The 72,089-nt window shown below is 37.5% G+C and overlaps 4 protein-coding genes across 5 annotated transcripts in view; all 4 read right to left on the bottom strand.

Annotated features, from left to right (window-relative positions):
- The window catches only part of LOC139983128 (uncharacterized), a 6,626-nt gene extending 5,459 nt beyond the window's left edge, over positions 1–1,167 (bottom strand). Inside the window, exon 1 of the mRNA XM_071996501.1 lies at positions 756–1,167. Coding sequence (XP_071852602.1) covers positions 756–913 — 158 coding nt within the window. The 5' untranslated portion in view covers positions 914–1,167. The remainder of the gene's footprint in view (positions 1–755) is intronic.
- A 5,022-nt stretch (positions 1,168–6,189) lies between these two features.
- LOC139983445 (uncharacterized) lies at positions 6,190–11,742 on the bottom strand. The gene is made up of 2 exons (XM_071996993.1): positions 11,276–11,742; positions 6,190–8,161 (listed from the first exon to the last, which is right to left on the bottom strand). The coding sequence occupies exons 1-2, from the start codon at positions 11,437–11,439 to the stop codon at positions 7,099–7,101; spliced, it is 1,227 nt and encodes a 408-aa protein (XP_071853094.1). The 5' UTR covers positions 11,440–11,742; the 3' UTR covers positions 6,190–7,098.
- A 5,165-nt stretch (positions 11,743–16,907) lies between these two features.
- On the bottom strand, positions 16,908–24,218 carry LOC139982424 (SAP30-binding protein-like). Of its 2 annotated transcripts, none has more exons than XM_071995270.1 (8): positions 24,065–24,218; positions 23,131–23,415; positions 22,311–22,456; positions 21,206–21,343; positions 19,599–19,678; positions 18,832–18,944; positions 18,125–18,256; positions 16,908–17,401 (listed from the first exon to the last, which is right to left on the bottom strand). In XM_071995270.1, the coding sequence occupies exons 2-8, from the start codon at positions 23,324–23,326 to the stop codon at positions 17,190–17,192; spliced, it is 1,017 nt and encodes a 338-aa protein (XP_071851371.1). In that variant the 5' UTR covers positions 23,327–23,415; positions 24,065–24,218; the 3' UTR covers positions 16,908–17,189. The 2 variants fall into 2 exon arrangements, with proteins under 2 accessions (XP_071851371.1, XP_071851372.1); XM_071995271.1 differs by lacking the exon at positions 24,065–24,218 and adding an exon at positions 23,886–23,904.
- Positions 24,219–26,885: 2,667 nt separating this feature from the next.
- Positions 26,886–67,975, bottom strand: LOC139982423 (transforming growth factor-beta receptor-associated protein 1-like). The gene is made up of 21 exons (XM_071995269.1): positions 67,783–67,975; positions 66,594–66,646; positions 66,158–66,251; positions 63,738–63,836; positions 63,235–63,264; positions 62,725–62,781; positions 61,285–61,389; positions 60,282–60,416; positions 56,066–56,220; positions 55,335–55,467; positions 55,024–55,119; positions 54,195–54,299; positions 53,573–53,764; positions 45,856–46,049; positions 43,997–44,065; positions 42,599–42,671; positions 40,126–40,260; positions 32,181–32,393; positions 30,307–30,467; positions 29,620–29,692; positions 26,886–28,923 (listed from the first exon to the last, which is right to left on the bottom strand). The coding sequence occupies exons 1-21, from the start codon at positions 67,855–67,857 to the stop codon at positions 28,585–28,587; spliced, it is 2,586 nt and encodes an 861-aa protein (XP_071851370.1). The 5' UTR covers positions 67,858–67,975; the 3' UTR covers positions 26,886–28,584.
- Between the last annotated feature and the right edge of the window lie 4,114 nt (positions 67,976–72,089).

The following is a 72,089-nucleotide window of genomic DNA, read 5'->3' as shown; positions in this document are numbered from 1 at the left end:
TAAGTACAATCAAGATTCGCGAATTGCTCAATTGTTTAGGAAGACGAGTATTTAGCCTATCAACAAGATCATGATATAGGCTAAACTCCGCGTAGGTTTGGATATGGTTATCGCGTGTAGATGACGCATAGGCTAAGCATTACGGTATATGCAGGTATATGTGGTTTATATAATCCTATACAGCTACATGGCGAACAATGCAGGGCGTGACGTGAACATAAGTTTGACCAGGCCTATATACTGTCGTTTACAGTATATGTCAGTATATATATGGAGCGAGTGAACACATACGCCGGCTAGTCACTCTACTTATAGTTTCTCTACATAAGGCTATATGGACTTCCGGAGTAGATATATGTCTAGTTTGAAGCCTGATAGCGAGCAACATTTTTATCATTAAAACGTTTTTCTTTTTGTATTTTGAGTGGAACATATTACTCTGTCGTGGGAATAACACCTGATAATAGTGCAGAAGTATATGCATGCACATTTTGGTGCAAATCGAACCAATCGAAAATCTTGCAGGGATGTGCTACTGATTCCTAGCACTTCCGCACACACTATACAACCTAACTATGGTCCCTCCAGATCCCATAGGATTTTTTGTTTTCAGCTAGCAAAATAATAATTGAAGGAACAAATCAATTTTGTTATCAAATTTGCACATGTATATGGATACCATATTTCGTCTACCATGTTTGAATATTCTGTTTTTAATGATAGCGTTGAAGTATGATATACTAACTTGTACTTACTCTGTTCCTTGCCGAGGAGCTTTTTGCCGCCAGTTTGATTTTTGCAGCTTGGTCGCGACACTAATCCAAGAATGATCACTTGAAAAACACCACAATATCATTAACAAAGTAACACTCAAAACCGAGTATATGAAACGAGAGTTCCCGTAACCCATCATCTTGTCAAACCATTAACAGACTAGTTCCGAGTTAAAGCTGCAACAGAGACATTATTGTTACCTTCACTTTTTCATTATTTTTGGGGGGAACCAAAAACGTCATCGCGTGCAGTTTGAATTCGGTCAACCATAACGTTTGCTTAAGAGCCAAATAACTGTCATGCTCGAGTGGAAGCTTTATTCTGCAGTGTGGTATAACTGTCAGCGAGTAAGATATAGTAAACAGTCTTAACATATATCTCCAGATATATTATGGACTCTACAGGGACATAATATAGTTCGCACTTGACGAAGCAGGTATAGAATACTTTGTGATATGAGGACCTGCAGAAACGCACTTTTTAGAAAGAAGTGACCCCATTACGTCACACGCTGGTGAGAGGCACTTGACCATAACATGTACGAGACTTAGGGGGAAACTCAAACTGCGTTCCCTTTTCGGAATTAACCTGTGACAGTAAAGTTCACACCAAAAGTTCAATGGGTTCTTCACATCAAGAGACCCAAGTCTATCAGAATCAAAACATCACAGCTAAAACGGAAATACGAGCAGAAAACGAATCCTACAGAATAGAAAAGCACACAAACACACGCAAAACAAATGAAGCAACAACCACATCTAAACATCAACAGGGTAGGTGGTTATGGACTGTTCGTAGTAGTGATAAAACCATTGTGTATCCCTACTATTCCTAATTACGAGGAAACGCATTGACAGAGACGGTGTCTCACAGCGTGTTTGTAATCTTCGAATTGCAATTTCCAGGCACTTTTGATGTCTGTCAAATAAGTCTTTGTTAGATTAATTATAAATGAAGGCCTCACTGGGCATGGGCGCAGATCCTGGTGGGGACAGCGGGACGCGAATTTCTTTTTCCTGAACCTTTCGGGCAGTGTACGTGGAGTTTAGCCAATCAGAGCGAGGCTGTGTTGATGACGTACTACTCAGTAAAGATGGTCAGTCGGGTAAATGCGTCCCCTCAATAACATAAGGTGGAAAACGAAAGAGCGCGAGTTCGAGCCCCGGTGTGGATTTTCCCCCCACTTTTTCTCATGTTCAAGTAGTTATGTCCAAGTATTATATCATGAATTGAAAATCGATATTATAAGTTATGTCATGGTTTTCGTGCATGGTCATCTTATATATGAAACTCCGTAGATAGTGTGGCGAAAATATATATAGTTTCTTTTGTTTATTTTCCTTCTAGATCTTATTAGGGGGAAATCGGTCTCAGCCCCAAAATGTGGTACATCCGTTTTAGGAAAGTTTATCCTAATTTAAAGGCAGATGACTTGCTAGAATAAAAGACTAGGGAAACAGATATTCATTCTGGAACAATTAAAGAGAGAGGATTTATTTTATAATAAAACAAGGGCAGTACTTGCACTCTTATTTACCTAATTCGCTCATCAGTTTACAACAAACATTTGGCAGTTTCCACAATAAACCGTTAATTACTGGACCTCGTCTCTCACAAGGAGGTGCTATAGGACTGTACCCCTGTGTACAAATATTGCTGTGTAGATGTGTGTAAACTGTAAGTACGTAACATACTACTGTACCAGTACTACAGTACTGAGTACAGTGTCATGTCAATCTGAAGACATTGTAAATTTGTACATCAGACAGCGATCATACATCGCCGTTTTTCAACAAAAACCGATGCAAACGTCATGTAAGTTGTGCATAATGATTCAGTATAATGTTATTAGTGCAAGGCCTATATACCTCAATACTTTCTGCTGTAGTACAACAATTATGTTGACTTATCGAATGTGATTTCCCCATGCACTTCAACATTTGGTAAGCACGCCGCTATCTTTACTGTAGTACGTCATCAACACAGCCTCGCTCTGATTGGCTAAACTCCACGTACACTGCCCGAAAGGTTCAGGAAAAAGAAATTCGCCAGCGGGACGCGTCCCCACCAACTTTTTCAGTGGTGGGGACATGATATAGGCCTACCCTGTCCCCACCAATTTGACTTGACCAAATGCTGCATTTTAAATTCCCCTGTATTAAACTTTGGTTCAGTTTGATACAGCATTTTGTGAAAATGACATGCAGCAGTTCTCATTTTATTATATTTATCCACAGTTTTAAATATTGGACGGAAATCGCATTTGCCACAGTCTATAATTGTTTATTGGATCATGAGGACCCCAAACCCATCGTATATACAAAAGTCTAATTGTATTATTTGTCCCCTGATTTTTTGTTTTGCAGACGCCCATATATTTCTCCAAACTAAATTTCTGAGCAATGATATCTAAAATTTAAGAAGGTTTGTGAGCATCATTTATTTATTTATTTTACAAAATTTCTATAGCGCCTTATCCAATCAGAAATTGCTCTTAAAGGCGCTTTACAGTCTGTAAAATACAAACAAACATGATAATTATACAAATATATAAATCGATCATGTAAGGTATAAAAGGGGTAGAAAATTTGTTATATACCATCTGACAATAAATTGTATAATAAAAACTGCAAATGGGAAATCGAAAATTATACAAACAAATCCTTAAAATTTAAAATATATGAATAAGTGTAAAATTTAAATTTGAAAAGCGCTATAAATGCAAAATGGCAAATGCGTTGTAATAATATGTGACAATATAAATAGTATAGAAAGCACGATTAATGGAATGCAGATCTAAATAGAAAGGTTTTGATTAGTTATTTTATATTCATCTATATTTTTGGCACACTCAGCTTCCTCCGATAACCTGTTCCATAATGTCGCAGATGAGTAATCGAAACGCCTGTTTCCGTATGTAGAAGTTTTAATGATAGGTTTGGTAAGTAAGGACTTGGATTCTGAGCGTAGAGATCGAGTAGGCTTGTATTTATGTATTAATTCAGAGAGGTAGATTGGGGCTAAACCATTAAGTGACTTATATGTATAATTGAACCTGCAATGAATAGGCAACCAATGTAAGTCACGTAATACGGGTGTAATATGCCACTCGTGTCTACGAGTGCGACTTACAAGCCGTGCAGCGCGATTCTGAACTCGCTGAAGGCGATCGGTCAGCTTGTGAGGCAGGCCATATAGCAGGGCATTGCAGTAATTCAGTTTTGATGTCACAAGGGCATGGATCAAAGTCTTACACGCATCATCTGAGATATACCTTCTTATTTTGCCAATATTTCGGATCTGTCAATAACAGGACTTACAGATAGAGTCAACTTGATTATCCATGGTAAGATTGTGATCAAGATATATACCTAAATTCTTTACTTTAAGAACTGAACATATGGTGTTAGGTCCCATATTTATATACAAGTCTTGAATAGCACGACCCTGACATTTTGGTGAAAATACAATGAACTCAGTTTTGTCCTGACTAAGTTTCAAACAATTAACCCGCATCCAACTGTCTATATCTGAAAGGCATGCTTGGAGCTTTAATGATACATCATTCCAGGACTCAAGGGCACCAAAATTCAAATACAATTGCGTATCATCAGCATAACAGTGATGGTTGATGTTATGGCGCTGAATTATTTCTCCAACTGCACGGGTAAACATACAATATATCAAAAGACCACGTACAGATCCCTGTGGTACCCCAAACCTTAGCTGTTTCTCATCAGATATAACATTATCAATTTGCATACATTGCACTCTGTCCCTAAAATAGGACTTAAACCATTTTAATGAGTTTGACGCAATTCCAAAAGTATGTTGGAGACGATTAAATAAGATCTCATGATCAATAAGATCGAAGGCTGCCGATAGGTCCAAAATGACCATCATTGTTTTGGGACCTCTTGTCAAGAGCTGCAGCAATATTATGTACTCTAAGTAAAGCTGAATCAGTTGAATGGTACTGGCGATATGCAGATTGGAGATTATCATGCAAAGCATTGGCATTTCAGTGATGTTGAACGCGTATAGCAACAACTTTTTCTACGAGTTTGGATATAAAAGGTAAATTTGATACAGGTCGGTAGTGTTTTAAACACTTCTTTATTCATACCAGGCTTTTTGAGCAGTGGTTTAACAATAGAACGCTTAAATCAAGACGGCACCTTTGATTCAATGAGTGATTGGTTTATGATGGCGGTTATAATTGGCAGGAGTGCATCGATACATTGCTTCAATAGCAAGGTAGGTAAAGGATCCAAGCTGCAGGACTTTGTTGGGGAGCTTGTAATTAGCTTCCGTACCTCTTCTTCGGTGGCAGGAGAGAAAGATTCTAGAGGACAACCACCAAAAATACTATCGTCTGCCATTATGTCCACACTGGGCGTGGCATCAAAAGTATCATATTCCTCACGAATAGCTGCTACCTTGTTTATAAAGAAATCACCAAACTGATTAGCAAGACTTTCATTGGGTCTGGGAAGTGTTATTTTCGGCGATCTGGGAGGTATATTTGCCAACAAATTTCGTGTACGTTACGTGCGAACCCATGGTCGCGCTCCGCTCGGATAATGTCAGAGAACACACACACGTCCCCACCATTATCCAAGACTGATCTGCGCCCATGTCACTGGGGTTATTTAAAGGACCAAAACGGCCAGATGCTTCCCACATAGTCGTTTGTCATTAAGTCAAGATTCGTCCTTGTCAAGCTTGTATTCATGATGCATGGACTGGTTGAATCAGGGGAAGGAAAGGGGAGGAAGAAAAGAGTTAAATGGGGAGGAGATCAAGTCCAATAGTAGCATTGAAAAGATAAAGCTGGCAAAATATAGCAAAAATAATGTTCATTTACATTATGTACCACAGAACATAAAATTTAACAGCTATTTTGGTGGGTGTCACGAAATTCGACGGACTGTTGACATCAATCTTCAAAATTTCTAATAAAAGTGGAAATTTTGCTGAAGCGTAATCACACGTGGATCGAGGCTGTAATGTTGTTCAAAATATTCCTTATCACAACTCTGCGTTCAGACTCCATTATGTATCTAATTTATAATCTAACTATGCCTCACATTTCATCATCTAACATCATCCCCAGGGTTGGGGAGACCTTATCACCTTAACCCTCCCTTCATAACAATCATGCTAAACGACTCAATGTTTACACATATTCCTTCATAAAATCCTAAATGCACCTCGGACTATTCTTTAAAAGTTGATGCCCAGACATAAATATGTCAAATGAATTGAGAATTTGCCCCCTTCCCCAGCTGTGAAGTCTTTTCACGTCAATATAACCTTACATGTTGTGACACTTGCTCTTAACGGGACTATATAGTGACACGAAACAACTAGATAAGCTAAGTTGAGACTACAAAAAAATAAAACATGACAGAATTCAGTATTTATTTACAAGTTTGTAATATCAATTTTTATTTCCTCTTTGCCTACTTTAGTGTTCACAAGCTTGCAATATAAACTAACAGGCTTGAAATTCACATTAATATAATCAGAGAGAATCGAGCATTTCGTTTATCTGGCAACACGAAATAAAAATCTCGCCAAGCATAAGAAGAGAAATGAAATGACGATTATTTGTTCAAATTTCATACAAGTTTGCAGCTCGCTTGTTTGTCAAACATTTAGAGCAATATCATGCCATGATTTTAAGGTTTTTGTCTACCATGTGCTATTGTGAAAGACAAAGTTTATGGTATAATTGGTATGCCATTGAGAAATGCAACACTCAGTTCCATAGAATTAAGCTTCTGTTCCTCTCAAAGTTGGAAGGCTGAAAACTATTTATATTGTCGCATCAGTGAAATCAGTATCGGTATTACCTGAAGTTGACGGAGTACTTGTTTACATGTTTAACTTCAGTTTCAATAATGTACACAGCCATGTACTGGAAGTATAACATCCTAATGTATAACAACGTGCATAATTCCAAGAAGAATTTTATAAGTTGTGTAAGAATGTCATACTTCGATGTATATGAAAATATTGGAATTTTCGGAAATGAGTGTATTTAAATGTATTTTAATATTTTTAGAATGAATTAGCAACAGTTGAATTCAATACTATAACTAACACCTCTAGTTGTCGGAATTAAGAATTAATACTTTGAGGAACTCTGCAACACTCGTTTATATATTATATTATCGGGACATATACCTTCTATAAATGTTTACGGTCTTAAGTTCAGATGTGATTTTCATGTCTCTTAAGTTTAATGAAAGACTGTCAATGTACAACATTTCTTGAATCATTTTTAATTTTCACTAACTTGTTATCAAGTAATCGCTTTTAATTTCTCGAACCCCTTCGAACAAAAACCTTCTTCTCGATTTGAAAAATTTCCATCCCTTTATCGTATAGCAACATATCGAATTCTAAGGCCTCCATAACTTGTGGGTTTCTCATCAACGTATCTCTTAATTCTGATTTGTTGGAAGAATGATCATTTGCCTGGTTTAAATCTGTTTTGTATCGTCCTTCGTTAGTTTTCCGATCGCATTTATCCTCAAACGGTATGTTGTAGATGTGTGTAAGCATTTTCAAAGATGAACTGAAATATTCAGTCATCCCAATAAATGCAAACCAGTTTTCCAAGTTAGCAGATATGTAGTCGAACAAAACTGTTAGTTCAGCAGAGGTCAGAACATTTGCAAAATATTGTCTCTGTCGGAACCAGCATTGGCTTACATTGGTCACATTTGTCACATTGGTTTGAAACTCTTTTAAAATATACTGATCACTGGTGCTAACGTTTTCTAAAGGCCAATATCTTAAACAAAATACAGGCTGCATAAGAAGTTGATAAAAGAAATAACTACCCTGGTATATTGCCCATTCTTCCAGGGTAAAGTTACCCACCCTAGTAGGGCCACAAAGTTGGTCCCCGGGGTTACGATGACAATAGAAGTATGAGGATATAACTCGTTCGATTGGATCTCTCATGAATGTAAAATATGAACAATTTCGGTTATCTGTAAAATAATCACACACTCCAAACGCATAGCCACCCATGAAATATTTCATTTGCTTGTATTTTCTGCCCTTACGTGTTCGTAAGTGAAGCTCCATTCTTCCAGGAGCATGTACTAGAAACGGCTCTGGTCCATCGATGATCCCTTTACGCTGCATACTCCTCATGCAAGTTTTGACTGTGGTTCCAGCTGCTTTGTTATGGTGAACAAATACAACGACGCCATTCGAATAATCCCGTAGTGTAAGACCGCCTGGTTGTCCTTTGGTGAAGAAGTTTGGAAGTGGTGTTCCTGAAGGACCGTAAAGTTGGATAAGAAACGTTCGACGTTCTTCGGACACCTCGACCCTGTCACTTGGTGAGGTGATATAGGAACCAATTCTGAAAAGAAAACAATTATACTCATTTTTGTACTACCACTTGTACATGTGGATGGGCAAAAAGAGGGGAGTGTATGTGTTTAAATGTAACTTAATATGGGTTACAATGCTACGAAAGCCCATTCGTACCATGGACAATGTTTCGCCCATTGGAAATAATGTTGGTCCAGTTTTGGCCAATGATACAAAAAGAGAATACATCAGTATGTTGTAACTTGTTATTTAATCAGTCGAAATAGATGACGTAGAAGATTATTGCGTAAGCAGTAAGAGATAATTTAATCTGTTGTAAAAGATTGTTTCATAAGTCGTAACATATTAGTTTGTCAGCGTAACAGCTTAGTTAATCTGTGGTAGCATATTATGTTCATTTGTCGTAACAGATCAATTAATCTGCCATAACAGCTTAGTCATTCTGTCCTAACAGATTATTTAGTCTTGGGGGCGGGCGATACAACAAGGTATTATGTCAATAACGGTTACATGGTATATTGACAACCTTGATGAAATATTAACTCACAATACCAGATTACCTTGAAAAGGCATTGTCTGACTGGCAGCAAATCGTACGCTGCACCGAGATAACAAACATACAATACAACCCGTACTTGAACAATTTGCCCATAGGCATTCAGTTTGTGCTCCATGGCATTTTTCTGTTTGGACAATGATCAAAAATCCTCTACGAAAAAGTTGAAATAATTTCATCTTCTTTCACCGTATCTTGTCGTATCTTAAAAAAGGTTGGTGTGGATGGAGTTTTAATGGCACCATAACCAGGGAGCTGCTACTCCTAGAGTAGCAGCTCCTGCTATAACCACTAATAGATTTTGCAATTCATCGAACGCAAAACCATGGCCAAGGAAAATAAACACTAAGCACGCTGAAAACTTTTCCACTGAATATTCAACATCGAGTTCAACAATTGCCGTCATCGTCTCAAACATTAACTCCAGTTGAACGGCTCCCCTTTAGAATACAACAGTCCACCTCATTATGAAGCCCTATATGAGACCCAACTTCAACCATCATTATTGGTATATGGTATAGAGATCACTTTATTGGTTAACTTCCCCAATCAGTTTAGAGAAATATTATTCCATTAGGCTTCGTATCTCTTCACGCACAGTTTCCTTTCAATTTCCTTTAAATCAGATCTAAGTGAGACATTATCCGGCCACATGTACTTCAGTATATTATCAAAACTGTTCTTCAATATATTAAATGTGGTTTTGGATGAGTCTTAGTCTGTATAAGTAGTCTAACAATTATCATTGCTTCACCGTATTGAACAAAGGTCACCACTTGAATTTATCAAACGGGACCTTGTCTAACTTGAGTACCAAGTTTGGCATTGTTCTAGACAAACATTATTTACGATATATAAATATTGTGAAATATTTGCCACAGACTATGTAATGAAATTCTTAGAATACTTGAAAAAAAATTGACATTCATTGCTTATTCTATTCTGCAGAGAACTTTTATGAATCCAAAAACTGAAGTATATTTTTAGTAAGTACACCACAACGAAAAGTTTTATTTATTAATTAGACTTCCCTCATTTTCCAGAAGATATACCCAGCCAATAGTTGGCTGGATAAGACAAATTAGAAGTACAAGAAAGATGACGAAGAAAGGTGTAAACTTTATTCTTAGCATATCATGATGTTGAAATAAGCTGGTAATGAGTTGTACCCACCTCAGAAGAGAGGTACAGCATGTTTTCTCCTCCGCTCAAACAGTTTATCATTCTGTAACCATATTGTTTGGGTTTGATTGATTCCATCCTTAACACTGAAACTATAAACGGCCTCCTGTTTACCTGTTTGAAGCCAAATAGTGAGCAACAATTTTTATCATTCAAACGTTTTTCTTTTTTTCTTTCATTTTTTCGAACGGAACATATTACTCTATCATGGGAATAACAACTGATAATAGTGCAGAAATATTATGCATGCAAATTTTGTCCCAAATTTGATCAGTTTGTTATCATACGATTACGAAACAAAATGTCTGCGACCAATTAATAAATGTGTGTTGAAATTCGTATTAGGGCTACAAAGATTTTGGGTTAAATTTGTCAGACTTTTAATTAATCTGAGACTAATCAAGCTTTGCTGCACTGTTTTATGAATATTTTTTATTGTTACTTCTTTTGTTTTTATTAACAGAATGTAGAATAGCGTTATGGATAAATCAATGCCAGAAGTGGACTCCAGCCAACCGTTCAAAATCATCTGTGATCTAATTAAGCAGACAACGACCACATTTTTCAAATTGGATAGGCTGCCTCTAACGGTGTCATCCCTGCAGTAGATACCTACTGTAAGCTACCTACATTTAGAGATACGAACTTCTAGGAAGGCATGCCTTTAACCTCATTTGAATATTTTAGCAACACAAAGACTAGGAAGACAATGAATCGGATACAGATACAAATATAATAGCTCCACGATGTAACAAAAGGCCTCTCACGGGGCGGGGGGGGGGGGGGACTTGGTACTGCCCACATGTGAGTGGCCTTCAAAAGAGCCCAAAGTCATGACGCCCCTTAATTTACAAAATTCTTCGTTCATTTAGAATCCCCCCCCCCCCTCTCCTCCACACACAAACCTTCTAAATCATGTGCAGTGTACATCACCGCCCCATTCTCCTTACTAGCTGATGTCCTCCAGTACATGTGCACCCACCCCTCACCTATCGAAAATCCTGCACGTATGCGTTACTGATTCCTAGCACTTCCACACATAGAACACCTAACTATGGTCCCTCCAGATCCCTTTGGAATTTGTTTTCAACGAGCAAAATGGTAATTGAAGGAACAAATCAATTTTGTTATCAAATTTGCACCTATATATATATATACATATATATATATATGTAATCTATATATATATATATAGATAGATATATATATATGTATATATATGTATATATATAATCTATATATATATATATATATATATATTTATATAATCTACATATATATATATATATAATCTTCATATATATATATATATATATATATGTATATATTCTTTCGTCTACCTTGCTTGAAAGTTCTGTTTTTAATTATAGCGTTTACGTTTTGTATTCTGTAACTTGTACTTACTTTGCTCCTTGCCGAGGAGCTATTTGCCGCCAGCTTGATTTTCGCAGCTTGGTCGCGACAATTACCCAAGAATGATGACTTGAAAATAGTAAAAAAATCCACAATATTAATAACAAACTAGCACTAAACAACGAGTACATTAAACGAGAATGCCCGTAACCCATCTTCTTTTTGAAATAATAAATCAGAGTACCAAACTATGATTTGAATTAAGCACAACCAATTAAGCAACGATACAAATAGATCGGTTCAAACACTACGTTGTATACGTGTTGACTTGCAGTTCCGAACTAAAAATTGCAAAATTATTGTGATATTCCGTTCTTCATTAACTTCTTGCGCACTAAAAGCGTCACAAGGAAGTGAAGTGCGAATTTGCTCAACCATAATGTTTGTTTAAGAGCTAGGCAACTGTATATACGCGATCGAAGGTTTACTTTCTCACCCCCTTGACGAAGTGTTCATGTGATGAGATACATTACTACTCACGTATTGACGATAAGGTCGATGGACTTTAAACTTGTTGAGTATGTGCTTGAGGATGGGTTGTCAGTAGTACTTTTGTGGTGAATGACATCTTTGGGCCAAATCAAATTGAAAACAACATTTTGGTCATTACACTTATACCAAACTAACAATATGACCGAGGCTTCAGACACAAGTAATATACCACAGACTAATGCCAATGGTCAAGTGATCAGAGGATGGCAACGTCAAACATGTAAAATTGTACAAGTACCAAAATGACTCCCTGTGTGTGGTTAACGTACATAATTAGTTAACCATACACAGGAAGTCATTTTGGTACTTGTACAATTTTACATGTTTGACGTTGCCATCCTTTGATCACCACGTACGTACCAAGTATATATATATATATATATATATATATATATATATATATAATATTAATATAATATTCCGGTAGCTAAAGTTGTTTTCCCAACAAAATGGCTACAAATTTAGGTTTAGCAACAAATAATGTTCTTTTGGCTTCCATGTAAATGTATGACGAACGATAAAATGGCGGAAATTGTTGTCCCCAAGAGGAAATACTTTAGTGAATACATTTGCTGAATGATTGCTTTTTGCTGTGCCTATGTATGTACCCAGTTGTTTTGAATGAGATATACAATGTAAAATATGGTGTACAGTCTTAATGGAACACCATATATGTATATTATGGACTCTACAGAGATGTTTTAGATGACGTAAGTATAGTATACTTTGGGGAAATGGAGACCCGAAGTAACGCAATTTTCTTTAAGGAGGGAATGACCCCATCACAGCACACAATGGTGAGAGGCAATTTCGCTCAAGCGTCATGATATTCTAATATCAACAAAAGTGTTTTCAATCACTAAAACGATAATCTTGTTACGTTCGTTTGAAGATGGATGTGACACGTTTAAATGCTGATTACATGATGTGGTCTCACGCCATGTTTTAAATAGCTTGGCAAAGTTTGCAAGATAAGTCACCGAATTCTGTGAAAGACTCTTTGAGGACATATATATATATATATATATATATATATATATATATATATATATATATATATATATATATATATATATATATATATATATAAATATAAGACAATGGTTGACAGCTGCTATAAATCTTCAGAGCCTCACTGCATCTATATATGTCGGTATATTTGTATGTATGTCGTCAGTCATTTCTAATAGTGTAGGTCTGCTGTTTGAACTGTAAGGTTGCTCTGTAATTGAAGATATTTTGTACACTTCACAGCATGTTCACAAATTGACCTTGCACTCTTTGTAAAGTGTACCTTATTGAACCTCCTGTAGTGAATCATTGTTAAAATAATGATTTATTTAGTGAATGTGAATATATGAATATATAGCCAATATAATCACAAATTCACTATTAGGAATGACCCTCTCTGACCTTTCTCTGATATTTCGAGGTGTCTGCTTTTCCCTACTGGCATTTTTCAGATATTCAACATTTTGTACAATGTCTTTTAAGCAAATAAACAACAGGATAGTGACTGGGAAGTTTTGCAGTAAAACTTGTTTGTTTTGTATTTGCTGTCAGGATATGCACTTTCTAGCTTATTATAATAAGATTTTAGAAATAGCATTAGAAACAGAAGAACTTTATTCATTTGATGAGTTATGAAACAATATCAATGTCTGAAGTAGTTGTGGTAGTGTGAAAATCGTTTAGTAAACAAATTAAATCACTATAATGTTGAATCATGTTCATGGGACTAATCGAGAGGTGTGTTTCTTTGATTCGTTTTTTATTCATTTGTCTGTCATGTAAGCAAGTACATCACTGCCATATTATATAGTATTTTTTTATAAAGTGAAATAGCTAAGAAATGAAATTCATACATCCTTGTTGAAATCTTGAGTTATTTTGACTGTTACAATTCCAACATATCCTCCAACTTTCTCGACTCCGACTGTTACTGGTGGGATATTTGATCGTATATATTGATACTGGATGAGAGGATATCCCCGGTCCTGATCAGGCTGATGTGGTATTACCAATCATACAGAAAGCCAAACCTGCTATCAGGCGCGTAGCCAAGGGGGGGGGGGGGCGTATTGGCATATTTTTTTAATTTTTTTTATGTTTTTATGATATCGCTAGTATTTTCAAAAGAGAAAGTGCTAAGATGCAACTTACAAGGCCTGGGAAGTGCCATTTCCAGCGATCTGGGAGGCTCTTTCAGCCAAAATTGTCTTGTACGCTTCGCGCCAACCATGGTGGCACTACGCTTAGATAGTTTGCAATGCCGAATCTACAGTTTCGCCCCTCCCTTGGCAAATTCCTGGCTACGCGCCTGCCTGCTTTCTATCAAAGTTTTTCTTGAAGAACATGACAAGCGATGGGTCAAAATGTATAAGTGCCTGATTCTTGGATGTGTATGTGTGTGGGGGGAGTTCATCCAGATGTATCGTCCTACATAATGGGTTGCTGTTGATCAGCAACAATTGGAAGTACCGTAACACACACACATACCTTCATTCATTCGTTCGTTAAAACTGCATACCAGTTTCGGTAAATTATATACAGAAAAATTATTACCTTTAATCACTTTCCCTTGATATCCCTTTTGTAACATGAAGCGTAATTATTAATTAATCTGGGATCATTTTCCAATTTATCGCACTGACAGTATGAACAGTTCCTAATCTTTATCTGATTCTAATACCACTCTATAATGTCCTCACATATGCTTCAAAGCACTAACACTGACAGTGTACACAGTACTAACCCTTATCTGATTCTAATGCTAATACCACTCTATACTGTCCTCTCATATCATGTTTCAAAGCAATCGAACTAACAGTATGAACAGTTCCTAACCACTTTCTGATTCTAATGCTAATACCACTCTGTACTGTCCTCTAAAATCATGTGTAAAAAACAATAAAACTGACAGTATGAACAGTTCCTAACTTTAGCTGATTCTAATGCTAAAACCACTCTGTACTGTCCTCTCTAGTGTTTCAAAGCAATCGAACTAACAGTATGAACAGTTCCTAACCACTATCTGATTCTAATGCTAATACCACTCTGTACTGTCCTCTAAAATCATGTGTAAAAAACAATAAAACTGACAGTATGAACAGTTCCTAACTTTAGCTGATTCTAATACCACTCTATACTGTCCTCTAATATGCTTCAAAGCACTAATACTGACAGTACAAACAGTTCCAAGCTCTATCTGATTCTAATGCTAAATACCACTCTATACTGTACTCGCATATCATCCTTCAAAGCACTCGTACTGACAGTATGGACAGTTCCTAACCTCTATCTGATTATAATGCTAAATACCACTCTATACTGTCCTCTCATATCATCCTTCAAAAGCGGCCACATCTGAGAATACAAACAGTTCCTTATTTTTATCTGATGGAGACAAACTGTCAGTACGAGTGCTATGAAGCATGACATCAAGTCGTATATTAAAACTTGTCCCAGTCGAGTGTTGTTCTAACTTTATGAATATTCATTCTCAAACTGACTGACATTTACCATAACGTTACAATCATCTCATAACAGAAATTGATGTACACAGCTATGGTTGTGCTCTCCTTATTCAACCGCACACAAAACGGCCAGAGTACTTAGCACAACTTTACACATAGAGCAAATTAAAGGCCAAATTTATAGTCCAAATATGCCTCATAATGTACCAGGTTTTATCTAAACTTTTTGCCCTTACCCAAATCGGTTGGGGAAAATTTACAACTCCCCCACCCCGCCCCCCCCCTTGCATTTGGAAATCCTGTGCAGATATGAGAAAGGGTGTCACTAATATAAACCATTCATAGCCTGCCTATTTGTTGCTTAACAGATGATATATTTAGGAAAATTTGTTAAACTGTTAATGTTCTCTGTATTTAAGATTTTCATCAGACTGCAACAGTGTTTTGTAACAAAATCATTTCTTCTGTGAATAAATGATTTAAATATTATAAACACAAGAAAGAAAAGAAATAAACATTTACAACTCTATTTTATTGATGACAATGATTCACTGTTGTTGCCAGATGCAATTTACAAACCAAACCCAGTTTTCTATCAGGATGTGGTTTGGACGACCTAACGATCCAGAAAAACTTTCCCAACTTTTTTTTTTACAAAAATCAACTTTAGCCAACCAAATAGTCTTTGAAGAATCATGACAAAATGTGGTTTTCCTCATTGACAACTAAGGCTAATTACAATTTTCATGGTTCCCCTCTCCCTCCCCCCCCCCCCCAAAAATAAAATTGTTGTTGTTGTAAAAAGAGCTTCACTAGTTATGTGAATGAATGCAAAGTGAATATCAACAAGGATTATATCATCATGGTAATAATTCTGAAATTACAACTACTTTATCAGGGCCCAGTCAAATTCATTTTGCATATGAAAAGACACTAAAAGTGTCACATGACAATACTAGAATACCAATTCTCCTTGTTGAACTGGGCACACAAAGGCAGCTAATTTTTGGGATGAACCATTCAAAACGCTGAATGGTTCTCCAGGGACATTACAAAATAGCTCCCTCTAACAGTTTAACAGTTCTGAGTCTGGTAATAGCTACAAACAAGTCTTCTCTCAGATTAGCAATAATGAGAAATTGGGAAAACAACCATGAGTAACCACTTGGGAAACGGTCCTTCTAACTTGACATTCCTGTTAATAAATGGAAAAAACAAAGTTCCAAATATGACAAGATGTCTGTTACAACACTTGGACTTTGCTAACTGTTTTGCTAACTGTTAAGCCATTTTTAACTTTTCTATAGGTAAATGGCCCTCCAAAAGTTCTTCCATGATGTCTGTTACAACACTTCTGCTAGATTAAACTTGCTGTTAAATATATGGAAAAACAGAGTCCCAAATATGACAAGAGTTAACCACTTGCAGTTGGCAAACTTTTGAGCCATTTTTAACTTTTCCTGTTGGTAAATGGCTCTTCAACAGTCTTCCATGATGTATGTTACAACACTTCTGCTAGCTTTAACTTGCTGTTAAATATATGGAAAAACAGAGTCCCAAATATGACAAGAGTTAACCACTTGTAGTTGGCAAACTTTTGAGCCATTTTTAATGTTTCCTGTTGGAAATGGCTCTCCAAAAGTCTCTCATTGATGTCTGCTATATCGACACTTCTGCTACCTGAAGATTTGCTGTTAAATGGAAAAACAGAGCTCCAAATATGACAACAGGTAAGCACTTGGGAGTTGTTAAACTTTTCCTATCTGAACTCTTGGAACAAAGTACCGCAAATGTCTTCAAATACCACAAGAGGAAGCCTTGTCCGAGTGTTTTGTTTTCTGAGACCAGGACCAATCTTTTGAACTTCCATCCTCTATCAAGTACGGTTTAGTCTCAATGAAATACACAGACCGCCCGAATCTACGGTTCATCCTCCCCTATTTCTCGGTCTTCTCGATCTTCGGTTTCTTGATGGTGCCGATAGCCGATATAACCGTGGTTTTTGCACCCGTGGAGGACACAGTGGTCGACACCACCATGGGATTTGTGATGGAGGTGGTGATGATGGCTACTTGTGGTCTACCCAGGAGGGATATTGATGGGTTAGGGGCTGGGGCATCCCACTTGGATTTCCTCTTTCTCTCTTCATCTGCCGAGAAAAGAAGAAAAAAAAGAGGTTGAGACAAAGTATAAAATTGGTCTGACCTTCCCTTCTTGAGATAATGTGTTTAACAAGCTGGGCATCACAAACACACTCACAAACACCCACACATACATGCACACATACCCATCATGACTGCAAAGGTTAGGATTATCATCAAATCCAATAAAGGCCAAAAAGTTTTGAACGCAATTATTTGATCAAAAGTCTCTAAACATATTACCATACAGTGCTGCTAACAGAGTAACAAATGCAAAATTAAATCAACTCAAATATGTAAGTTTAACCTACACAGTTGATAATTTTGATAGTCCAGGTTTAGAATACAAAATGTTTTACATGCGGTTCACCTCAAAACTAAGACCTAGTAAGGACGGCTCCCACATGCTACAATTATCTCCTTTATCGGGAATGATTTAAAACTTGATCAAGGAACTGAGACTTAAAAAAAATAAAATGTTGCAGATCCAAACTTCTGGATCCAACTGCAAGTGGATTTAATCACCCCTTTGCAGTTTACTAAAAATATCTTCTTTAAGGCAGAAAAACAAAAAAAATGTGTCCAAAATTTGCAGACAGAAACACAACTGGACAATTTTTCCATTATCTGGCCTGACATTCTGTGCATCCCAACTGATCATCAAGTCCATAAAGTCAAAAAACATCACAAATGATTGTGTGAGAGTCTGTTGTATATTAGTCTGTTCTTACCTGGTAGTATGCTAAGTTGATCTGCTGGTCTTGGTGGTTTCTTGACCACACCCGACACAAACTCTACTTTGGTCTTATCTTTCTCCTTCTTCTCCCTTTCCCTTTTAGCCATTTCTTCTTTTTGTGCTCTCGCTATCAAAATACAAATGTGACGATTTATCAGTCGTAAGAAAACGAGTAAACAATTAGAACAAGTAAAACAAATTTAAAATAAATCAAATAGTCAAACAAGTAACATCAAAGACCAAACCAAACATAAACACTAAGCGGGCAATAAAACACCAACATCGCGATGGACTCAAACCTAGTGATGACACGTTATGTTCAAATCTCTTTTAAAGGTCTATGAACACCTATGAACAACATTGTCCTAATATTTTTTCTTTGGTTGCACATTCAGCATTGTGATATCTAGCGATCAACTTTATTTTACAACCTTACAAAAGCTGGTTGACAAATTTATCCGTAACCCTGTTCAGTGGTGATTCAGGGATGTGATCCGGCTTACATATGGGAAGGGCTTCTCTCATGTTATTAATTACATTCAGTGTTGAGCTCCCAACATCAGGGTAGACAGCAGACAAGGTTGGGGGGGGGGGAGAAGAGATTGCTTAGCAGTTTTTCAACAATACTGTCAATGGCAGTTTCCACAGTTTTATGAGCCGCTAGGACGCACGACCCCTTTAAGAAGATGCTGCAGTACTCACCAAGAGATTCGTAGTAAGAGCTTTCATCCCAACCGTGGGGATTAAAGACGTCTTTGGGGTAGTTGGTACCGAGCTCATCTATACCGAGATAGCTTATCAGTTTCTCATAGATGCTAGATAAGAAGTAAAATGTAAAACAAAGAAGCAAACTAATAGGTGTAGTTAGGTGAACTGCCCCTTTTCTTGTTGCAATCTAGGGATTGCACATTATCATCAAACAGGATTAAGTTGACCTTTCATGAACTTTGCAGGTTCCTCCTTTCTTTCTTTTTCCATGAAGACGTTTCGATCAGCACAGATACACAGATCTTAGCAACCTACAACAGCTCTATAGCAGATATGCTGCTACGTGGGAATGTTTATTATACATTGCAAAATTCGCATTTATCTAAAATACTTTGTTTATCGATCACATTACTTCGCAATTTTGGTCGCTATTTACGAAATAGTTATTGTTTATTTACCATATTGGAAAAAATATATTGTACATTGCATTCAAAGTTTGAAAAAAAAATGGGCCTAACATTTCTTTTTTTTAAATTAAAAATATGCTGGTGCCAAGATTATTTCAGGGAAATCATTTTTTTACATTTTTTTGTTAACATTTTCGAAAGCAATTTGGACGATAATATATGAATGTTGCTCACTTAAAGGAAAATAATACAAAATACTGTTTTTTCTGTGGTCAAAGCTGCAGTAGGATAACAGTATATCCTTGCATGATAAGAGAACAGATCTGGTCAGGTATGAAAATATTTATATAATACCTTGGATTCCGGAAATCTTTTCTGCTTTGGATGGATGCATTCATGTCTAGATTTTTCCTGTAATATTTTGCAATCTTGTCCTGTGAAGATAATAAATAATAAAAAAATCAGTCAATTTATTAATCAGCACATAATACATAATACATGGGCTGAAGTTCCTTATTACATAGATTGATTCATTAAAGGGGAACCCTGTACATTAGAGTATGGAGCACGAGTAGAGTTACCATATTTCTTCTGTTGAAATTGGAACACTTTGTTTGTTTCTTTCTTTCTACTCTCCATCCCTTGTCTACTAATCCCCTTACATCTATCTCTTTGTGCTCACCATGCTCATTAACCTGTCTGTATTCTGTGTGTGTTTTTGTCCCTTCTGTTACTGTTACTTGTCATTTAGCTTTTGAAGAAGATCCTGCTAGGATCGAAACGTCAGGCCAACTTACTTTTACACATTCTCTTACACAGGCCTTCTAGTGGATAAGCATTTGCTAACAGTTTTATTTTATTTTGAATTTGGAACACAGCATTCCCGAGGGAGGGTTGCAAGGGGAGGGGGGTTATGTCAGGGATGTCCTCCTCCCCTTTTGAAGAATTTAGAGTTTAAAGAAGACTACATACCAGACTGTGGCATATTGAAACCTATAGAACAGTGCAAACTTTCCTAACATTTCATTTGTACCAAAAATTTTCTACACAAAAGGTGAATATAAAGTATGGATTAGCCAAACTTTACCAATATTAAACTTAGATAATCCACATCTATAATCTAGCGATGTTTGCTCCCTCTTTTGGTTTCTGTATCATAAAAACGGTGATCCTTTTGAATGTCAACAAGACCTAATAAGCAATCCAAACAATTTATTTTGCCGGCAGGACAATATATTGTCTTTGCAAGAGCTGTGTAATCCAGATTAACTGGGACCTATGTCTAACCCCAGGCATTACAACCTAAAATGTACCATTTTTTATAAAGCCTTAATCAAAGATTTTTCATTATGATAAGAAAGACAAGATTAAAACTAAGGGGTACTAATATTTCATTCTACATTTGAACTTTACATTCTGTCTTGTAAGGACGTAATTCCATTGAAATTAAGTACAGTAAGTAACTTAGGCAAGCTTCTCATAAAATTATTTATCATTGTGAACAGAAAATGCTGTAGGTATTGAGCGATATTATTTTTTCGTATCCATCTGACAGGACTGAAAACAAACGTTCATTGCTAGCTGCAAGTTTCAAGATGGTGAATGATAGTAAATAAACATTTCTGCAAAGTTTTTTGTTAGTGAACTTGTAATCCTTACAGACTACTGTTATCACGCTGAGGAATAGTCGCGGCCGTGTGACCGCAAATGCTCCAGATAAACACGCCACTCGTTTGTTCCTTTTGGACTAGTTAGCTTTACCTAGGACCTTTTGGGGCACTTTGGGCTTTGAATGTTGGGTTTGAGGTGTTTTTTTTAACCGGACGCTCAGACAGATCCGGACATTTTCAGACGTTTTCGGACATTTTAAAATCGGACGACTAGGTCAACCTTGACGGAACTGCACTGTAAGTAAAGTATGTCAGCAAGAAAGAAATGGTGAACAGTTTATTTTTCCAAACCTGAAGTTTTTTAGAGCACCTCCCTCTCGGCTCAGGTGGTAAAACCACCTCTTCGGCGTTAAGTCTTCGGATTTTCTGCGTGAGGGCAGTCTCCGGTTCTGAGGTAAAAGAATCTCGCAGACTCACCGACTGGGAGAGCTGTCATGGTGAAAGAAAAAAAAAAAACAACACATGAACTGATGAGTCTGAGTATGTCTTGCCTCGTTAATTTGTCTTACCTCGTTAATTTAGTACTAGCTGAGACTTAGTGAACCAGTAGATGGAATAGTTGGGCATAGTTTTCATAAAGTTCGTTTCCAGAGCAAACGTGGTCTTTACAACAGTAGTTAGAAGATTGATTATTGGGCGAGCAAATCAGTACTATAGAACTGGTCAAAGAAAGCCTCCTCTTCTCAATTTAAATATGGAAACATGGTTTATAATAATTCCAGGGATAGTGGGGTTTGGCTAACTCAAAAGAGATGGCTATCTTTTTGGTATAAAGTTTTTGTTATTAAACAGTATATATTTTTGCAATTAATCTTTAAAGGAGCAAAGCTCATCATGTATAGTGTTCTTTAATATCTTCCTACACCATATTCTCTGTTTATTATCATTTTCCAAATTATTATTTGGACCTACATCTTGGATAATTTTAATAACAAGAAAGGAATGAGCATAAATAATGAAGATTTTTAGATTTTAAGAACCCAGTATGGGTTTTACAGCAAAAATGTAGAATTTGGATTGACTTCAGAGATAATTAGGATGAGTTCACACATAACATAATGAGGATGGGTTCACAAACTTAACATTATGAGGATGGGTTCACACACTTAACATAATGAGGATGGGTTCACACATTATCTTATCAAACACAGAGCTGAATGAATTGTGAAAGATGTCTACGAACAGTATCACTATGTGAAATATCTAGATGATTAGTTGCATGCATTTATGGTCACATGCAATAAATTAGCTATGTACTAAATTTAAAAAAAAAATTAAAAACTGAACAGGAATTTCAGTTTGGATTGTTTGACAGCCACCAACGGTTTTATTTTATATAAACCTAAAAGAAAAGCTATTTACTTTGCAGATGACTCATTGTCCCCATGAATCTTACCCTCCTCTTGTGGACGACATCGTCCTCGTCTTCAGAGATGTCAGCTATGGTGCCGAGTTCACCGTCCTTATGCTCCGCTACTTTGTCCTCTTCAGATGGGAGGGCTGTAAGGACATCTTTACTATCTTCATCCTCCTGTTTGACAGCTAGAGAGGTGAATGTAAAAAAAAATACGATAACAATTTAAGAACAGAAGACATTGAATAGCTGATGCTGCTAATTATCCACTGGCAAAGCTCAAGGTAAATTTCTTTGTAAATATAAAGATGGAATATAGTCAAGAATCCTGGAGAAATTAATGCATAGACTGATGTTTATTTGAGGTTTATGTGCTTTGTACCAAAAGAGAACTTAAAACAAACATGTTGGATGTCATAGATGCACAACTATGGACAAATATTTTGTGTTTGCCCTCTTATTTTTGGGCAGAATTTGAAGATCTACATTAAAACGGATGCATCTGAAAAGAATACTGAAGTTCAATTGTCTTGCATATACTTTCGAACCTGTCTCCCAATACCGAAAGTCAAACTCAAAACGGTAGAGTAAAAACCATAATGAACAAAACCCATAGTTTGTTGTAAAATGTACATAATTTATAATGTAACAGCATCACTTCTTGCTGGAGGTCCAAGTCCACTTTTGGTACAAAGATGTACATCAAATTTAAATGGACATCTCTTGAAAACCACACAAAGAATTGGACGATATTCACCGGAAAAGTTAAATTATACTTCCAAGGTTTTGCAAATACTTGAGGAAATGTGGCAAAAGTGAAATTTATTTAACCAGCTCTGCTTTAAGGGGTTTTGGTTGTTACCTTCTGCAGGAGGCTGGGGTGAGGGTTCTGCTTGCTCTGACACCTCAGCTGGAGGGAGAGAGTCTTTCTGCTCTTCTGTTTCATCTTCCAAGGTCTTCTCAATCTCTCCCTCTTCCTCCGAGTCAATGTCTGAATCTTCTTCTCCATAGTTGACCAGAAGAAGATTAGAAGATGAATCGTTTCTGGGTATACTCATATTGGTATTTCCTCTTCCGTAGTTTACTTTGCCAAAAGTGTAAAAATTTCAATGTCACCTGGACCTTGTCATGTTTAATTCAATTCAACCTGTAGGAGGAGAAGGAACATGAATCTTTAGCCATTAGGGTAAAATTTTTAATGTTATTGGGCCAACCTTCTCATATTCTAAATTGTGCATCATTTTCAAAAAAAGTACCCCAATGTCATGTCATATGAAAAAGTCTGTGCAATAATCAGAGAATTTGTTATATTTCAAGTAACTGACATACATACTGAGAACTTAATGTACTAATACTATACTAAGCCTAGCCTAACTTAGCCTAAACAGGTTGGCCTATCCTACACATACTAGTCTAATGTTAGGCCTATGCCCCTAATATAATAAACATGGCTAGACTAGTTGTTGGTCTTATGTCTTATGATATTAAAGTTAGGCGTTAAATATGTTTATGGAGAGCCTTTATTAACATCGCCCCTTGACTGCAGATTAAATAGGCTAGTCTGCAGACGCACAACAGCATACTAGGTTTAACAATACGACTAAGGCATAAACTTACTGTAGCAAAGCCAAAAAGTTGTTGTTAGATCTACAATGTGAATAGCATCTATAGGGTAGTTCCACGAAACCCTTTCTTTTTCTTGAAAATTAGTTACATTTCAGGCCATGTCACTTCCTCAAAATCTGTGTTAAGAGCGACACAGGAAAGTATAAATATCATACTAAAAATATACTTACCATTTCAAATGCACTCTGTAGAATTTAATAGATGATTTGTCGCTATGATTGTAGGAATGTACTGAGAACGTTTGATCGCTTTGAGCGTGTATGAAACTAATCAGTGTTGTTCTACCGACAGAATACATGCGTCACAGATACTCGTACTCGGTTCCTGTACATATAAACATGAAACGAAATATCGACGTATGTATACTACTCAAGCATCAACCATAACTAGAATGGACAGTAGGGCGAAGTCAGTCAAACAATTCTTAAATAATTAGTAACTCGTTAAAACTGGAAAAAGTATTAACAGGATATGAAAATAGTAGAAGGTATTTTTCTTTAAAGAAGATATCCTTTCGTTTCCTGCAGAAAAAAGAAAGAAAGTGTTTTTACATGAATTTCAATAGAGTTCATATAAAGGAACTCTAAATTTATGTTGTAAAACGCCCTCTATGTATATATATATAGAGTGCTAACCGGTTGGATCTCTCTCTCTCTTTCTGTTCGGAATTTCTGAATACTTTACTTTACTTCCTCTCAGCTTCTTCTTCTTCAGTGAGATATACTTGTAAATTGTAATACATAATCATTCATACAGAAAGAAATATTATCTGAGACAAACAAAGTGACACTTACAGAAAGATAAAATATGTATATAAACATTCCAAGATTCTTATTATAAACTTCAAAATAGTCTCAATACCTTCTCCCTAACTTCACTTTGACCACGGGAATTTACATTTGCTAGAAAATAGAACAAAGACAGACTCTCAAGATTAGCACGTAACTTTTTTAATATGAACAACAAACAAAAAGTGTAACGGAGGCATAGGAGGAACGTAGTATCATTGGGAGAGGGTGAGGTGTACCGATGCCATTGACGATGTTGCACGGGGAACTCCATGGGGGCCTCCCCCCCCCCCCTTTCATAGCTGCAGTATTTCAGTTGAAGTTTCAAGCACATCTCAAATGCATGTCTCCGAGATACATAACTCTTAAATCTCTCTGGAATATCTCCTTTTTATTTAATTCACTGAGCAGCAAATTATGTCGGGGACTCGGAGCCGAAACTACTTGAAGATGTTCTTACAGGTATCGAGGCCCAATGTAGGGACCTACGTTGTGAGGCCCTACGTTTATATTCGTGCATGGGGAACTTACTTCAAACATCGCTTACTTTTGATTACGGGGGGAAATGTTTCAACGATACGATTTTAAAATCACACAACTAATTGAATGTCTGTCAGAGCGTATATTGTTAATACCTTGGAATTTCCATTTTTTTTTTAATGTTAATACTGATACTGCACTAGTAAGCAGTCAAAAAGTGCACTGAGGGCAGAGGCGGAGGTATGCATGGCCACACACTTCGACTGCTTCTGGACAGAGCGGTGATTGCTCGAAGTGGTTCGATGCGGTTTTTGTTCCAAATCGTTTACCAAAAAGTCAATTAGACCGGAATAGTCCTATCATCAAAAGGTATACCAAACAGGCAAACTCTAACGTTTGAAATATAAGTTATGAAGTTTTGGCTACTGCATTGTGGTTGCCATTGACAAGTACGAATCGACACTCCTCATTTATTCCACAATGCAGTAGCCAAAACTTCAAAACTTATATTTCAAACGTTAGAGTTTGCCTGTTTGGTATACCTTTTGATGATAGGACTGTTCCGGTCTAATTGACTTTTTGGAAAACGATTTGGAACAAACGATTTGGAAAAGAGTTGGAAAACAAAAATCAATTTGGAAAACGATTTGGACGGTAAAGACCCCCAGGACAGTATTTTTTTGAAAACTTGTAGCAATTATAGCATGCTATAATTTGGGGCATATGCTGACTACCTTTTAAAGAAACACAAACCCAATCGTTATATTTAGCTTTTATCTGACAGAGATCGATGTCAAAATCGATTCCCTTAAAACAGCTAGGTCAAACCTTGCTCCGTTTGGGAGACATCCTAGATTAAAAATTCATATCAGGGATCTGTTGTTTTAAAACTCTGAGAGGTCGTACTGTCCCTCTAAGATCTGAAGTCTTTGATCTGCTCTGTTTTACTCCTCATGTATATTTGTTTTGATGTAGAATTTCAACAGAATTGACACTGAAACCATGCATGGAATGCACTATGTCATGTTCAGATGCTCAATAACATAGCTTCTGCTTTTGCAAAAACCATCCAATAAAGAAAACCAATCAAGAAAAACAGTCATATTATTTTAGACTTGATCAAGTCTTCATCCCTAAGTGTGAAGAAACATTGAACCTATTATATCTTCCAAATGGAATAAGATTTTCTGTTCTCGGTATTTTTTCATGACAGCTATCTCTATCACACAGACCAACAATGATGCTTGGGTCTCGTTTAAGGCCCTGCACCCTAATAATTGAGAGATTAATGTGAGCAAGCTTGTCAGTTTTTCTTCTCGCAGAATTGGTACATGGGCCGTCAACTAAGAACCCTTGGTTTAGAGGGGAATTTCCTCTCCTATAACAATACTAATATACTAGGAATCCATCTATTTGTACGTATGTGTGTATGCGTGTATGTAGGCCTATGTATTTTAGATCCTCCTGCAAGCAGGAACTCGCGAAGAAGCCTCGTTGGCTTATCAAAGCTGCAAGCTGACCGAAGTCAGTCTCTTAGATTCATATTTAACATCCATGATTATGAATTGTCAACAACTCTGTAACTGGACAACATACATTAATCTTGGAGTGACTTGAACTCGGGACCTTATGATTGGAAGGCATCTGCGTTAACCACTGAGCTATCACTCCTACTTTTTTGTCCGATGAATGCGATAAAATACAACTCAAGTACACTGTAAAGTGTTGTTTATATACTAGTAGACTATATATTTCACTTGGAGAGATTATCCCTATTTAAAAAGATTGAAAATAGAAGAAGTCTCTTTCTTCTTCTGTCTGTTATACTTACTGTACAACACAGAATATCTTCAAAAAGATACAAAATATACATTATGAACACATGATCAAAGTGAGTCTAAGTACCTGCTAAAATTATTCTACATGATGTGAGCTAAAGTCAGCCCCCGAGGAAGAGAAAAGGCCCTCGTTTTAAAACTCTCCAAAATTTGAACTTGTTGTTGTTGTCTTAAAAGAGAAACTTGTGGTTGGGGGTGGGTAGGGGTGGGGGAGAAGGTACCATACCTAGGGATAACATACATCCAGATTTCCTCTGACATGTTCTCCTTCTGCTATCTTATGTGAGCATCTGTTTAAATTTACAAGATATGAAACAAGGTCCTTAATCTAACCTTGGTCCCAAATTTGAACCAGTTGCTACCAGTTGCTACTTTGAATAAAAAGTTTGCTTGAAATCAAATCAGCTTGCAAGAAACTTGTTGTTTGTGCTGACAGTGCCAAATCAATCAAGTTTTCAATCAATCAATCAATCAAGTAATTAACCAACTGATAAATCAGTCAGCCAATTAGTTAGCCAATCAGCAGGTAAAGTAATCAATCAACCAATAAAACCAACCAATCTATCAATTTTTTCAATCAATCTATCAAGGGATTGGCCAACCGATAAATCAATCAGTCAATCAGCAGGTCAATTACACAATCAACCATTCATTGAATCAATCAAACAACTAATCAATCAATTAATCCCTTAAAGCAGGAGACAGGATATGACTAAACCTCAATAATCTTGCAATAAACTATAGTATAAGTCAACAATATCACAATTGAACACAGTCTACTGTATATCTCTGTGACTGAATATATGTTTGCATTGCCAACATAAAGAGAGGTTATTTTTCTGTAGAATTATCTATAACAGTATGTTGATTTAAGCCTGAAGTTTTTTTTGGTTTATATCTTAAGTTTTCTCACAAGTAATAAAAGACAACACTACTGTTTTTAACATCAGATCTGAAGATGTTATTTGAAGATTAGAAATCAAACTTTGGAAACCACTTATTAACATTCCAGGAGACTGTCACATTGTACTTGTTAAGGTCAACAAGCCTTAAATTTCAGACTTTTCAGTTTCGTTTACAGTAAAATTTGAGATAATTTTGTACCCTCCTCCCCTCTCCCCCATGCAATGAAAAAAAACCCCCTTCTTTTTGGCAAAATCCAAGGGTTGCTCACCCGGCCAATATCCAATACTAACTGGCCCTCTTTTGTGAAGAGTCCGTTCTTAAAAAAGAAAACAAGAATACAAAACCCAATAACATCACTATGTGAGTGTGTGTTACCACCGTACTCCACTACAATGTGAAGCATAGTCTCTGATTCACCTAGAAACCGTTACTTTTCGATAAAGCAATTGAATTCCCACTTGGCAACATCTATCCAAACCAAAGCTGTAAACTTCAGGTGAACAAAATTTCAACGGTCATCAAGATACTTCTTGACCAATCCTGAACAACTTCTCATTGACAGGACAGGACAAGACAGGTAGATTGAGAATTTCACCGTCAGCAAATATTTGTTTGTTTTCATTAAAGGGAAATCTCAGCTTCAAAAAAAAGAAAAACAAAGGTTCGGCGCAAAGGACATCACGATGCTTCTTTACCGATGCTGAATAACTTTCCTGTAATGGGACAGATAGTTTTATTCCTAGCGCAGTGCGTGTGTGTGATGACCCCGTTGGGATAACGGACAAATTTCGGTTCGTTGAAAGTCTGATTGCAGACCTGGCAGAGGCGTTCCTCGTTGAGGTAGACCGGTTCCCGCCTCTGCCTCATCATGTGGTATTTCACTTGAAGGTTCTCATTCCTGGAGAGCGAGTTCTGTATCTTCCGGGTTCGTGCGAGGTGCATGTTCGTCTCCACCGAGTGCCTGAGGAACTGCCTCACGAGACCAACCGACCAACTATCTGGGATGAGTTGTAGAACCTGACAATTAAATAGGGAGAGAGAGAGAGGTGGAGAGAGGGCAGATATCTCATTAAGAAACCTTTAAAGTTCTGCTTCTAGAAGAATTTTAAACTGGTTAAACTCAAGTGACACCCCTTCATTGAGTCACGTGAGAAAATAAAATTTTGAAAGTGTAATAGTCACTTTGAAATTACAGCACAAGAGGAAACCATGTGGGGAATAACTTAATGTTTATTTATTTATATTTTTATTTCTTTGGTAGAATAGTTAAGGGGCCAGACATTTTGATTCCAGGCAGATTGGTGCAGAGATTTGCTTCGTTTGCAATATTGATTTTGACAACATTTCTTTTGTTACGAAATATTGGACTACTAACTTAAATGTTCTCTGTACATAATGTGCTGAACATCATTTGGGAGAGGGCAGGGGGCAGGGTGAAAGGTAGGGGCAAGGTAGGGAGAGGGGTAAATGGAGGGACAGGGGAGGGTGAAAGGAAGGAGCAGGGGAGGGAGTGGGGTGAAGTGAGGTACAGGGGAGGAAGAGTGGTGAAGGGAGGGGCAGGGGAGGGGGAGTGGTGAAGGCAGGGGCAGGGGAGTGGTGAAGGGAGTGGCAGGGGAGTGGGGAAAGGGAGGGGCAGGGGGAGTGGTGAAGGGAGAGGCAGAGAAGGGGAGGGGTGAAGGGAGGTTACTATAATATATTCAGTAGTTAACCTACCCTGACTGTATCAAAGTCAGCTGTTTGGCTGTTTAGAAGAGATATGGCTGGGGCAAGTAATGAATCTTTCTTCCTGTGAAAAAAAAAATGAAAAGAGTATTTATAACTTAGAGACAGAGAATAATCTAACAAAGGTATAAGAGGTGACTGTATGATTAGTTTAGTTTCGTCCATTTCTTCTGTCCCTCCCATCGCAATAAGTTTGTGATGAACGATCAACCACCTCCCCATTATCTCAAGCCCCCCTCTCTCACCCCCCCCAAAAAAAAACTCCTCCCTCATTCACCTTCCAACATTAAGAACATCTTTGTTGTTTAGATTTCAGTTTGGAATTCCATCCATGGAATAAATATAATACAGAAAGTGAAGGGAAATACAAAAACATTCTTAGCTCAATTGGCTTAGATGAAACCATTCACTCTGCTGTTGCCAGATACATTCAACAAAGAACACAAAATGTGAAGAAAAAAAATCATATCTTTGCCATCTAAAGTGATATGAGGATAATATGATTTTGACCTAAAGATGCAGAATATTTCCAGCAATATATCTAAGCAATCAACTTCATCCAACACAATGTCCCATTAAAATATCTCTTAAGTATGTTAATTTTGGATGGCCTCCCCCTTCGAACTTGTAATTCAATTTGTGTGATAATATAACGTATGATAGAATGTGTTAGCATACCCTTCCATTGGATCCAAGTATACGCCAAGGAGGATCTGAAATAACCGTTTCCTATAGGTTAGATCCCGTCCTTTTGAGTTGATATCGCAGTAGTTCTCAGCAGCTCCATAATCCTGCAGTTTGTGTACCAAGATCCTTAGAGCTCTGTCGTGTTCTTCGAGCTGAAGATTTAAGTAAAAAAGTAAGTTATTATTATTATGATAGATATTGTTTCTAGCCTTTATTCATATTAATTAATACCAGAGCTCAATTGCACATTCAAACATAGAAAACACTGTGCATAATACCCATAAGGGAGTCAAGCAAACCCAACTGTCACCTTCATAGGTATATACCTGCCATGAATAACTTTTCCAAACAGCTAAGAAAGATACTCTCGTTCCAGTTTGAGAGATAACAGTTTCGATGGAAATTGGGAACAACAACAATTAACTCTGCTGCTGTACCTCATAATATACTTCCTAATTCATTGCATATAAAAAGGTGGACATGACCGTAATACTTACTTTCCGAAACGCCACATCATATTCTGTTTCTTTCGCGAGTCATATTATCTAATGAAACATGCAGACAGAACCTTAGTATACCCAACTGATTTATCCAAGTGTGAGTATCACCATCATACTCACCTTCCCATAAAGTACAGCGCATTCTACAATCATACATACTTAGTAACTAATTCATACATCTATTAAAGTGTAAGTATAACCATCATACTCACCTTCCCATAAAGTACAGTGCATTCTGCATACATACATACTTAGTACCCAATTCATACATCTATTAAAGTGTAAGTATAACCATCATACTCACCTTCCCATAAAGTACAGCACATTCTACATACATACATACATACATACATACTTAGTACTCAATTCATACATCTAATTAAAGAGTAAGTATCACCATCATACTCACCTTCCCATAAAGTACAGCACATTCTACATACATACATACACACATACATACTTAGTACCTGCTTCATACATCTATTAAAGTGTAAGTATAACCATCATACTCACCTTCCCAAAAAGTACAGTGCATTCTATGTACATACATACTTAGTACCTGCTTCATACATCTATTAAAGTGTAAGTATAACCATCATACTCACCTTCCCAAAAAGTACAGTGCATTCTATGTACATACATATTTAGTACCTAATTCATACATCTATTAAAGTGTAAGTATAACCATCATACTCACCTTCCCATAAAGTACAGTGCATTCTATGTACATACATATTTAGTACCTAATTCATACATCTATTAAAGTGTAAGTATAACCATCATACTCACCTTCCCATAAAGTACAGTGCATTCTATGTACATACATATTTAGTACCTAATTCATACATCTATTAAAGTGTAAGTATAACCATCATACTCACCTTCCCATAAAGTACAGCACATTCTACATACATACATACACACATACATACTTAGTACCTAATTCATATATCTATTAAAGTGTAAGTATAACCATCATACTCACCTTCCCATAAAGTACAGTGCATTCTATGTACATACATATTTAGTACCTAATTCATACATCTATTAAAGTGTAAGTATAACCATCATACTCACCTTCCCATAAAGTTCAGCACATTCTACATACATACATACACACATACATACTTAGTACCTAATTCATACATCTATTAAAGTGTAAGTATAACCATCATACTCACCTTCCCATAAAGTACAGTGCATTCTATGTACATACATATTTAGTACCTAATTCATACATCTATTAAAGTGTAAGTATAACCATCATACTCACCTTCCCATAAAGTACAGTGCATTCTATGTACACACATACTTAGTACCTAATTCATACATCTATTAAAGTGTAAGTATAACCATCATACTCACCTTCCCATAAAGTACAGCACATTCTGCATACATATCCGTTTCTTTGACTTTGCTGAGTATAACCTGAACTCTGTAGAGATTAGAGAACTGTAGCATGTGTCTGAGCTTGGACCTAGCTAAGTTTAATGTCTCTGCCTTTGTGGATGGATTTTCCCGGAGTTTTAAGACTTCGCTCAGGTACAGGACGGCTAGGTGTGTATGGTACGTCTCTTTCTGCAGTAGAGGTATTATCAACAAAAGACATTAAAGGGGCTGAGCTCTAACAGAGATTTCAGCAAAATAACTTGCTCTTCCACAAGCCCCAAAGTAGATCTTTGCTGGGCTTGAAGGAATAACTTGTTAAGAAAGGGTTGTTGTGGGGATATTCACTTCCAAAAAATTAAACTACTGTTAAGAATTGGTGTTGTTGAAGGGCTCAAGTTTATGTATCCCAAACGGTTTACAATCTCATTACAGTTTAAAGAAAGTACTCAACAAAAAAGAGGAAAGGGAAAAAAGTCTTTCTTATCGTTAAACTCTCAGAAAGATTTTAACCTGTCTACTTTCTAATTGGGTATTAAAATAATATCATGAAAGTACTGTGGCAGTTTGGATAGACATGGGTCACTTGATTTTTTTTTTTTTTTTAAATATTCTATTTTAGGCAGATAAGTCAAGTTTCCAATCAGTAAGTTTCAATGATTACACCTTCCAATTACTGATCAAAAACATGTTGTTTTGTAGGCACCTGGTAGATAAGATCAAAGGAAAACTTGGTTTTTACACTAATAAAAGATTGTGACTGTTTTGTTCAATGCTTACACAACAGTACTAAATGATTGATTTCGTCTTCATGGTTGACAGAATCCTCTCTATTCTTCTAACCGAAAACCACCACTTGTCATACAGTGTTCACATGTATACTAAACAAAAGTTTATATATAGCTAAAGTTGATCAATAAAATGTGTGTGAAAAACTGCACGTACAAATGAGCTGTTGTCTGGGAACACCGTTTATAAATACTGTACTACACAAATTTATTATAAATATTGTAGGCCAAGAGATATCAGTAGGGAAGCATTCTGCCAAAAGAAGAAATAAACACATTTTACAGGAGAGGGTGGGTGTTGATGGGGGTGGAGGAGGGGGGGGGGCTACAGTATAAAACATACAGATGTTTGCTTAGTTGCTTTGAGTAAAGATTAAGGCCTGTGCTGCTGGACAGCAAAAGAAGAAACATTGTTTGGAACAATTTGGTTATTCATCCTTCTTCCAACACACAGATTACATATATGTGTATATATTTGTACATATATAGCGCAGTTCAAGAACAGTTCTCACTTCAGTGTGCAAAGAGTATCGCTCCATCGAGAAGGGTAAAGAACACAACACATAACAGAAACACCAAGCAAAAGATTACACCATTTGGTTAACCGTTTACTGTAACAGTCCATGAACAATGATTAAGATCCTATAACCAAGCCCCTTCAGCACATTCTCTGGCAGAGGGGAGGGGGGGTGTTTGGGGGAGGGGGAGGGGATTGGGCCCTCATAGTTTGCAACCCCTGGTGACTAGAGTATGTGTGAGTTTAATAAACACATACTTGGCAAATAGCAGGTGAGGGTGAGAGGGTGGGGGGTTAGGGGGGGTAGATTGTGGAAGGAAGATAAAGGGACACTTCACTCTGTTCTATGTTATTAGGATAAATTGCTACACGTCTCACGTTAGCTTTAATAGACAACATCCACCAACCAGTAATGAGAAAGTACAGAAGAGAACTCCAGGAGAGGACCAGTGACCGGTGAACAAAGTGCAGTCAACCCGGGCAAGTGCATTACATGTAAATTGGTTATCAAAGGGTTTACACAGTTCACTAAATAAACAATTAACCCATCATATAAATGTAAGAAAATGTTAAAAAAAAAGAAAATCGTTCCAAGGTAATCAGAAAAAAATGATAAAAAACAAGAGAAGAATAAACCTCGCTGCAATCATCACTTGCGACCGAAAAGCGAAATGCAAACAAGAAAGGCAGATGGTGAAGAAAAAAAGATACCACACAAGAGAAAAAACCTTGCCCAGAGTGAGTCATCAAAATGCTATTATTAACACACACACACACATAGAGACAGACAAACAAACTACACGACCAAAGAATCACAATGAAACCAACGAAGGAAAGTCACATAGGCAGGGGCGTCTTTAAAAACAGAAAATAACAAGAGAGCAAAAGGGGAACAATAATTACAATTTATTACACTATTCAGCACACTAGGATTTCAGTCGCGCCTGGTTGAATTTCAATTGATAGAACCCCAAGGGCAATGTAACCACGCCATCCAGCTAAGACGACGTAGCAATAAGTTGCAGCCTGGGACTATGACGAAGTACGGGTGCTATTCAAATCGATATTCTTATGAATAGAAATTGTTTGCATTTTTCAAAAAAATACAAACAGATATAAAAAGAAACACAGTTATAAAGTCAGTGCATTTCTGTGGTTGACTAACATTTGATGTCTCGAAAGCAAACCAGAAGGGTTGGTCTGTGGTCTGAAGTACAGGAAAGGTTGCTGATTTTAGGGACTCGGTAAGTTTGTTTTTTTTCTTTCCTTTTCTTATCCTTTCAGTAATATTTATTAATTTTTTATTTTTTTTTTACTTTGTATTTCTATATTTCCATGATGTTCAATCTCATCAGATTACTCCATAGCAAACTCATATTGGAGGTGAGGTTTTGCATTATTGTGAGACTTTAGGAGACTTTTTGTAAAACAAATTACGTTATGTTAACACCTGTTCATATAAACTGCAGCTGGATATTACAAACTCAGATATCTAATTTTAATGATGATGTAATACACAATACTAGCTACGGTTTGTGTCGTTTAACTTGATGATTTTATTTTACACGGATCTGTTCTTGTGATATCCACACATAATAGGAAACCACTAAATCTATTCCATGTCATATCACACAGGTTTATTAATACTGTATGGGGTATGTTACGCTAAAGCTACATTTTGTGTTGGGTTTTACATATAACTTTGTCTTACTCTGACCCATCCTTGTAATATTCACAAATAAATATCCTGAAGCTAACAAGTTATCTGATACATGCAAATATATACAGTATACCTTACAAACATTCTAAAGCTAACCCAATCCTACAAAGTTCTCTTAAACTCTGGCAATGAATTTAGGACAATGTCACATCCCAGCCACAGATGATTTTCATTGCTGTGCGTGTCACCCTGGGGTGTGCTGCCTTAAAGAGCTACATGTTACATCAAGTTACCTAACTTAGTGGTTACTTTGCACAAGCAGTGTAAATATTCGTACTTAATTGGTGCACAAACGTTAATCAACATCGAATAAGAGATTATATGGATACATCCATTTAACTGTTTCTTCATAGACAGCTATTTACTAGCTCATCTAAATTTGACACACAAAATTTTGGGTTCGAGGAATTTTCATGCGCCGGTCTGGTTTGATCTGCAGATGTTGCATTCGATTGCAATTTTCAATTTGATGTAGACTGACATCACAACAGGGAGTACCTATGTCTTACGCAGACTTTGTACTTCTGAGTACAGCAGTGTGAGTACGATTACAATTACAGTAGTGTGAGTACGATTACAATTAGAGTAGTGTGAGTACAACTTAGTATCAGTATACAGTGTCTAGTCTACTTCACAGGTACAGAGGCACTGTATTATTTTGTGCACCATTCAAGATTTAACTGTGAGGAAATCACTTTAACTTTAACACCTGAACATAAATGGAATTATTATTACACAGCCTGAATATGTGAATCTATCCTAGCGACCAGCCAGGCAATAAGCCAGATCTACCATCTACTTATATGTAGCTGGCCCAATGCAATTATGTGCTGCAAATAACCAACAATAGACTCACCAATCAAGAACAAACATTGCTCTTTAACAGAACACAACTCTAACAGCCAATCAGAATAGTCGTACTTAAATTTACATCAGTAATTAACCAATAGAGATAGAGATATCTTGTTCCTGTGTTTGGCAAGTTGGTATTAAGTTCACACTTTACACAGTGTGAAATCTCAGCATTTTGGCATCGCGTGTCACGTTCTTCACCGGGAAAACTTAAAAGCACCTTTGTTTCTTCTTTAGACTGTGAAGTTTCACAAACTTATGCTCTTAACTGACCTTAAACTGAACTTGGAAACTGAAAATGGTTGAAATATATGATATGGCATGTTAACAAATGCCCAGGCTATGAACTGCACACTTTCACCAAGTCCACTGTTTGTTTGTACTTCACACCTGATACGCACACGATAGTACCGTTGTAATGTGATAGTCATCACTGATTGTGATCATAACAGACAGGAAGGTACAAAACTCTCCAACAAACATGACCAGTTTCTTCACTCCTGTCGGCCATTGTGATAGAGTATGCATTGCTTTCGCAGTGAATATACTGTGTGTGTTCCCAGGGGGGAAATACTAGTTATATCACTGGTGGGAATGTTTGTGTGCTGTTGCAGTATATATGTATGTGGCCGCATTGAGGGGGGGGGGGGATGGCCTGTTGCACCATTACTGGAAGAAACGTAAGTATTCTGTCACATTATATGTACCTACAGTGTTGTAGGGGAAGTGCATGTCACACCCTTTATACATGGTGGTGGGGTTAGTGTGCTATTTGGGTTATAAGCTGTCCTATACAGTAGGCCAGTAAATCGCCATGTAACCTTACTGCAATGAGCCAGAAAGGCATTTAGCTACAATAAAGTACATATAAGGTCATTCAATAAATGTTGTGTCCAACAGCACGGTTTCTGGTGTCCACCATGTTTAGTCTAAAGCAATGTTAATACCACATGGCCTAATAATATCGGGGAAAGATTGAGTATCCAGCAAAATTATTTATACATTTTGTATCCAACAAATTTGGAGGTTAATCAAGTTTTGGTTCTTGTGCAATATGGATATAAAAACTATACGGTCCAGTCTGAACAAAAGTTAATATTCTGTTTATCATATATTGATATGAGATACTGGATAAGTCATTCCCTAAATATGAGAATGCAATATTACGGTAGGATATTAAAAAACTTATCGGTGTTGTAAGGGGTAAACATGATAGGGTCTAAATCTCTTAACCACACCTGCATAAATTACTTACTACTGTACATACCATCATTACCATCATGCTGGAAAGGTAAATGCATTGTTCACTGTCTTTAAGATAATATGCTGGTGTCGACTATCTTCATGATCTAAATCAATCAATCAATCAATCAAAATCTAAAACGTTTTTTTTTTTCACAGTTTTCTTGTCCGTATCTTCAACAGAGAATGCAATAAATAGCAGTTTCGTCCAAAACATGGTTACTATCAGTCCATAGAGCCCACAGGTGACACACACGACTGAGTGGTTACAGCACACAGATCCCACCGATGACACCATGTCTAACATAGTGGGTAAAGTCCAATAGGGAGGGCATTGCAGTTGAAATCAAACATTTCTGCAGTGGCTCCTATTGGTCAGTACTCAATTTATGATAAATTCATCAGAAGAAGACGAAACAAGATGCAACGTAACCGTAGGCGGCTCAGGAGAGCAAATCAGAAAAGCAAATCAGGAAAGCAAATGAGGAATGGCATATCAGGAATGGCGTATCAGGAATGGCGTATCAGGAATGGCGTATCAGGAATGGCGTATCAGGAAAGCGAAAACTACCGGTGAGAGACTGTAGAGCTTTGTAAGGTAACCGAAAACATAAGTTTGCCGCTAAGTGGAATTCACCGAACTCAACAAATTGTTAAAATTGTGATACACCAAAAAAAATTGAAAGGTTTTCAAATCCCATAAGTAAGGAATACAACCTTTGTGTATTGGACTATTAAGAAAATGAAGTTGATAATGAAGAGAAGCTTTAGGTTCTAACTAAAATAAAATATATCTTTGTAAGAAATACGGTGCATCCAACTATGTGTGTGTATGACAAGCCTTGGATGGGGAGTGGAGGGGGGGGTATCTTGTAGTGGGAATAAAGGGTCAATGACTTGCTACTGAAGAACCTAGATCTATTAAATCTTAGCGGTGTCCAATAGGGCTCTCCAGCCTTGCCCAAATTCAACGCTGTTGTATCGGTCACACCTAGCTTCCGCAAACATGAACAATGTTGCAGATGATAAGGATACCATGTGATGATCACTAATAGCACCTATAAATGTTCTTTAGTGATTACTGAAGGAGAATATCTTTCTAATGAAACATATTTCAAAGTTTTATTGTCCAAGCTACCTGTTTGTAAGCACTCTAAACCTGACAGCTTTTCTAACTTTTTAAAGCATGTTATTTCAGAGGGCTAAACTGCACTGTAAGTGGAACCATGAACAAGTCGATTACCCAGCCCTTCGGCACGAAAGTGTACCGGCCTTGTCCGCAACTTACAGCTTACAGCGCTCTCTGTCACAACACTGGAGAGCCCCATTGTGTCTGTCTACTATCTGGGTCGTAAGGGTGACACAGAGTTAATAATAATCATAATAATATTTAGATTCATAAAGCGCAGACTTACACACCGATAACGCTGCTCAAGGCGCATCACAATATTAACCTGGTCAATGATAACCTGTCAAACATAGAGACAATCCCTCCACATGGCAGCAGCTAAACAGCGCCCAAACTGACAGTTTATCTCACAGGTCCCCATTTATACACCTGGGTGAAGATAGGCAATGGAGATAAAGTACCTTGCCAACGTAATGATCTGGTTAGGACTTGAACCTGCAAACCTTAGATCACAAGTCCACTGCCTTAACCACTTGACTACAACACTCTCTCTTGTGTTACAACCTAACACAAAATACAAGTCATAATAAAACTGGGCACCACAAAATTAAAATAGGGAGATTGAGCTGGCAATTCTTCTTCTTTTGTGGTTTGACTTTGTCTTTGTTAGTCAAAATTTGTGAGCTATGGATTTGACGATTGCGTTTCTCTCTGTCTCACATTCAAATACATAAAAAAGCTTCGCAAAGGTTTACTTGATTTATAAATTGATTAATACAAAAAAAAAAGAAGGTTTATAAGTTGAAATATAAGTCACAATATTTGAAGTCATGAAAAAAAAAATTTTTTTTTGTCTAAGGTATCAAAAGTAGACCCCCACTGATGAGGGTATCCACACTCCACTAGTAAAGGAAAAGGGCAAGGTAACTGTACACATAATCTTGCTGCTATTAGACTGTTAGTTCACCATGAAACTCAGGCTGTATTGCCAAGTGTAGCCAGGCTGTGTGCGACATAATCTATCATGCTTCACAGGTCCACACGAAATGACACACTGCTGCCCCAAACAGAAAAAATGTAGGTGGTATTACTGATCCATCCTAGCTGAGCAACATTTTGGACCTGCTGTACTTTTCTTTTTGTTTTTTCATGACGAGAATTAGTCCATTAACTATAGGTTGCATTTTCAGCTCTTTTGACCTCAAGTTACTGAAACTTTATCTCTCCTGCAAACAGAATGTTGTGTTTGGAAGAATTGATTTGTTCACACATTGCCATGTCTGCCTTGATATGATAGTGATTTGACTATTAGCTGTGTGAATAGTTGCACAATAGACGAATAGGCAGCTCAACTAAGGTGCGAAAAGATGGGACTGATCACTCAGCTAACCAACTGGAAAAACCTGCCGTTCAGTACAAACGGCGGGTTTTTGGATGCAACCTATAGCTTAATGGACAATTTCCCAGCATGTTTGTTTTTAGACACAAATGCCAAACTAATTTCTTGACAGAGAGTAAACACTAGAGACTATTAAACCCACCAGGATTGTTGAGTACAGTCAGCCATCTTCTCTTTCATATCTTGCACAAAATAATTCTTTTTTTTAAATAAATATCTGCAAAAAATTCATGAACATCTAACATCAGTACCCTCAACTTAAAGCATCAGAACGTACCTCCAGTTTCTTTTGAAAGACGAGATGTTCCAGGTACCTGATGACCGCAGTGGGATAGGCATGGAGATAGTCGATGATGGTGTCTGGGCGCATCCTCTCGGTAGGGGGTTCATCTTCGGGTCTCTCTGTGAAGATCTGTCAGAATTTTACAACAAAAGCAAAAAAATGTGAAATGATCAAAACTATTCTGCAGATATCAACATTTTTACATTTTTCTTGCAGGCTGGGGATGGGGAGGGAGGATTGTATAGAGGAAATATGTCAGAGGGCTACAAGTTTGTCAGTACATAAAGTCATAGTGGCCATATGCTTGTCAATGTGCTGGGGGACTGCCAATTTGTCAGTGTGTTTTCTCGTAGTTTCTATGGCAGAGGACTACAAATTTGTCAATGTGTAATGTCATAGTGGAACAATATCAGAGCACTGCCATGTTTCATGTAATAGTGGCCCCATGCTTGTTACTGTGTGAGGGGGTCTACCAGTGCATATGTTATATTGGCCCTACACTAGTCACTGTGTTTGGTCTAGGGCTGCCAGTTTTATCAGGAGTGTATTTCATAGAGGCAATGTGTCACAGGGCAGCCAGTCTGTTTAATGTCATAGTGTCCCTATGCTTGTCGCTGTATTAGAGGACTACCAGTTTGTGAGTGTATGTCATAATGTCCCTATGCTAGTCACTGTGTTGGTCTAGGGCTGCCAGTTTTTCAAGAGTGTATTTCATAGAGGCACTGTGTCACAGGGCAGCCAGTCTGTTTAATGTCATAGTGTCCCTATGCTAGTCACTGTATTAGAGGACTACCAGTTTGTCAGAGTGTATGCCATAGTGTCCCTACGCGAGTCACTGTTTGATCTAGTGCTGCCAGTTTATCAAGAGTGTATTTCATAGAGCCAGTGTCACAGGGCAGCCAGTCTGTTTAATGTCATAATGTCCCTATGCAAGTCACTGTGTTAGAGGACTGCCAGTTTGTGAGAGTATGTCATAGTGTCCCTATGCTAGTCACTGTGTTGGTCTAGGGCTGCCAGTTTTTCAAGAGTGTATTTCATAGAGGAACTGTGTCACAGGGCAGCCAGTCTGTTAAATGTCATAGTGTACCTATGCTAGTCACTGTATTAGAGGACTACCAGTTTGTCAGAGTGTATGTCATAGTGTCCCTACGCTAGTCACTGTGTTTGGTCTAGGGCTGCCAATATATCAAGAGTGTATTTCATAGCGCCACTGTGTCACAGGGCAGCCAGTCTGTTTAATGTCATAATGTCCCTATGCTAGTCACTGTGTTAGAGGACTGCCAGTTTGTCAGAGTGTATGTCATAGTGTCCCTACGCTAGTCACTGTGTTTGGTCTAGGGCTGCCAATATATCAAGAGTGTATTTCATAGCGCCACTGTGTCACAGGGCAGCCAGTCTGTTTAATGTCATAATGTCCCTATGCTAGTCACTGTGTTAGAGGACTGCCAGTTTGTCAGAGTGTATGTCATAGTGTCCCTATGCTAGTCACTGTTGGTCAAGGGCTGCCAGTTTATCAAGAGTGTATTTCATAGCGCAACTGTGTCATAGGGCAGCCAGTCTGTTGAATGTCATAGTGTCCCTATGCTTGTCACTGCGTCAGAGTGTGTGTCAGATACTTTGATCAATTAAAAGGAAATTTTTGAGTAAATATTGGTAACTTTGGTGCAAAACGCTTGCAGACCACATTCAACACACCCCTTATAATAAAGGAGTAGCAAACCCAACCGCCATGAAAGATCCTTTAAAATACCTCACGATAGACACTTGGGATGAATACCACCACAAAAGTGCTAACAAACCGAGAAGGTTCTTTTCCTGTTTGGAAAATATCCTGGTTCAAGAAGTCATTCACAGGTTGTTGTCATTTTGTTAAGGTGTAATGACACCATTCCCTGAGGCACCTTGTTGGTGGTTTTTACATATTTCATGGCGACAGTTTTCGGTTCTTGTTTACCGACATTAAAACGAGAGAGGGCAAATGTTCATCCCTGTCGCCCATCAGACAACCGGGTGTTACTCTCTGGTTTTCTGAACAGCAGGTTCGGTCGTCCGAAAAATGTAACACAAACAGCAAACCACCAATATTTAAAAAACAAAATTTGTATAATGCAGGAGAGGTTTGTTAAGGTTTGGTGAATAGATCACCGGCTAATAAGGCCAGTAGAACTCCTCGTGGGGTTGGGTATTATGTCCAGTACTGGTTTTGTGTTATTCCAGTACCTCCAAAAGTTGGGGATAATCACCATATATGCAATCTGCAATCAGCTTAAACTCAACATCCTAATACCAAAGGACTTTGTAATTGTACTTGTAATCGGCTTTTACGATAAGGCTGTGACACGACATTGCCCCACGATGGAAATGCTCATGAATATGCATAAACTAACAAAACAGGTTTAACAATTATGATTGGATTTGCTTCTCTTTAAATAGTTTTTTTTTCCCTCCTATTTTTTTTTGCGCTCACCTTAACGGTTAACTCGGGATCTTTCTGTAAACACCACTCGACGTAACGCCAAACCAATTCATGATCGCTCAACCTGAGAGAAACAAAATTGCAAAAAAAATCAATCAACTAAATAGATTAAAAGTTGTGCAGTTCTTTTTTTGTAAGTTACAAACTTGATGAATGACTTCACATTGTGTATAGGCCTATATAGAAATCTGTGAATGGTATCAACAAAATTAATCTTTGGCAGAGTCACACGACAAGGTACTTTCAAAGAAAAGTACCTATGAAACAGTATAAAAGAAAAACGCCAGGGGGGGAGATAAAAATTTTATAGATTGGTAATCAAGTTTCTAAAGACTCCAGCTTTATATTTTCAAATGTATATTATATATATATATATATATTTGGAAAATCAAGAACAGTGTAAAACCTTCCAGCCTCCACCGGGATTCGAACCCGGGCCTCCCGCTTTATATGCAGACACCCGAACCACTAGGCTATGGACACTGATTTTCTATTTTTGAAGAGTTTGATAACATCTATGTCTTGTATAACACTTTTTCTATAGAGAACACAGAAGCTGCAACAGAAAAAACTACTATATATTAATGACCAGCAATGTCCCCACAAGTTTCCCTAGCATAATATCACCAAAAAAAAAAGACAGGAATGGGAATTTCCCAAACTCTGAGCACTGCATAGTTTAAAATTTAGTATTACATACAAAACTGAAATTGAAAAGAAAAAAAGAGAAAAAGAAGAAAAACACCCTCAAGATCAAACTTTTGTCATTTTGGACCGACTCCCCCTTTTGAATAAAGACCTTTAATAATACCACTAAAGGAGGAGGCAACGAGAGGCAAAAAACGTGGGGTTTAAAATTTTATCAATTTACCATAAATGCTGTTAATTTTTTTTTGATCAGTTATACCCTACAATTTCAATTGTTTTCAATATTAACAAATGGTACTAAAAATTCACGCAGAACCATGTTCTCACGACCAACATCATTTCGGGTCGAAGTGCAAAAAAAAGTGCATTACGCATTCGTAAAGTGAAATGGTACACAGGTGAAGCAAGAAAGTGGTCTCTTCTTTCAGTCTCATCTAAATTTACTATTATCCAAGTTGACAACAATATTCTGTTTTTACTTGGGCTGATATGGGACTAGTGAACTTGTTAGAAATGAGGGCAGTGTTTTCATTTATTGTAAGTTGGCTACTACTTGTGTGAAAATAATTTGTTCTAAGATGACCAATTCATGCAGTATTCATATCCCCCCCCCCCCCCCTCCCAACAGTACCACTTACACCTGCTAATATAGTTTTAGCATAATTTGATAGTTGTTCAGAAGATTACAGTAAATGTTAGTTTAATGAAGAAAAATCTTTGAATCAATTTAAAATGTCTTACTTTGCCAGGAATTCAACAATGAAATCTAGTCCAGGAAATGAAGAGTCCACCAATTCCTGGTCTTGAATTCTGAAGAGATGAAACAACAAATCCAGAAAATGAATGCAGAATTAACAAAAAATATCAAATTTTGCAGCATTCTTACATTATTAGAAGCCAGTCCAAACAAGTATTCGTAATTTAGCAGTGTGACCTGTACTTGTACTTGTGGATTTGTACTTGTATTCTTACTTCAGGCGATTTGCACAGTAATAAAATGTACTAGTACAAAATATGTACTCTATATGCTTAGAACCTTGTACTATTGTACTCATACCTTTACTTGTATATGACCTTTGTACTTGTACTCTAACTTGAGGCATTTTGCACAGTAATATAATGTATTACTACAAAAGTGTACCTTGTACTTTTGAACTAATACTTGTGTTCATGAATACTTGACCTGGTGGATTTGTACTTATCTTCTTACTGCACAGTAATATAAAGTACTACTTACAAAATATATACTCTTTCATGAGCTTAGAACTTTGTACTCTAACTTGTGATGTTGTACCCATACTGCAACTTGAGACTTTGATATATTTCCTGGGTAAAATCTAAGGGCTCAGCAAACTATCTTTGAAGTGCCTTTTCTGTTATATAGATCTATAACACGACCGTGTTTTTGCCTAAAGTCCCCCAAACTAAAATGGTTTGGATTTTGTATAAAATGTTGTGACTCAGTTACATATCTCCACACCATTACAACACTTTCTTGTCTAAGAGTCAGTGTCTAGAATAATTTTATAACCTATATCTGGTCACTGCAGAGTAACCAACAACGGTCCTCATTCTACAAATTTCTACCGCACCAGAGTATAGAGTGGAACTGGGTACTAGCGAGGAGAAAAAAAAAAAAAAAAGAAGAGTTGGGAGGGAGAGAGATTAAGAGGACATCAAACTTGGAAATTTGAAAAATAGATAATATTGATCATCCATTTTTCTTTCTTTCACAATATACTACAGTTGAAGCTGACCTCGTCGCACCATGGACGAAGCAAAACCAAACTAGCCAGCTGTTAAATACCGGACGGCAGTCACACCTCAATAATAAACATGTTATGCTGATATTAGCAAAACATGTTTAGTTATTGAGGCAGATCACAAGAAGAATTAAAAATAGGCCTCTATTCTCTTTCATTGCTTTAGTTTGTAAAAGTAAAAAGAAGAAGAGAGATCTAAATTGGATAAATACAAACTGCCTTACTGGCAGAAGAAGACAGAAAAGGTAAAGAATAACAAAAGAGAATGTGTACTCTGGTTTTCAGAACAAGAAACGTCTAGCTATGCAAAAAAAAACCTGCTGGATAAAAGACTGGCTATCAATTAATGCAAGATGCTGTTATGGCGTTTCTTGTGGCCAGACACCTTACAGTCGTCAACAATGTTACAGTTGGATGACTCTAAATTGCCTTTTGGTTCGGGATCCTTATCTCTTTATATAAACACCTGTTATTCTGTACGCTTCATTTCTATTTATGGCATTACTATTATTAGAAGTAGTATTTTTAAACAGTCACAAGTTCATTTTTTTTTTGGGGGGGGAGGGGTTCTGCACATGTTTGTTACTATTTACATACTTCTGAATTTGTTTTGGACTATATGCCTTTAGGCCTTTTTTTATTATCGTTTAGTACAGGTGTTTTTTATATTGTTGCTTTAGGATTTTACATTTTATGCCTTATTGGTTCTATATATTTAATATTTGGGTTTTTATTACTATTTGTTATTAGTTCTTACATTTGTAAAGCGCTATGAGCAGCTTTGCTGATTATGCGCTATATAAATATGACTTATTATTACTATTTCCCATAATTTACCTCATCCAGATGTTCATAGCCTTCTCATGGTCTCTGTGTAGTTTGTAGAGGATGCCCTGAGCGTGGTAGCATCCCTGAGAACCCAGAGCTTCCAGACTCTCGGCCAGAGAACATCGGTTCTCAATTGTCAGGAAATTGTTCAGCTTCTTTGGATCCGAGGCGGCGTAGAGTTTCAGTAGGGCGGTGTCTACCTCCTGATCGTCGAGTGAAAAGAATAAAACCAAAAAAAAACCAGACTGTTACAATCTATGGCAGTTTGTATACATGCATATAAAAATTTAACCCAAAAAAAATGCACAATGAGAAAAACACAGAAATAAAAATTTTACATTATTTATTAAAAAATAAATAACAAAATATATTTGTATTCACAGTTTGTGCAGCAGTTTCTTTTGTTTCAAAATCAACGACTGTGGTTCCCATAACGTATTTATAAACAAAAAAACACAACTGCTTTGTGTTTAAAACCTTGGCGACTTGCCTTACAGCAATATGAAACTTACATTGAAGAGAAACATATTCCACACTGCTAGTTGAAGCACCCCATCTCAATGTCCTGTCCCAAAGTCAATTTATGGTTGATTGAATGTAACCTATTTTTGACTGTTAAATCACATTAGGGGGAGGGGGGGGGGGTCGTCTGTCATGCCATCTGGGCAAAATGCTCTTCAAAACATTACTTATCCTATAATCAATTTCTTGCTGATTTATCCTTGAAACTGATACACTTGGAATGTTTGCTGAGTCAGTAAAATTTCTCTTTTCTTAGACTTTTATCAAAATGTATCTCTTTTGTAGAATTTTATCTCTTCTCCCACAGATCAATGATCTATAAATACTAAGAAAATCAAAAGTGATTTTGATTGACTGAATTGCGGTGATAACATCATCCATTCTGTTGTTGCCAGGTGCTTTACAAAATATCACAAATATTCAGAAATGATGCTAAGCAAAAAACTTCAGCCACCAGAATATGCTCTTAAGCACATGCACTGTCTGACTGTCCCACTGTCTGACTGTCCCACGGTCTGACTGTCCCAATGTCCCACTGTCTGACTGTCCCAATGTCCCACTGTCTGACTGTCCCATGGTCTGACTGTGCCTAAATCTGACTGTCCCACGGTCTGACTGACCCACAGTCTGACTGTCCCACGGTCTGACTGTCCCACTGTCCCTAAATCTGACTGTCCCACGGTCTGACTGTCCCACAGTATGACTGTCCCACAGTATGACTGTCCCACAGTCTGACTGTCCCACAGTCTGACTGTCCCACTGTCTGACTGTCCCTAAATCTGACTGTCCCACGGTCTGACTGTCCCACGGTCTGACTGTCGCACGGTCTGACTGTCGCACGGTCTGACTGTCCCACAGTCTGACTGTCCCACGATTTTCAAAGATGGTCCCGACAAGTAGGGTTGTTAACAGTTGGGCAGAGTGTGGCAGGCTGCATGACATATATCATAAATATTTCGATTGACAAATCAACAACAAAATTTGGCTGAGAAAGTAATCGCCACTCCATATTTGAACACAAAACGTAGATAGTTAATGTCTGGATTTACATGAGTGAGGTGTAACTCTCAAAGCAGACATGCAAGAATATTTAGTCTTAGTAAGTTTGTGGAATACAAGTCTTATTTGGATGGAATAGAACGCCAAGGAAGGGCTGAGCTACTTGAGATTAGCCGAGCAAAGTTTACACCGTCCTGTCCCGGACATTTGCGGTCCCTAATAGAACGAAAGGAGCTCTGTTTGATAAATGAAACTTGCTTTTACATTTTGTTTCATATCAATAATATCAATGTGTTTTATCCACACTACCTAAAATGGAAAGAGTTCAGCCTATGAAATGCTGAAAACATTTAATCAAATTCATTCATTACTTAGTCTCACTCACTCAATAACATTCATTTTTGGGGTTAAATATCTATAAAGATATGTCTTACCTGGTAAATATATCTTATTTTAAGAAATAGTCATCACGATTGAGAAAACAAAAGGAAAAAAAAAGGACAGCCGAACTCAAAAATATTCCTGCTTTCTACGGTTACAGCAAATTTGCTTAAATTGTACAATTTTTGGTCTCTGCATGGCATTGTTCCGACTTACAATAGTGTACCCTACCAAAGGCAGCTCTATGAGACTTTCAAATAGCTTCTAAAGACTGGAACTGCTTTCATTACAATGGCGGTAGAACGCACACATCAATGGCCATGTTCATGTACTAACAAGATTACCAAAACCTTGCATGGGAGAGATGGGGGGGGGGGTTGCCTGCCAATTCCACATACTGTATTATTTTATAGCAAATTTTCAGTATCAGGTACACAAATTTGATCCAAATTTGATCAACCTCCCACTCTGAATCTGATCCCCTTCTCCCGAACTGATCATCTGTAAAAGGGGGAGGGGAGGGGGAAGGGGCGTGGGCACCGAATGGCAGGTTATAATGTTCATTGGATGACTCAGAGGCTTCACTGAATGATTGTCGTGCAACTATGGACGTGCGCACCTTGCATATAAGGTCGCACTTCTCCAAACATATCGATACACTATGTGGATTCAATCCAACTTCGTCTATTCAGGACGAAAATAGTATTTTCATGATAATTAATTGGAATACTGTTGCCACATGTAAATGCCTAGTATATGACGTCAAAGAGTTGCCAGGCAACCAGTGCTCTACTGCTTCTGAAAGAAAAGCATTTCATGGGGGTTATTATTAAATGAAGTCTAATGTTTTGGAAAACTGCCAAGAAAATGACAATAGGGCTTTCAGAGTAGAAACCAGCTGACGAGGCAAAGTTAAATTAAAGTTAAAGTTAAATTAATTTGTACAAACAGTGAGCTACTCTTTTGTCTGTAACTGGAAATGATTCAATGATTCCAAAAAAAACAACCTACCCACCTCTTAATTCGCTCTCGTCAACAAGTCATGAGAAAACGAAACAAACATAAATATTTACAAAGTCTGTGGCCCGACTAAATCAACCAGAAAATGGATTGAATTGAAGTCTCAAGCCGTCGCATACAAGATTATCAATGGCACTGCTCCCGAGCACTACCTCAGCCCTCTGGTCGGTCCGCCGACGATTCCTGGGCCTTTGTGCAGATTGCCAAGAATACCCGACAGAAGAACAGATAAGGAAGTCTGTGGGGGTCCGGCCTGGAGCCTGGCAGCTCGGTCCAGTAACGCATTTAGTGCACGATATGTTGCTTACTTTGCACCTGATCTCAGGAATGCACTACTAACTGACATTAGGACAGCACAATCATTAGTTGTTTTTAAATCGTTTTTTGCAGACACACTTTTTTCGGAAACATTTTGCAATTTAAGGCTTCGTGTAGTAAGGGATCTTGTCAAGTTGTTCTTTTATAATCGTTTTATAGTCAGTTGCATTTTCATAAGGGTGGATTCCCTTCATTTTCTGTGTCACTTCTTAGAATGTGACATTCGGAATGAGAAGAGTGTATCCCCTTCGTCCACTAGTAAGCCAGCTAGACAAGTGAAAAGTGAGACATTCGGAATGAGCAAAGTGTATTCCCTATGTCCACTGAAGTTATCAAAGCACAGCTCTAAATATGGTGAAGGAGGTCACTCTATCTTTCTTACAGACTTTGGGCTTTGATTAGATCAGCGTTCGTTTGTCTTTTCGATTTACATTGCATATGATGGTATCTGGTTTGCAAGACAGTTCTTTAAAAGTTTATGATTTAATCTGCGAAGCTCCGTGGTCCATCGGCATAGCATTTTGTAATAATAACCTTGGGGATATAGTAAACATCTGTCATTGATAATACGCTACTGCCTCCACCACTTATGACACACGCTACTGTACATGAATATTCCTTGACATTGATAAAACTATGCTGACAATTTTCACAAATCCATCCCCTCCCCTCCCTTCCACCCACCCAAAAATCTTACGACTAAATCTCAAAATCAATCGATATTTTGAAAATGAGAATTGGGAAAGTAACCATCATCTACAGAAAGAACAACAGACATACAGACAGACAGACGCACTTGCAAAAGTATAGTGTTCTATCAAAACTGAAAGTCACTATTATCATGGTGTGTATTAGGCAAGAGTCATAAGAAAAGAAAATTCCAAACGTTTATTTTTGTCACAAAAGGCCAATCCAGTAGTATGCAGGCATTTTGTTGTTAACTTAACGATTGCCACGCATGAATGTACAGCGACAATTAACATTGAAATGCAGTAACAAAAATGCACTGAACAGTTAGGTATACGTGTACAAAATATATACTGGCATTGAAGTCAAAAGCATTCTCATTAATACCAAGGTTGAACCTATTTTTGCAACACAAATAAGTTTCTTTTCATCCAATTCAATGAATTATCACCTCCTTTTTTTTGCCCTTTTTCACTTTATACATATAATAAAAAACATATCCTACCGCTGTTTGGGTGCATTATATAAGATAGTAACCACGAGCCCCCCCCCCCCACCCTTTGTGAAACTGCAGCAGCCCTTAATCCTTTGGAATTATTTCAATATAAACTCCCCAAGGAAAGATAAGGTTCATGGATGATTGATTCCATTATCCTCCCACCCCCCCCCCAAAAACAAAAACAAAACCTGTGGTACATGTTTAAACTACAGCACCAAAGGTATGGTAGCTCAAACCGTTCAAATTTTGAATGAATGCGAATATCGTTTCCTTGAGACTGCTGTGTGAAACTCTTGTATTTGTAAATTTCTAGGTACACACATATCTACAGAGTGAGTAGGTTACATATTTCCAGGTCTAAGCCACTTTTGAGTCACGACCCCAACAGTCCGTGATACAGTAGGTCTCTCCACATCAGTCACAGATCCCTCACAATTGGACCTAGGTAGGCTATCTAGACTAACACCCCTCTCCCACCCCACCCTACACCACCCCAGAGGGTTTCTTTTTGACTCTTGCAGCCATAAAATAACAGTCTTCAAATCTTTAAAGGGCTTCAACCTGAAGTTTGATTACCTATGACATTGATAAAGCACAGAGCTAAGGTGCATCAAACTTCACACTCTGAAATGGACCTGCACTGTTGTTTAAATATCTGTTTTTCCCTTGTACCAACAATAAAACAAAGTTAGGGAATTCCCCTCCTGGCTTGTTGCCAGAAATATTGTACCCCTTGCTGAACAGGAGTACCTGTAGGGATATTACAATTAGTTGCCACTTAATATCATACATAGATTGCATTACAAATGATATAAGCTGAATGAAACCAGTTACATTAGAATACCTGTAGACATAAAAACCTTAGGGATCTTGTGTGAAAAATTTGTGAGTTCAACACACATTTGTAAGTCTTCACTCTCTTGTCACACCTTGCCACAGGTTTTTCAAGGGAAAATGTGTGAAAACTCTTGAATGCAGGTTGATACAGGCATCTGGGACAACCTGTGGCAAGCAAATCCATTACCTGAAAATGTGTGAACTAGCCCAAAGAAAAGCAATATTTTGTGTGTTCAAAGATGCATGTTTTTTCTGGGGTTTTTTCTTGAGTTGGATTTCCACAGGTTAGTGACACACATTGTACTATTTGTCAGAGTCCACAGGTTTTCACACATATTCCACATGTTTTAGACAAACGTACAAGAACATATGAAAGCAAGAGAATATTAACCTGTGAAATAAAAAATAACACAGTTTTACTATGTGTGTTTATGTGTGTTTATCTTTGTGTTTCACAAATGATCCTAGTCGATCACAGCTGGAGGTCGCCAAACGGTTTTTTGAAAGAGTATTTAATTCAATTTATGAAAAATTACTTGTTGGTTAACTTGCCAAAGATTTACAAGCTTCCAAAAGAATACAGTTTTTTCTCCCCTATTCTCTTGAATTGCCTGCAGTGATTGTAGAATGTATGTACGTTGTATTGAGAAGTATATCTCATGTACATACACACAGGGATGTGCCCAGGATTTCCTGAGTGCCGGTATACTGATCGTCGTCCTGGGCAGGGATCTAAGGCTGGCACTTGTGTAGCTTTTTAAGCACATACAAAAGTACTACTTTTGCTAACAATTTACATTTAAAAATTTTTTTTTAAGTGAAATATATTACGAATCTGGTAAAAGTTATTAGTTTGTTTCAAAGATATTTTACAAGGGACCGATTGAGAGCAGTAAGTAATGTTTCTTGCATGCGTAACTGATGCATTATTAGTCTGCATGATTTTGGCATAGGCCAGGCCCAATTTTGTTGAATATATTGTAAGGAATGTCAGGATTTAAGATGAAAATAGTGCTGGGATTCACATTTTTTAAGACAGTGCTGGGCAGTAATTTTTAGTGCTGGGCAGGGCCGCCCAGCGGGGCACATCCCTGCATATAGTAGGGAAGGGAATAATTTATCTGGTATCGCATTGCAAAAGAAGCTACGTAAAATAAGAAATATTGCTATGCATAAGAAAGTTTGTATACTATTTATTTTATGTTATTTTGTATAGTATAGTATTAATTTTTGCACACTGAAGCCGACTATATTCAGTGTTGATGAGAAACAAAAATTCATAAAACTGAAGAAATCCTACACAAAATGTAAACACTAAACTTTTCACTGTAGATTGCCTTGATTTGAACACTTTGTTGAAATGTTTTGAACAGCTGAATCTTTCCCCAACAAAACAGAAGAGAACCTTGCCGATTTCAATATCACACAAATTTTAACAAATATTCAGAATTATACCACAAAGTGGCCAACGACATGATCACAATTTAAGGACATCAATTCTATAGCTCCTGCATGCCACAAAACAGGAGATGACCCCAGAGAGGCCACAGCCAGTGTAACAGAGGTATTGTCAGGTATGCAGAACAGTAATTAAGGCAATGTTGTCATGGTAACATTGCAGAGCATGAGAGCATTCATTTGCTGATGAACAAATTTCAGGTATACAGGTGTTGCAAAATGCAAGGAGATGTTGTCACGGTAACACTGTCAGACGATGACAACATTTTTGATGAATAAATCAGAGTATGATACATACATTGGTTTTAGATACGCCTAACCTTATGCCTTTACCAGTAAATTACTAATTTATTTAATTGACAAGTCCCCACGAGTGCCTTATAATTCTAGTAAGGTCCACAGCCTGTACCCTATCAAATTACCCTCTTTGTGTTAGCCATTGTGTCAACACTAGGATGCTGAGGGGGCTGCAGCATTCTGCAGCCAGGCTGCATAGGATTATAATCTTTTGTGCTGTGCTTTGTTTGGTTTATGCGCACTCAGATTGTTCAAAATACAAAAAATTACAGAGAATACATAATAGAACAGAACAGATTGAAAAGAACAAAAAGAGTAACAGGAGCTAAACCCATTGGGCTGACAGAACGTTGGCCCATTTCCAATGGGGCCCTAGAGACAAAAGGGCAATAAGCAAGACTGGTTTGCCAAGATCATTTCTACTGTTGATATTGATGCAGCCTTGATGTAGGGGAATTGTAGCTGCTTTTTAGACACAGAGCCTTATTTTAAATCTGGTGAAATTAAGCTGTTATTAACAACCCAACATGGAAAACCTCCTGCAAAATCTCCTGGTTTTCACTCAGAAGATCCCCCCCCCCCCCGCCCCCAAAAAAAGGAAGGATATTTCACATCAGACACGGAAAGATGTTTTGTTGTCTACATTCTCAGCGACTTTGTGCAAGTATAACAGAGGCCTTGAATCTGTGCGTTACCATGGTTACTCACCATTCTGTATCCAGTAGCGGCATCCAAGTCTCTGACCTCCTCCAGGAACCCGACCAGGAACTCCTTGCATTCCCGCAATCTCTCGGCATCGCCGTGGACGATCTGATTCACATCCGCATAGTCGTGGAGAAGCGGAACGGCTCTGCTAAAGTATGAAGACGATGGCAGGAGATCGGGGAACAGACAGATGAGCTGTTAACGGCCGAAAGAAAAGAAAAAATAAATACAAAATAATGTAAATTAGTACAAATACATAGGGGATAATAGTAGTATTAACTTCTTGTGTGGTAGTGTTGATTATTATAATTTTTATTATTATTACTATGTATTTGATAGAGCACTCTACAAAAGATCACAGTGCTTTACAGAAACATGTGTAGACACTTTGGATGGTAAAATGAGAAGGAGGTCACTGACCTGATTAGACCGGTCACTGAGGGTGCACAGTGTTAAAAGATTACCAGGGCATACTAGACACGGTAGAATGCGGTGCTAAGGTTGTGGGGAGACAGGTAAGCGGGGAACGAAGTAAATTACACAAGTTTACTATATCGTTTCTGATAAAATAGTAAAATTGGAGGAAAGCAGCTGCTCTTAAAGTCACTTGTATTCCTCGACCTACCTCTCTGACATCCAGTCTGCCTCGGATGAAGAGTTCCTTCGCTTCGTCCAGTTTGTGTTCACCGAACTTGATGAAACCACCCTGTTGTTGGATGTTGGTGTACATCTGGAGGACAGACCATGAATAAAAGAAAAGAAAACATAGCAACAAGTGTCAATATAATAGTTTACTGACCTAGTTACAGACTCTATATAAGGGTTTTTAACTCAAAGCTTTGGCGTCTGATCCTACATGAGAATACAGCAGAAATCTTGTGTGGTGTTGCAGGAGAAAGAGAGTGATGTTTTTTCCACTCCATATTGGGCTCAGGAGATAATATACTGGAAATGGTTGTGCTAAAGGAATATTCTAATTATTAAAGGGGACAGATAATTTTTTTTTTTTTTTTAAAGTTTTCTGAGCTCAGAAGGTGGAAAATGCATTTGTGATCTGATCATATTTTATCTTGAAGATACATATTTCTAGAATTAAGTAATTTTGTTTTTCTATTAGGAAGGCGTCTAGCAACAGCATGGTCCATAATGTCATTATATAGCTTGATAAGGAACAAATCATCTATTCACAGTCTACTTGTAGCAAGTTCTCAGAGAAGGTGTGTCTACGTTCCTTCTACTGTACCTTTGGACTCCCCTCCAATCCCTCCCCACCTTCATCTTCCCCGAACCAGACTACTTTCTGCAAAACTGAAAGAGACGACAAAATTTCCAGCTCAACATCACAAGTGTGATACTGTGTGACTGTATTTCTTTCCACAGCAAAGCAACTGGACTGACTAAAACCGCACTGCCAAAGCAAGTACACATTAGATGTTAAGTAACAAGCAAAATACCTTTTGGAACTTTTCTTTGCTTAGGCCTGCTTGCCTGAAGTTCATGGCAAGGCTTAATGCCTCATCGACTTGTCTGTCAGTCAATAATGCTTGAACCTGTGGAAAAAGTGGGAGATAGTCTTAAAAAACCTACATTACTCATAAACAAAACTATGTCTTGATAGGTAACATTTTAAAACCAAAATTTACCCTAATTTTATCCACTACTTTGTAACTAAAATTATTTTTCAAACTTAATTTTCATTTCAGTTCAGTTTCTTAACTTCTTTATCAAAATAAATAAAAACCAACCCCCTTCCAAGGGATTATACCTGTTTCTCTACCGGGAGAGGTATAAGTCCATACACATCCTTGTTAGAAGCCACAAAGAGTTTGCCTTCGTAATCTCCAATGATGCATCCATTCTGAAAGGGAATGGCCTGTTTCTGCTTCTGATCAAGAATACTAAAAAATGAGAAGGAAAATGGCACAAATAATGAGATTATTGAAAACTCACTACAATATGTGATACATATATGTATGGTATGCTGTCAATATATTGTATATGTTGTATATATTTATCTTGTTTGTGTGTCTATCTCATTCTGTATGCTAGAGGCACGCGCCTCATAAACTCATCGATAAAGCTCCAGCAGGTTTAATATTTCATGATGCCTGCCTCTGATTCAATCCTATATCTGCCATTTATTATCAAAAAATAACCTTCATTGTATTAGGCACTGTGTCAAAAGTAGGGGGCTAAGGTGGCCTACAGAATCCTGTAGCCAGGCTGTGCAGTTCCACACAAGAGACACTGCTGGTTGGCCAAGATCATCTCTATTGTTTGATATTGATGCAGCTTTGCTGCAGGGGATATCGCAGCTGCTGCAGCCTTTCTAATGATGTACATGCCTCAGTTTGAAGGACTGCAATCTTCAGTAATAGCTAGTAGGTTCTGTTAACTTACTGACCATATGTTATGAAAAAGTTTTAAAAAAATCAGCAGCTGTATCTGACAATAAAATACAAGGAAGTTTGAATGATAACAGATTTGAAAACCAACCTGTGAATTGTAAGAAACTCAGTATCCATGGCAACTACATATGGATATAAGAAGCCAACACCGTTGACATCTTCAGCCCATTTCACAGGAGGCCGTTCTGAAATGGCCGCAGGGGTGACAAAGACACCGATGCCTGGACCAGGGAGAAGAAATTCCTGAAGGAGAAATATTTGGAATTTTTGTATAAAGCATATTGATATTTATCGAAGGGTACTAATAAAGGCTACAGAATAAGAGAGGGATATCATACACATGCAACTTCATCTAAGATATGTTATTAAATCGAACAGACCTGTATACCTGGAGGAAAACGCAATTTTTTTAACGTAACATTATATATATTTATCAAAGGACAGGGCATTTGAAGGGCATAGATACCATTACAAAAACATGTGCTATGTACATGAAAGTGTTATTAATAGTCATTACTAATTTATGCTACAGATTATGAGGGGATATCATACACATGTACTGTACATACGACCTTGAAGAAATCTTATTTATCAAACAGATGTACATTCCTGGTGGGCAATAAAACAATCATTTTTGTAAAGTAACATTATATTCATCAAAGGACAAGGCATTTGAAGAGGTACCATTGAAAAAAAAAATAGAAAATTTATTTTAAAAAAGTGATAAATTAGCCAAATAAGTCAAAAGACACAAAATCTCAGTATGTATTGCTTTTAGGAAACATGAGTTTTGAATGTTAGGGGACCAACCTTTGAGTATTGTTTATCTTTGGGTAACATTTCAGCTCTATTGAAAGCTAATTAAACATGATTATTTTGTTCATGTTTTGTTTCTGTCTTTTTGTGAATAGCTTAACACATTGTTGACATAAATCAGTTCTGTTGATGGCAAAGCTAAAATCAATCGATTGTACCTATGGCAAATTGCAGTCATTGCCCCTACAAACTTGCTGTACTGCCCCTAGCAGCACCCCTTACAGAGAGAGGGTAATAACTGCCCTGCATGTCAATCGAGGTGGGGTGTAGACCTGCCCTTATCAAGAAATTATCATACATCTATATTAGGGCTCAAGGTTGTAGAGATGCTGGAAAACTTTGTAGCAGAAAATGGGGAAACATGAAGAAAAAAAAATGAAAAAAAAAATTCAGAGTATGCAATATTCAACCGTGTGGAAGAAAAAGCACTACATTCTAGTTATAATTGTGTTTTGAGTCTTGCATGCATAGTTTGGAACTTCCAAAATTTGTGTAACTCAATCCAACTGTACCACCCAACTTGTCTTATTTGCTTGAAAGACACACAAAAGAGATAATTGTTATGATAGCAGACAATAGTGGCGAGCAGTGTATGCATGAATGAGTTCTGTACATAATCAAATCCCCTGGAATTTGTGGTCTGGAAAACATTTTGAAGAACCTTATCTGCACTTTTTTTCTCTTTAAAATACCACATTCAAGGCTTAATGATATCCTGCATCGAACGTTTACATTAGACAAGGCTGGTCTTAAAAGTATTGTTCAAAAAAAAAACAAAAAAAATGGATATTTCTAAATATAGCTCTGTTTCCAAGGGAACATATAAAACCGAAAAATTTGTTTGGGCCATGAATTCTTGACAAACAAAAATCTGTTTTGTTGTAAATCTGTAGCATCGTAGTGCTCTTTCAGGAAATGACCGCTGTCGAGCACTATGCCGAGATTTGATTGGCTGATTTGAAAAAGACGCCTGTCATGAAGCTAGCCAATAAGAAACGGTTACCTGGCGTGAAAATATACCAAATGCTTTATCAATCTACAGAAAGGGGGCGATGGTTAAGACTACATCAGTGCAGATCAAATTTCGAGATTCTTCTAAAAGCTATGAATGGAACTGTGGTACAGTTTATCTGAATAGGTAGTACTGTAAGTTACATTGAGTTATATATATATAATGCAACACAGATGATATTTCAATAAATGACTGATTGGAATATATAGAATGGGAAGAAAGCTCAATTTCATAGGAAGTGTTGCCAAATCAATAAAATTAACAAAATAATAAATTATAAAATCATAAATCATAAATAATGAAATAAAATATAAAATAAATAAAATAAAATAATAAAATAATAATAAAAAATAATCATAAATAATAAATTAACAAAATAATAAAATTAATAAATTAACAAATTGGTAAATACTTGTATCTTTGAAGACTATAACATTACAGTTCAAGCTTTCGTGATGAAGATACAGTAGCTGTGTGAAAACAGAGCTGTATCATTCCCAGAATCAATTGGTTATTCATGTCACTATCAAAGCTGCTGAGATATATATCTATATATTTATCTATGTAAATATATATATACATACATATATATAAATATTGTGTGTGCGGTTAAAATGATTCAACCAGGTTTCTCTTAAATGAGTAGTATATTAGAAGTGTGATTCCATTGTAAAAGAACAAATTTTGGCCCTCAAAATCTCATGTTTTTTGATACAGTAGTTTCATCCAGAATAGCAAAAAACCTTGAGTTATGTAAATACAATGTAATTAACTTTCTTTATGGTCCTTCACAAAACTTTAAAGGTTATGCCTAGTTAATTCCTAGTGACATCTTACCTGCAATTTCCAGGCAAAATTTGTAGTTTATGCATGGGCTTTTCTTTTGACAATGCAAGACAAATTAGTACATATATGTGATTGAGGTTTTCTGAAATATCTTGGCCTCCATTTGAATGTTCTTTACACAGATTTCTGTTTTATATACTACAACAAGGCCTGCAGCCAAAGAATTGTGTGCAACCCCCCTGCCCCATCCCACCCCACCCCTTTTTAAACTTCACTTCTTAACTTTTAAACTTCAAATGTAGTAATGAGATACAATTTATTGACACATTATAATATGCTCTGTGTGAATAGTACATCGTCCCTCATAACCTTAGCTTCATTCTTCTTCAGGCTGCAAAGATTTCAAATACCTGTCGCTTCTACAAATCAAAACGCACCTTCTTTATTTGTTGGTGTTCATTCATGTGTTTAGTCGTAGGTGATCTACTGGCAGACGTCCAAACATTCTTTCGACAAAGCAGAACGCCTGAGTGATCCAATACTACCATGACTCATCAAAAACCACCAATACGATACCAGGTGATCATGTGACGTCACTCGTTGACTCAAAACTTGTCTCATTTTGGAAGGGGGGGGGGAGTGGGAGGAGGGAGGACAGAGGAGGGAGGGAGGAGGGTGCAAGGAGGAGGGAGGGAGGGAGGAGGTTAAGCATAGTATGTGACTATTTACTATAGTACCCAAAATAGATTCACGGGTGAGGGATTTGTGATCCTGTGATAATTTACTATGTAATTGTACCCCAAAATAGATTATACAGGCTGAGGGATTCATGATCCTGCGATAATTTACCATGTAATTGTACCCCAAAATAGATTGGAAGGGGTGAGGGATACCTGATCCTGTGATTATTTACTATGTAATTGTACCAAAAATAGGTTGTATTAGGGGAGGGATTCATGATTATTTACTTTATAATAGTACCAAAAGTAGATTGTAAGGGGTGAGGGATTCATGATCCTGTGATTATTTTACTATGTGATAGTACCTAAGATAAATTGTAGGGTGAGGGATCCATGTTTATAATGGAATGGTCAATGCGGCCGTAACGTGTGTGTACTGTATGTCAAGAGACTATGCTCATTTATAACAGATATTAACGAGACACTTTCAGAAAGTGATCTTATGTCAGATGTTGAGTAAAGTGCATTTCGTTCTGTTTCACAAATGGGGTTTTCACCATTCCCCTCTCCTTGAGGAAAAAGGATTTTCTTTACAGTCTATACCATGGTTGTCCAACCTACGGCCGCGGGCCACAGTCCGGCCCGCCGCAGGGTTGCGTCCGGCCCGCCAGAGATGCTCTACGGTGCAAAATTTGAGTGAGCAGATTTATTGATAACAATTTGAAGCTATATAATCAATCATTTGAACCTTCTGGGTCCAAAAAACTGCATACAGGTCAGTTTGTGTGACACTCTCTCAGCGGAGGGGGCGACTGGACTTTATCCATCTGTTCTATCAGGAAGGAAAATAAATCAGTGCGCTCCACGCGCAGTCCTCACATTTTGTTGCCTTGGGCTTCGGGCAAAAAATCGAGCGTAGGGTTCATGCGGCCCCCTCCTTCATCATAATCATTCCATGTGGCCCTCCTCTGCAAAAGGTTGGACAACCCTGGTCTATACATACACCTTACCTTTCCTATCCTTGATACAAAGGGCTTTCTCTCTGGTGAAGATATAGGGTAGAGGTCTCGGACATCACCAGTTTCATAATTCACCAGGATGTACTGAGTTTCCATGGCAACACACATACAGAAACCGTCCACTGCCTGTTTGAAAAATGTAATTAGAAAATGATTTACAGGGGGGAAAAATACTTTACAATCAGTATTTTAGATTTTACTTCAAATATTCTACCGTTTGCCAAACACTTCTAATGAAATGTAAAACAGCTCTACCAATACAAGAAGGCTCTTCAATTTCAAAAAATTGCTGATGACAATTTTTTTTTACAAAATTCTGACAGAGAGAGTAAGGGGCAGTTAAAGGCTAAGAAGTTATGTACATCCAGCAGTGTGCTGCAGCATCGACTTTAAAAATATGATCTAGAACTGTTAACTCCAAAAGAGAAAATATACATACTTGAAGCACTCAACTCTTATGGTACTCCTTGAATGTATATACAACAACTCATGTCATGATCTGATAGCTATCACATTCCTTGTGAAGCTACGGGAACAGTGAAATCAACCGTAGTGGTACATTTTTTTTCATTGTTTTACTCCAAGTTTCAATTCCAAAAATTCACATTTTGAGTATTTTCTTTCACACGGTCAAACTGCAGCTGGAACGTGCACAGCTCATATCAGCATTGTCCACACTATCAGTGCACTGTATTGCACTACATCATTGCACTGCACTACATTACATTACACTATCACTGCATTACCCTCGATTCAAAGGAATGGCATCTGGAGTTACTTTCAGCAAGAAGTCTCTTCTCTTTATACAACTTCCAGATTTAAGTTCTATTAATAGATATGATAATCATCTCACACCTGAGAGTATCCCATATTAGAGACCAGTTAGTTTCAAATGATACTTGGAGCCACTTTAAGTAGGCAACATGTATGGAAGTCTGTAGAACACTCTATCGAGTTGTAACTTGAAGTAACTTGAAGTAACTTGAAGTCTTACCAAGGTCATCGGTAACTCAGGTATTGCAACTTCTTTGATGAATGTTATTTTCTCTTCAGTTACCACGTAAACCTGAACGGCTTTCTTCTTGGCGCAAGCTGCGATCTAAATGACCAAGTAAAGTTAAATATAATATTATCAAAAAGAATCTGTAGAGAAGCAGACTAGAGTTAGGTCTGTACTCTTTTAACTCATTTATACGCTAGCAGACTTCCGGGGACTCCTACCTGACTTCCGGGGACTCCTACTTGTCCTCACAGTGATACTCGTACAGTACACTCTAATTGTGATTAGAGAGCCCCCTAGTCAAACTTGTACTCATACCGAGGGGGGATTCGCCCTTATGCCACCAAAAATGAAAACTAAGACGTACAGTGAATGTTCTTTTCAATTTGCGGCCTCCAAACTCTGGAACATTCTCCTCACCCGTATTAGGAATGCCCCTACCATAGACAAGTTTAAAAAGTGTCTTAAAAACTCACTTATTCACGTAAAACCCTCATTGATTCCTTGTGCTTTTTTCAGATCCTTTCGTGTATCCTTAAGTTTTTGTTGCTTTTTTTTTGGTACTCAGTTTGTCTCTTGTAAAGCGCATTGAGCCCGTCGGTATAATGGGCTTTATAAATAAGTATTATTGTTAATATCATTATTATTATTATTATGCGTATACTCATGCTGTTGTACTTAGACTAGAGAGAAAATTAATTAAGTCTGAGAGGTGTCTGCATATTTAAGTAACAGACGGCTGATTATTCAACCAGTGTTGTGGCCGAGTGGATAAAGGCGGTGACATTTGAGGCAATGAGGCTTAGTAATCGGGAGGTACCAGGTTCAATACCCACCTGGTTCATAGTAAGGTGGATTTTGCATTCAAGAGCATTCTAAGGTTTTTCCCAGCTGAAATTACATTCTAAATTGAAAAGATTCCAAATTTGAGTAAAAATGTTGAATTGGAAGCCACCCAACATTATAGTTGTAAGCCATAAGACCTTGCAGGTTTCTCCCACACTTGTGGTCACTTAAGCATGTTCAAAATAACTGCTGATTATTTTTATTATTATTAATTGAAATATGAGGGGTAAAGGGAAATTCTGATCACAAGAATCGACTATCGAATAAATATTTTGCCATTTTCCAAACAACTATATTCAGATATGCATATTAAGATATGAATATTCATATTTGAAATCACTTTTGACCACAGCAGAGTGAGGTACAGAGTCATATCTAAAGTTATCTTTCTACTATGACATAATAATCATTTTTCCAAGGAGGAAGAGAATATTTGCATATATTTCTTATAATCTTTATGATTTTGATAAAGTCTGGAAGTCAGAGCAGACTGATATTCAAGAAAGAATTCCAATGTAAGTATCAAATATCAGACCTGGAATCTTCATGCTTAACAAGATACAGTGTAGGTTGCCATATTGTGCTTACCTCTATGCTAAATGCATCTCCATGCTTTGGACTATCGTTAACTGTAAAACTTGTGACCTGTTGACAAATATGAGAAGGAAAAAAGAAGAAACAACATTTCACTATGTACATAATTAATTTAGTGTTGAATATAAACTTTCTTGTTATTAAGTGTGATATTGTCTGTCATTGTGATATATGCCATAAAAGAAAAGAAAAAAATCCTATGAAAAAAAGCAAGGCAAGGCAAGTGATATATAATAACAACATTTATTCCATATTTACACAAATAGCTTACCTTGCCTTTAGCAGTCTGTACATTCATTAAATTAACTAGTTACACATTGGATCTTTAGACACTGTTTACAAATTGGCAATTGACAGTCTTATGAACGTTAAACAAAAATATAACCAAAGATAGGGACTCGTACATGGTAGCAGGATTTACAGATACGCTTTTTTTTGTCAGTACATTCTGCACCTACAGTATACTACAATTACTACAATGACATCACGTCAATACTGACTTACCCCTTTTGCTTTGGCACCGCTCAAAATTGGCTGTAAAAAGATCAAACAATTTTCAAATAGTTATGCACGGTCTGGACAGAATTCCAAAACTAAAAGTGACGCTTTCGGGGTTGAAAGGCACAGTATAGTGTACACTCAACGAAAATTCGAATTTCAAGTTTATGTTAGCTGAAACCAATTAATATTAAAAATTTGGAAAGAGAAAAAATGCAGGCTACATAAGAGAAGTTTAGGGTAGGGGAGGGGGGTGGAAGGGAATGGGATGCAGAAAGACACAATCTTCATTGCGGTCTTCATTTTAAAGCTTTATATACCTACTTGTACAAGGGTAAACGACCATTGCAGTTAAACACTTTTCCGTACTCCCGTTTGTCAATTTAGCCTGTGAGCAAATTTTCGTTCAATAAATATATAAAATGTAAACAACTTGGAAGTTTCAAAACATAGAGAGAAAAAAAAAAAAAAATCTGTAGATGATGTAGAAGATTATGTTGACCACTTACCTCTAAGTTGAACATGTTTAATAGACTGAGGACGTTGTCACACAAGACGAGGATGCGGGCAAGAGCAGAGGCGGCTTTCAGCTGCTTGATGGGTTTCCTCTGAAATTTACGGAGAAGGCATTGGATAATTTTAACGACCGAAATCTTAACAAATGATATCACAATGTCAGAATATTATCGCATGTGATACCAAACTGAGGTTTGTTGTGTGATATTTTGGATATGTGTATTGTGTAATGTAGGATTTTCCCTCAATTTACATCGCATTGCGTACACATTATGGATTGCAGTTTGTCATGGGGAAAGTTATAATCTATGCAGATTTGAATAAGCAATATTTGACATTACTTTGTAATATGAACTGAATACTTAATAGTTTGTAAAGTTTATATACTACTGTAGTAGAACATTAATTTACTTTGTAATATGAGCAGAATACTTAATAGTGTTGTACAGTTTATATACTGTAGAACTCTGCTTTGTTTCAATTACAGCTACATATAACCAGGCCAAAAGTGGGCTGTTTCCATTACAGCTATCACCAGACCAACGATCACTTCTGAGACAGCTACTCTCACCAGTGATTTCTCGTTTACATCAGCAGAAACATTTACAGCCAGGAGTGGGGGCGTAGGTGTAAAATCTGCCTCAATACAAGTCACAGTTCTTGATAAAACAAGAATTGGAAAATGTCAATTTACAGTTTACGGATACTGCAGCAGTCGATTCAGTAACAATCTCATCAACTATAGAACAATGGCAGGACAATGGCAGGACACATAATAGTTGGTGTATATAAAAATGTGTGTTAGAACTTGTGACAGTTTGTAATAAGGTTAAACTTTACAATTATTTGCTTCCACAAATAAAGAACAAAAACTGTACAAAGTGTAAAGTGCAAATTGAATTTACATCGTTTACATAGCGTTAACAGCCAGTAGTGCTGGCAGAGGGGAATCATTTGCTTCAATGCAGATCTCATTCTCTAAAGCTCAAACAATGTTTTACTTTTAAGAGTTTCCGATGAGACAAGTAATGGCATCCTATCTTTGGTAGATAACTGTCTGCAGAAAAGATACGCAGCCACGGGTAAGCACGTTAGGGGAAAGCTGAGTGGATTGTCACTTAAAGTATCCCTCACAGAGGTGCAGGGCGTAATTTAGTATTCCCAATTTTGTGTAGTGCAATTTTGAAGGCTCTCAACCAGGGGTTCCCTAATTTGGTCCCATGAACCCCCAGAGGGTGTGTGAGTCCCATCCCAGGGGTTCGTGAGAAGTTTCTAAAAGTCAAAACTAGAGTACTTTTAGTTGAACTAAAATCTGATACCATATAACTTAGTAATGTACAAAAGTTGGTCGTCATGGAAACAAAGCTGCGGGCACGCCTTGACGTCGGCCCTGACATGAGGGTGGCCCTCTCTAAGACAGCTCCGAGGATCAAACGCCTCATGGAGGAAAAACAGGGGCATCCGTCTCATCATGGGTGATCGATGGGTGATAGAATTCGTGATCTGATCTTGAATGTTCCAAACAAATATTTGTTCATCTCTGTTTATTTATGCGTATTACAGTATAATAATGGCTCAGATCGTGTCTTGAAAAGTAAGGGGTTCGTGGACAACTCTGACATCCACAGGGGGTTCATGGGGGGGGTTAAGTTAGGGAAACCCTGCTCTAAACTCAATCCCACATAGAATAGTACGGCTACTGTGTGCAAAGAACTGCAAACACATCTTTACACTTGTATAGCAGTTTACTCAATTTGCATCTAGCATTCTGCGATGCGATACCTGATAAATTATTCACGGAGAATGACTCAGGTTTTAGCTCATTTTTGAGGTTTACATTTTTATCCAGTGGAAAATTTAATCTCTAAGGTGGAAAACCTGTACATAGTTTGCTACTGTAGGAGATATCCACCTTAATTTAACTGCCAAGTGATGGAATCCTAGACCTTCTACTGTAGATGCTAGATTTTTGGCCAATCGTCGGGATTCACTCTACCAAAGAACTACTGTAACTCATTCATCACTGTTGTAACATAGTAAACTGATCTGTTACTGTACATTGAGACTCACCCACATAGCCAATTGGGGAGATCCAACTTTGGAAGATCACACTTCTCTACACTGAATTCACGACTTTCCTCAAAGTTTTGTATAAAATGTCACATTGGATCCAGAGTCACCTTGGACAATAATTGTACCCAAAAAACAAGGTGTAGTTCAGAGCTCTGTGTTGAAACCAGGTCCTTTTCTGGTATTTATTCTCTGGGTTGGAACCAGATCAACTAAGTTATCCTAGTAAAAATGTGATTCAGAAATCCATGTGTGAACTCTTGAGCTTCATTTTCAATATATGTTTCCAATCTATGATTTAAAGATCATCTAAGCCTATCGACTAAACGAAACATCTACTCACCAAAGCAAGATGTTTGTGGTTTTGCTTCTCGCTGACGTAGGTGACTTTGCCGTTCCTCTGTGTAACTTCCTCCATCAAGTAATGTATCACAAAACTAAGGAAGAAGAAAGGAGAAAATTATATTCAATGACTGAACATTTTAAGAAATTAAATGCACAGGGGCATACATTACTGTATTGTTTGTATAGTATACTGCATTTGTAAGGTTAGCAAGACGATGACATACTGTACAAACCAGGGTCAAGTAAAGGTTTTCCAGGAGCAGGGGCCAATCTCTGTAGATGTTGGGGCCATGATTCTTTTGCCATTTTTATTGTTGGAACCAAGTCATTGAAATTACGTAAAACATAACTATTTTGTTAAATAATGTATTAAATTTTCTCTCTTTCTTTGTTTTAAAAAATTGTAATGTTATGAAATGTATTATAAACTTTACCAATCACTCGTTCCGATGTAGAGATTCTTTCCACTGCATTCTATACACTCAATCTGCAAAAACAAAGTTGAATGCAACAATAGGTACGTAAACGACTATAGTATGAAAAGCCAATAACCAAGAACCCTAATCTATACCATACCTTTTACCCCCATGAAATAGGATAAATATATTCACAAAGTAAGTACCAATGAAAGCTCTGAAACCGGGCTATTTTAAACATTTTGGGGGTATAATTGGTTCTGAAAGGCAGTGAGGAGCTTAAGTGAACAGGACAAATATATACATCTTTAACATGACTGAAAAGAATTAAATGACAAAACATTACAACAGTACAGTACTTAATACTAACATGATACTCCAATGTTTCAAACATGGCTATGAAGGTACAGTAATTGTACAAAATCTTGAATGTAAACAATAACAATAGTTGAATAAGCCTCAACCCTTCCCCCAAAATGACCAACTAAGACCCATTACCTTATTAACCCAATAGGTGGCCAAATATGTGATATATCATTTGCTACATTACTGTGGTTGAATAGAGAATGAGAGGTCACTATTCACCCAACTGCTGCTTCACAAATAGCCACAAAACTACAAGATTCACCATCATGAAGAGACTACTGTACCTTATCTAGACAAAGTTTGCCACTTACCCTAGACAACAGCTAGGATGGGCACTGCATTGGATCTTTCATAACAACTTATGGAAATTTTAAATCCAAAAGTATTTAAACTTGCAGTAAAATGTGATATAAAACTGGCTAAACTAACATTAGTCATAAATATGGTCTATGGAAGCTGTGTCTAGATTAAAGATGGAACTTTCACCTCTGTGATGTTCAGTTTTAGTAAGTTCCTGAATTTATTAAAAACTATATAACAATAGTTAGGACTTTAAGTCAACAAACGCCCACTTAAAGGCAACAGGTGTCTAAGGTAGTGAATGATGCCATTTGGATGATTTTGCAAATAAAAACCTGGATTCATACTGAAAACTAGTTGTATGTGTGCCGTTTTCGGGATAACCTACAAAAAATGTAGGTTCTATACACAGTTTCGCGGAACTAGGCTTAAACAACATAAATGTAGCAAATAGTACGTTCGACTCATGACACTTATGATACGCTAGGACTTCGTTGCACAATCTGTATGAACAATGAACGAATGGGTGGTGCTTTCTTACTGATGTTTTGGTTTTGTCTCCCAGTAATTTCAGCCTCTCCACGGCTGGCACAAGTTCAAAGGCCTTAAGGCTCATCTTGATGACCTTCCAGTACTTATAAAACGTACGATAAATTATATTAATTTCATTTCACCAGTAACTGCGGGTTTTCGTGCATTTTAGTTGTAAATATGACAATTGCCAGAATGGTGACCATTTCCACCAACAAGAAAATGCTGTTGTCATTGAATTTCTGCTAAGTAGTGAATGCAAAATTGAGTATATTACAGGTATTTGTACTTTATTATTAGTTATTATTACTTAAGATTATTATTAACGAAGCAATAACCGACCTCTTACAGCTTTCAATAATTTTAAACACACAAAAAAATAAAAGTTTCTAATATAAACAGCATAGACAGAAAAATGTATATCAACATACCTGCAGCCTGGGTCACGTAATACATTTTGGGCAAATGTAACAATTCTAAAACAGCGTTTATTCATTGGCTGTCACAATTTTTGGGATAAGGGGTTATCGGAAATATCGGAAATATCGGAAATAAAGGTTGGTGAACCTCAAGGGGGTTGGGGGTCCATTATCTGCTTTATTATTTATTATATAGCCTATACTTATGAAATTAGGTCAAACTCACACATTTTTGTTAAACATAAATATGCCGATGATACAGCTGTTGTATCATGCACAATTCCTAAGAGCTCTGTTGAACTGACCAATGAAATTATCAGTGTTCTGTGAATGACATAATTCCAAAATGTGACCGCAAGACTTCATTGCATAAAAAATAAAGGAAATATGTTATTGAAATTAAAATCCTACACCATTCATGTCACCCATGCAAGAAAAACATACCAAAACACTTATATCCGCCCAAAACCCATACAAATTCTTTGTCTATTTATTACAACAAAAAAACAGCGTTATCAGCGTCGTTGTTAAAACTTGACCTTTTAGATTGTCCATGATTTAAAATAATAAATACCATATATTAAAGTTCTGTTATCATGAAATAAAACATGCTCAAGAGCACTGTGCAAAAGAACCAAAACCTGGAATGTAAAATTACCAAACTTAAGAAACCTAAAAGTAATAACAACAGCATTAAAAGTAAAACATGATATAAGACAGGGTAATAAACCACAACAGAGAACATAAAAAATACAAATATACATAAATATGGGCACAGTAAAGTGAATAAAACAATGTGATGTGAATAAGATTAATACCCATACTCGAGCCTAAAAAGATAAGTTTTATATAAACACTCCATTTAAGGTTGGGCTGCTAATATGACGTTAGGTCTGAATAGTGCATACGGAAGGCCTATAGGCTATGCCTCTTTCTTTGATTGGGGGGGGGGGGGGGTGACAGTATATTGGCAGAAACTGAAGGGAGATATTGGTTTAAAACCGGTTCTATACGAAACCTCGTATCGAGCGTTTGCAATTGTTGCGCGAAATGCAACTTTAAAGTCCACAGACCTTGTATGTATGTATGTATATTAAATCCTCCTGCAAGCAGGAACTTGTGAAGAAGCCTCCTTGGCTTATCAAAGCCGCAAGCTGACCGAAGTCAATCTCTTACGTTCGTATTTAACGTCCGTGATTATGAATTTTTAATTGTCAACAACTCTGTAACTGTACGACATACATTAATCTGGGAGTGACTCAAACCAGAGACCTTATGATTGAAAGGCACCAGCATTAACCACTGAGTTAACACTCCACTAACACTCCACTAACACTCCACTCCAGCTAACACAACACCTTATGGCTCAATCGGATTTAACGACTCTTTTTGCTCGCGAATCTGGATTTTTTTTACCTTGACGGACACTTCTAGGCAAAGGAACTGCACATATAGTGTGACGTACATATTCGAACTAAGATATGGTTTTAAACCACTCATAGCTAGCACATTTTAGCAACGAAATGTCAACCACCGTTCGTGTGGTAACTTTTTCCCGCGCCTGCAGTTTTCAACCAATCAGAAAGATTCTTTGAAGTATTTCAATCACGTCCGCTCAATTGTGTTGAGCGTTGATCGTCGGTGATTGTGAAATTGTGCCCAAGACTCCGAAATGGAATATACTGGACCCCAGGGGCGTAGCGAGCGGGGGGGTGTGGGGGGTGTCACACCCCCCCCCCCCAATAATTTGGTCGCTGTCGGCAAATTTTGGGTCTGTCGGCAAAAGGAGAAAAGGTGAAGAGAGCGGAAGGGGAAGAAAGAAGGAAAGCTGAATAGAGAAAAGGAGAACGGGAGCTTCTTCCGCGCCAAATTTGACTTAAAATATGCACCAGATTGCATCTAAGGACGTTTCAAAACTAAAAATTTTCCAAAGGGGATGGGTAGACCCCCTACCCTTAGACCCCTCCCCCATTCCAGTCACCACTTCCAGATCCGCCGGCAAATCAAATTTGACTTAAAATATGCACCAGATTGCATCAAAGGACGTTTCAAAACTAAAAATTTTCCAAAAGGGAGGGGGACACCCCCTCCCCTTAGACCCCTCCCCCATTTCAGGCACCACTTCAAGATCCGTCGGCAAATCAAATTTGACTTAAAATATGCACCAGATTGCATCTAAGGACGTTTCAAAACTAAAAATTTTCCAAAAGGGAGGGGGACACCCCCTCCCCTTAGACCCCTCCCCCATTTCAGTCACCACTTCCAGATCCGTCGGCAAATCAAATTTGACTTAAAATATGCACCAGATTGCATCTAAGGACGTTTCAAAACTAAGAATTTTCTTAAATTTTCTTAGACCCCTCCCCCATTTCAGTCACCACTTCAAGATCCGTCGGCAAATCAAATTTGACTTAAAATATGCACCAGATTGCATCTAAGGACGTTTCAAAACTAAAAAATTCAAAGGGGAGGGGGATACCCCTCCCCTTAGACCCCTCCCCCATTTCAGTCACCACTTCCAGATCCGTCGGCAAATCAAATTCTCCACACCCCCCCCCCAACAAAAAAACCTTCGCTACGCCCCTGCTGGACCCACGATTCTTCACGTAATTATTGCAGACGATATCTTTGTTAACATATCACAATTAGCACATAGATTGAAATATGTTACAGCGCTATAAAGAGTCCTTGAAGATTTATAAACAGGATTAATCACGCGCATTAGGACACAGAGCCGTATAAACTGCACTGTCAGGACCTCTGCAGAAACGTTGAAGATCCCGCCCATGTAACCTGGCCCTATCCAACTTATATACGACGTCCTTCGCGAATAAGAAATATATAAACATGGTACCCTCGATAAGTCCTACGTGCACACTATAAGATGTAATTACAGGCACCTGGCAGCCCAGAATACTACTATTCCTACCGGGTGATGTTTGTTTGGATGGGGAGTCTCCCCGAGAAATGTCGAAAACTCATTCTCTTTAGAAAGTGCTGTTTTCTGACACCTGAGAGCCAAAAATAATCCACATATAAAACTATTTCCTTGCACTTTATTTGGGGAGGGGGGGCTCGGAGAGGCTTCCGGGAAATTTTAAATACCTTTAGATGCATAGGCGTACGAGGCGGGGGGGCAGGGGGCAGATTTCCCCCCCCCCCAAATTTCCAGAGGACAAGAAATTCGGGCAAAAGTCCTGAAAAATTCGGGCAGCCTAAGAGGAGAAAAAATATATATATATATATATATATATTTTTTTTTTTTTTCTCCTCTTAGGCTGCCCGCATTTTTCAGGACTTTTGCCCGAATTTCTTGTCCTCTGGAAATATATATATATATAAATATGCAGTAGCTTGCCCGAATGTTTTTCAAATTTTTGCCCGAGAATTCCATGATTTTCTTTATTTAGCGGCATGATGCCCGAATATTTCCGTGTAACACCACCGTAAGCGCAGTTCATCTGGGCTACCACGCTTTTTGCACGATCATTTTTTTTCTAACTAGTCAATTGTATACCTGGACCAAGGGCGGCGGAACCGGGGGTGCACAGGGGGCACGTGCCCCCCCACTTTTCCTCAGGTTAAATATGTGCTTTTTTTCTACATAAAAATTGAGGTGCCTCAAGTTAGCAAGAGGCCATGGAACCAGAATGAACACTCGGGAAGGGCCGTTTCCGGCCATCTGAGGGGTTTGTAAAACCAAAAATTTTCTAGCACGCTCCGCGCCAACCGATGGTGGCACTCCGCTCAGATAGTCGTGCATACAACTTTGCAAATCCTGGCTTAGCCCGTGACTTTTAATGAATTTCTGTGGGTCAAACTCAAAGCTATTTCGAATGGAAAAAATTTGTTAAGATATTAACAAGAAAAAAACTCTAATTCGGAAGATTCCTACATT

The sequence above is a fragment of the Apostichopus japonicus genome, chromosome 16 (genome assembly GCF_037975245.1).
Source record: "Apostichopus japonicus isolate 1M-3 chromosome 16, ASM3797524v1, whole genome shotgun sequence".
Lineage (NCBI taxonomy): Eukaryota > Metazoa > Echinodermata > Holothuroidea > Aspidochirotida > Stichopodidae > Apostichopus > Apostichopus japonicus.
The sequence above is the reverse complement of the archived record's forward strand: the minus strand, read 5'-3'. Positions and strand labels throughout refer to the sequence as shown.

Bases quoted from the DNA above. Each gene is read 5' to 3' on its own strand.
- LOC139982423 (XM_071995269.1), bottom strand. From the start codon at position 67,857: ATGAGCCTTAAGGCCTTTGAACTTGTGCCAGCCGTGGAGAGGCTGAAA. The intron at 62,782-63,234 runs GTAAGTCAGTAT...ATTTGTCAACAG, and splicing joins GCGGTGCCAAAGCAAAAGGG to GTCACAAGTTTTACAGTTAA. The intron at 61,390-62,724 runs GTAAGCACAATA...TTGGTCATTTAG, and splicing joins GAGATGCATTTAGCATAGAG to ATCGCAGCTTGCGCCAAGAA.
- LOC139982424 (XM_071995270.1), bottom strand. From the start codon at position 23,326: ATGAGTATACCCAGAAACGATTCATCTTCTAATCTTCTTCTGGTCAAC. The intron at 22,457-23,130 runs GTAACAACCAAA...TCACCTCTCTAG, and splicing joins ACCCCAGCCTCCTGCAGAAG to CTGTCAAACAGGAGGATGAA. The intron at 17,402-18,124 runs GTAAGAACAGAC...TTTTCTCGGCAG, and splicing joins TCAACTTAGCATACTACCAG to ATGAAGAGAGAAAGAGGAAA.
- LOC139983445 (XM_071996993.1), bottom strand. From the start codon at position 11,439: ATGGGTTACGGGCATTCTCGTTTAATGTACTCGTTGTTTAGTGCTAGT. The intron at 8,162-11,275 runs GTAAGTACAAGT...TTTTCTTTTCAG, and splicing joins GCTCCTCGGCAAGGAGCAAA to AATTGGTTCCTATATCACCT.